Source organism: Sorex fumeus, unplaced genomic scaffold (assembly GCF_029834395.1).
Source record: "Sorex fumeus unplaced genomic scaffold, SorFum_2.1 ptg000086l, whole genome shotgun sequence".
Classification (NCBI taxonomy): Eukaryota; Metazoa; Chordata; class Mammalia; order Eulipotyphla; family Soricidae; genus Sorex; species Sorex fumeus.
The window spans coordinates 8530843-8602680 of NW_026606143.1; the positions used below are offsets into that span (position 1 = coordinate 8530843).

General features: G+C 46.5%; 1 protein-coding gene across 1 annotated transcript; it reads right to left on the bottom strand.

Annotated features, from left to right (window-relative positions):
* Window positions 1-3399: 3399 nt before the first annotated feature.
* ATP6AP2 (ATPase H+ transporting accessory protein 2) lies at window positions 3400-32581 on the bottom strand. The gene is made up of 9 exons (XM_056131315.1): window positions 32400-32581; window positions 24894-25024; window positions 18719-18850; window positions 11080-11175; window positions 10770-10907; window positions 9223-9276; window positions 7914-8063; window positions 6799-6918; window positions 3400-4479 (listed from the first exon to the last, which is right to left on the bottom strand). Exons 1-9 carry the CDS (start codon window positions 32437-32439, stop codon window positions 4288-4290), a joined length of 1053 nt encoding a protein of 350 aa, XP_055987290.1. The 5' UTR covers window positions 32440-32581; the 3' UTR covers window positions 3400-4287.
* Window positions 32582-71838: the final 39257 nt, after the last annotated feature.

Below are 71838 nucleotides of genomic sequence, written 5' to 3' on the forward strand. Positions count from 1 at the left end.
TTCCCCTGACCATGGCTGGGGGTCACTCGTGGCCACTGAGCCAGGAGTATCCCCAGAATACCATGGGTGTGGCCCAGATCCTCCTCCCACCAACAAAAGGGCCAGAGTGATAGTACATCGAGTAAGGTGTTTGCCTTGCATGTGGCCAATCAGTTTGGAACCCCAGCGTCCCATATGGTGCCACCCATCCCCAGCACCGCCAGGAGTAATTCCTGAGTGCAGTCAGGAGTAACTGCTGACCACTGCCGGGTGTGACACATAAAGCCAAAAAAAAAAAAAAACCATCAACCAAAAAACAAGCCCCCCCCCCCCGCCCCCGCCAAAAAATAATGGATGGAGATAGATTTAAGGATTTGTCCAAGATTGTTCAGCTGGTACGTGGTGAAACATGAACTGAATTCATCTGGCAATGCTCAGGGCTTACTCCTGGTGGGCTCAGGGGGCAGGCGATGGAGACTCTATGGGGTGTCCGGGATCAAAGCTGAATAGGCTGTATGCAAGAAGTCACCTACCTGGAGTACTCTTTCCAGTCCCCTCATCTGGGTGACTTTGGAGGCACTGCAATCACAATACTATCTATGGTCTTCGCTCGCAACTCTTTTGTTAATTTTTTAAAAAATTTTTTGCTTTTTGGGGTCACACCTGGCGATGCACAGGGGTTACTCCTGGCTCTGCACTCAGGAGTTACTCCTGACGGTGCTCAGGGGACCATATGGGATGCTGGGAATTGAACCTGGGTCAGCCGCATGCAAGGCAAACGCCCTACCCACTGTGCTATCACTCCAGCCCCTCACAACTCTTTTCTCAAGAAACCACTGTCACTGTCACTGTCCTCCTGTTGTTCACAGATTTGTTCGAGCGGGCCCAGTAACATCTCCATTGTGACACTTGTTACTGTGTTTGGCATATTGAATACATCATGGGTAGCTTGCCAGGCTTTGCCATGCAGGCAAGATACTCAAGAAACCACTGCATAGGAAATAATTCAGTCATGAAAAGCTAGAAAGAGATGACTTTACCTTGCTCAGTGCAAGACAATGTCACTGCATTCCCAGCAGGCCTTGACATTGACCCACTTCCCTTATCCCTTAGAAACAGTTTAATCCTCCATTAAAAAGTGGTGGTGGAGAATGGGGACTGGTGGAGGGATGGGTACTTGATCATTGTATAACTGAAACCCAAGCACAAAAATTTGTAAGTCTACAACTGTACCTCATGGCCCTCATGGTGTTTCACTAATAAAAATCTTAAAAAAAAAAGTAGGGGCTGGGCTGGATCGATAGCACAGCTGGTAGGGCATTTGCCTTGCACATGGCCAACCCGGGTTAGATTCCTAGCATCCCATATGGTCCCCTGAGCATCGCTAGGAGTAACTCCTGAGTGCATGAGCCAGGAGTAACCCATATATTGTCGGGTGTGACCCCCTCCCCCAAAAAAGTAGGGGCTGGGCCAGAGCAAGTAATGTACTGCCTTGCACATGGCCGATCCAGGTTTGATCCCCGGCACCCCATATGGTCCTCCAAACCCAGCCAGGAGTGACTCCTGAGAGCAGAGTCAGGAGTAAGCCCTGAGTACAGCTGGAAGTGGCCCAACACGCCCCCTGGCCTCCCTGCAAGTCAGGCTTGGGTGCAGAGCACATGCCTGAAATGTGTGCTGCCTTACATTGAGCCCCAGTACCCACAGTTCCCCTGTGGCATGGCATCCATGTTATTTGGCACCAATGAAAAATTTCAGAATGTCGTTCCCAAAACCTGAGATAGCTCAATGGCTGACTGCAAACTGCATGTGGGAGTCCTGGGTTTGATCCCCCACACTGCGTGCTCTTACAAATGCTTCCAAAAATGAGCCCCCAAATACCCCAAGTATTGCCTGGTGTGGCCCAAAAACAAAAAGAAGAAAAAAAGAACTCTCCTATCAAATAAGCCAAAGAAGTATAAATTGATATTCCATTATTCCTAGCAATCGTGAGCTTGTTTCATAAGATCTACCATGGGTAGAATCTGGGCTATTTAACAAACCTTGAATATTCCACCAATGACATATAAAGTGACTGAGGTCTATCCCTCAATGTCAGTAAACTAGCCTGCCACAAGGCTAGCTTTTTTGCCTCTCATGCAAATCTCGACATTGTGATTTATGTTCCTGAACAAATTAGACTTCATTTAAGAGCAAATCATCAGCAACAGGTATAATAATCTTGGCAGAACATTTATTTTAATTAATTGCTTTCTGGCTAACACAGCTAGAAGGGGGCTGATGCCATTTACCCTATAAGGATTAGTGCTGTCATGTAATTAACTTTTTCCCCCTTTCCCTAGAAGTTAAAGTCTCATCAGTTTTAAATTACAAAGGCATCAGTTTATTTTGTGTTTAATCATAACCACCTAACTGGTACGGTAATGTTTATGTAAGAAACATATAAAAGGAAAACAGATTGAACTCCTCTGTAGTATTATAGAGTTTGCTCCCAAACTCATGGTCTGCTGGGTTTCAAGGGAACCTGGTTGTTTTTGGGACAAGGAAGCTGATAAGCCCTTACCCCCATAAACTTGGCAGGAGGGAACAGTGGAGATCAGGCAAGTCATTGGAGAGTAACGTAGTTGTTCTTCCCTGCAGAGGCAGAGTGGATTATCACCTTCATGATTACTTAGACTTCACTGAGAGGCAAAAAACAAAAACAAAACCCCCAATTGACTCCATTTCTATGGAGGGTTAACTTTAACAATGTCATTGGCAAAGGTGCTCAACACTGCAAACTCCAGAGTTCCTTAGAAACAATCGAATGGTCTTTCCAGGGGTCAGGGCAATGTAATGCTCATACTATAATCTAACCATTTTGGTACATAATCATGAAACAGTGAAATTCTTGTTTTGTTTTCTTTTGTTTTGGGGCTACACCTGGCAATGCTCAGGAGTTACTCCTAGCACTGCACTCAGGAATTACTCCTGGCAGTACTTGGGGGCCATAAGGGATGCTGAAGATAAAACCTGTGATTGGTTGGCTGTGTGCAAGGAAAGTGCCCTACCCACTGTACTATCTTTCTAGCTCTCTCATAGGTATATTTCTTAAAAAATTATAACCTTTGAGCCATAATGCTAGATAGTCCCTTATAGTCTAACCAATTAGTTGCTTACCCATCTCTTACAATGTTAGGGAAATTTAAGCCTTTCTGACCTACAGAAAACAGCTCATATACACTCAGTAACAATACAGGTAGTAGAAATATGTTTCTTAGGGTGACACCAAGTCTCAGGAGGCAGTGAGAAGAAACAAATGTGTGGGTTTTTTTTAAAAGAAAAAACATGAATGCATCTGCAGTGAATAGCTAATTCTGATGAAATGAAACTGCCTGTAGGTTTTGACAATATAAAATGGAGTTCGTATGGAAAGGACACAAATTGGAATCACTATTAACTTTATTTTGTCACTCCTGATAGACATTGGTCCAATTCCACATGAAAAGTAGGGAGCATTGACTTCCACTTAATATCCTGAAGAGCAAGGTTGTACCACAAACCAGCAAAACTGACACAGAGGAAAAGCTGCTGAAAGAAAATGATTTTATAGTCATGCCCCGATATGTCCCCCATGCTTGTTTTTTCGTGTATAATTACAAGCATCTGTGTATAGTTCCACAAAGCCAGTTCCTTTTTAGATGTGGTATATTCATCTCTACACCATGCGGATCATCAAACTTCCAGAAGAAATCAAGAAAAACAAGCAGCTCTCTTCTCTGCTAATAAGAAATCCAAATAACTATCTAAGCGACAATATAAGCGACAATAAGTTTTCCTAGTTTAGGGCTACTCCAAGTTAAAAACCCGTTTTCCTTTTTCAGAGATATTTACATCAAATTGTGACAAATATAAATGGTTTTGAGAAGACAACTGCTGAAATATTTTCACCCAGCTTGTGTAAGGAAGTGAGCATTCACAAGTTTCTCTAACAAATTCAGTGCATTTCCCCAACATAAATAACACAAGCTATTCTAAATGTCTTATATTTATTTCAGTGCATTCAAATATTAAATGGAATGAAATGATATCAAATGGTTATTGTAAGATTCAAGCATATTATGGAATCTATTATCACATAAACCAGTTCACATCAATACTATAATCCACTCTAAAAAAACAGCACAGGCACACACAAAATAGAGAACAAAATTTGCTTCCTTTTTTATATATAAATTTAAAGTATGTTACTACTTTAAACTACACGAGAGATTAATCTTTAACAAAATAGGAAATTCCAAACCCCTTTTCTAAGTTTGGTATGAGGACAGTTCAATCCATCCGAATCTTCTGGTTTGTCATCCTATAAATGATGCTCTCATATCCAGGATCCATGTTCCAAATATTGTAAGAGGTGATAATCACAGCCAAGGCCAGGCCGATTGATATCCAAAGGACCATGTTGAAAATCACTGAGTACTCAAGGTTATACTTATATGCAAGGTTGTAAGGAGCTTCATCATTCTACAGTGAACAAAGAGAAAAGAGTGAAAACTTTTTAATATAGAACATTATGCCAATTCTGTAGCCCTGATTCATTTATTTAACACAAAAGTACATCTTGTATGACTTCATATGAAATTCAGACAAGCAACCACATTGTTTGAAGAGAAGTAAGTAGTCAAACTCAACAGAGGTCGGCAAATAACTAATATAACGTTCTGGGTAGCAATTACCTCTAGCAGGGAGGAGAACGCTACACTGGGGGAAATGTGAGAGAAACAAGCAATCCTTTCAGTTATGTGGTGCTGAAATGGCAATTTTCTTCTTTAAATGAATCATATAATTGCATTATTATATACACAGCTAAAAGCCGTCCAAGAGGTACTTAATCCCTCCTGGCAAAGGCAGTGTTAGGGAAATTTAGCTCATTCTGGCTAGACACTGGAAAAGAAAGTAAGAGATGAAAGTAAGAGATGAAGCTGTGTGAGGCCCTGGGTTTGATCCCCAGCACTGCAAAAACAAACAAACAAACCCACCCCAAAACCTCCTCCGAGGTGAGGTGAGAAGCAGGGAGGGAGGCTGTGCAGAATCTGAGGCATCTGAGCTATGAGAAGCCAGTGACAGAGTTTAAGGCAGGAAGTTAGGGCTAGTTTTGTTCTTCCTGGCCAACTAATTTTTTTTTTCCTTTTTGGGCCACACCCGGTGATGCCCAGGGGTTACTCCTGGCTCTGCACTCAGGAATTACTCCGGCAATGCTCGGGGGACCGTATGACATGCTGTGAATTGAACCCGGGTCGGCCGCATGCAAGGCAAACGCCCGACCTGCTGTGCTATCCCTCCAGCCCGGGCCAACTCTTTCATTCTCTGCTCATTTGAAGTGTAGGACACTACACAGTTCAGCACATTTCTCAAGTTGCACAGTCACCACCGCAACCTAATTTTAGAGCATTTCCTCGCCCTACAAAGGAAGTGTCAGCTGAAGACTTCTTTTGCTCAGCAAGCAGGCCAGCCCAGCATGAGTATTGAGAGCAGACACAGGCCAGGGGCGCCTGGGAGACGTGCCAGGAGCTAAAGGGGCACAGGCCAAAGGCTAGTCCGGAAACACCTGGTCCTGAAAGTGAGGGCTTTGTCTTTCTCAATTTTTTGTTTTGGGGCCACACATAGCGATGCTCAGGGTTACTCCTGGCTCTACATTCAGGAATCACTACTGGAGGTGCTCAGGGGACCCTATGGGGTGCTGGGGATAGAATATGGGTTGGCGACATACAAGGTCAGGGGATTGAACCTGGGTCGGCTGCTGCACTATAGCCCCAGCCCCTGACCCTCCCATCTTTCTACTAAAGGTTAACAAAACCTCTGGTGGGGTGCTTGCCTTGCATGCAGCTTACCCTGGTTCAATCCCTGAAACCCCACATGGTCTCCAAACCCTACCAGGAGTAAGCCCTGAGCAAAGCTGGGTGCACCCCCCCTTACCAAAAAAAAAAAAAAACAAAAACTCACGAAACAAAAAAGACAACTCAGTCTTAGACTTAGGTTCTGTGAGGAAATGTTCATTTGCTATGTAGGATGTGAAGGAAATAGGAAATCGGAACATCACCTGCTCCTTGCCACATATGCATGAACTTGAGAAACTATTCCCAAACAGAAACCCAGTTTCTTTGCTGAAGCTCAACTCACTAGCAAAGGCCACTGATGCCCCACTGCACACAATTCAGCTCCACCAGCATGGCCTGTCCTACTCCAGGAATCAGTGCCTCTCTCCAGAGCCACTTCACAGCAAGCTGGCAGGTGTGATGTGGGCAGGGATGGAGTGAGGGCTTTAAAGGGCTTTCTATCTGCCTTCACAAAATGTCATGTGGTGATACTCAGGGGTTACTCCTGGCTCTGCACTCAGGAATTATTTTTGGTGGGGTCAGGAGACCATATGGGATGCCGGGAATTAACCCCAGGTCGGCTGCATGCATGGCGAGTGACCCGCCTGCTGATGTATGGCTCCACTGTGTCCCTTCTCTCTTGAGAGCTACAGCCTGCCTTCAGAAGAGCATGTGCTTTGCAGCCCTCAAGGCTGGGCGGACTGGACGTGGGATCTCTAGCTTGCCACGCTGCCTTAAGGACAGGTCCCTTAACACCATGTGCTTCAAGGCAAGGGTGCTGTGTCAGCCCCTCTCAGCCCCCCACGAATAAGAGACCCAGGCTGTCTCCAGCGGTCCTGACCAGCGCCTTCCTTTGACCCTTCCGTAACAGCACAGTGTGTTGCTTTTCTTTGTAGAACTTCGCTTTGGACAAGTTCATTCACTTAATTCTTCAGCTGCAAAGCGAGGTCTGAAAGGAGGCACTTACCTCATCCCTCAGCTGAAGAATAGTCCTAGTCTTCCTCACAGAGGACGTGTCAAAGGCTCTGACAGTCACCAATTCAACCACTGCGTTGCCACCATACAGGTTGTACATGTCATCTGCAAACTGAGGAGTCATCAGCGTTACTATGAATCACAGACTCGCATATCAAAAGGAGTGTGAAAGCCGGGCACAGGGTTCAGGCGCAGGCCCTGCAAGCGCAAGAACCAGGTTCAATCTCCACCACCATTGTGGTTGCTCCAAGAATCACCGAGGGGGGCCCCAGAGGCCCTGGGCAACGCAGGGTCCAAGCAGTGTTGCATCCTCAGGTCCTAACCCTGAAAAATATTAGTGAGAAGCTTCTATGCAGCTCCAAAAGATTCTATTTATCTCTTAGCTCATTAAAATACATTATGTCTTCAAAGAGGCAAATTTTAAGGGTTGCTGATTGTTAATGCAGTCGCCAGTATTAATCTACAACATATATTCAACTGTCCTGAATGAATGTAAGAGACCGAGTGTACTGGGGGTGGTGGGGGGTGGTAGGGCGCAGGGCAGCAAAGGGAAAATGCAATCCTCCTAGGTGGTCTCTGGGTAAGCCCGAACATCTGCAAAGATTTAACCTTGGAGCCTCACTGAAGAGATGCAGGTGGGTGAGTTCAGGGAAAGGGACTTACGAACATTTACTGTAGATCTACTCGGCACCTGGTAGTGGGCCAAGTGTTCTCTTTGGGTTTGGTCAGCGGTGAATGGGCAGAGTCACAGCTGGAGACGATGAAAGGCAGTTGCGCATGTGAGCAAAGTCAGTCATGCAGAACTGTACCCTTAAAACGGGGCAATCCGGTCATTTCCGTGTCTTGTCTACTTTGCCATGATTTGAAGGGGGAAGCTGGATGTTGGTGGTATTCTGATGGAGATCACTCATTCCCTAGACGGCACCTCCAGCATTAATTAGGTCGATACCTTGGAGCAACCTCCTCCTTAGTGACCTAGTGCAGCAATTCCCGAAAGAGGGCCAAGACCCTGCCATCGCCAGCATGTGTCACATACATGTGCCTCCACGGAGAGGCTGGCAGTGAAACAGCCCTCCTCAAACTTCTCAGACCCCGCCAGTCTCTTACTTTTTGCAGAGCATCCGCAAGGATCTTTGAGGCATCTTGGAATTGTGGAGAATCTTCTCCATAATGCTTCCTAATTTCATCCAAGCCCGCCAGCTCCAGCGAATATAAATCAGGAGAATGATCTTTGGCTAGATGCTTGTGCCGAGACAACTTCAGGTAAAAAACAAAGAAAAACAGCAGGGGGAGAGAGCCACGTCAGACAGAGCCCACGGCAGCTGGACACCTAATGCCAAGCCAAACTGAGCAGAACCAGTAGCCACAGTGGACAGTCTAAAATGGTGGCCTGGCCCTTTCCTCCCTGTCCCAACGAGACCTTGAGTCACCGCCCACAAATGGCCTCTCTGGCTCCTGATCAAGCTGCTTAATGGCCACGATCTCAGAGACTAAGGAACAAATCTCAGAACCCAGCAGGTTTTGGCAAGAAATCACTCCAGATTTAATTGTTAAATTTTGGAATTTCAAAATTGCATGGCCACTACTGCAGCCACGTGACATCATATGTTATTCATAACAAGCAATAGAAAACAAATTGTCTACTGTTGCCTTTTCAGCAGATCTGAGTGTTGGGGTAAAATCCCAAATAATGGTGGGTGTGGTGTCAAAATATTGAATGTAATTGAAGTAGAGAGAGAGTAATTTGGAAATCATCTGCCCCACAGGTAGGGGGAGGGTGTGGGATGGGGGCATACTGGGGTTTTTGGTGGTGGAAAATGGGCACTGGTGAAGGTACGGGTGTTTCATTGTATGGCCGAGACTTAAACCCGAAAGCTTTGTAACTGCTCTCAGGGTGATTCAATAAATAAAATTATAAAAAATGGAAAAAACAAAGTAAAGTGGAGTTCATGCCCAATTCAATCAGCCTAATCAGTGGCTGAATAAATAGCAGTTCTCCTACATAAAAAAAAATGGTGGCCTGGTTTAAATGGGAATTCCTGATGCCACAAATCCCCAGACAAATCTCATTTTGGGGAGGCAGTTATAAGACTTTGTATGTGTTAAAAATATCTTTAAAAAGGCCTCAGTTTAAAAACCCTCAATATGGGCCAGGAGTGACCCCTGAGTGCAGAGCTTGGAGTCAGCCCTGAGAACAGCTGAGTGTGGCCATGCTCCCACCCCCCAAAAAAAGAAATTAATAGCTAGGAGTGCATCCATTGTGCCCTGGCCCCCAGGCCAATCTTCATCCATTTTTCCACTTTCACAGGACCATCAATCGAGGACAGACTTAGCCACCATTTCAATCGGTCTCACTATCACTCAAGGATCCTCTTGCAATAATCTCCCTGGAGCCAAAATAGCACAGCCTACTTACCAAGCTGGAAATATCATGCAGCACTTGCAGTTCCGAGAGAAAAAGCAGATCCACCTGGAGAGAGAGTGCAGAGACATGCACGTCACTAGTTGGGGACACATCTATCTGTGGTTTATCAGGGCACGCGCAGGGCCTTACAAACATTACGCACCCAAGTGAATGGATGCTGCAACACCCACCCTCCATCTGGTAGGTTCGCTTCCATTGCAAATGTGTGTAAAATGGTCCCTTGAACCCTGCCAGAAAATGATCCCTGCGCGCAGAGCCAGGAGTAAGCCCTGAGTGCTGCTGGGTGTGGCCCAGAAACAAAAAAAAAAAAAAAAGAAGAAGAAGAAGAAAAAAAGAAAACACACCAAAAGACCCATGTTATTTCCTAATGACGTTTCATCGAACAGGTCATCGTGATTTCTCAGCATGGTGAGGACCACTCAACAGTAATATTTCTTTTCTTTTTTGTTTTTTTTTTGGGGGGGGGCACACCTATTGGTGCTTTAGGGATCATGCAGAGGCAGGGATATACCTTGCAGCGCCCACGTGGCAAGAATGCACTTGGCCCTTTGAGCACCCTCTCCCTGGTGCAACACCTGGCCTTGGCTGCAATCCAGGGGCTGGTTGCTCATTCTTCAGGCCCGTGTTCCCCCTGGAACATGAATCTCCATTGCCTGCTGCCCATGTCCACTCTTGAACACATTTCCCTTCTTCCTTTCCTCTTACATCTAAGTAAGTTTCAATGAAAACAAACATACAACTACCTTGCTTCACTTTTTTTTTTGGGGGGGGGGGGCGGTGTCACATTTGGTAATGTTCAGGAGTTACTCCTGGTATTGCACAGGGGACCTTATGGGATGCTGGGGATTGAAGCCGGGTCAGCCACGTGCAAGGCAAACATTCTCTGGGGCTGGAGCAATAGCACAGCAGGTAGGGCATTTGTGTTGCATGCAGCTGACGGGGTTCAATCCCCAGCCTTCTATATGTTCTGGTCCACTGCAGTACCCGGTTTGCTATTTCCCTAGCTTGCTCTCCACATCAGACTCAAAACCAGTGCGCTCCCGGTCATCTAGAGTTGGTAAGAGGGGTAGTGTGTGACAGCGATGGCATGCCATGTGGTTAAGAAGGGTGCATGAGTGGGTGGTGAGGCTGACACGAGCTGACGGACGGGAGGCAAAAGGAAGGGCGCTCCCTCCACTGTACTGTCAAGAATGAAGTAGAAAAACGAGGCAACACATCTGAATTGGCAGTGAATAATGGCTCCCACATTGCCACTTCGACACAGCTCCACCACCCACCAAGTGGATACCGAGACTTCTGCCTTGTCAGGATTAATTGGTGGCAACCCTTGTTCTCGAACACACTATTTATGATAGCTGAACTCACAAAGGAGTCCGTTTATCTGTGCAAGTCGCACGAAAATTACACCAAGGAAGAACCCATGACAGCAGGAAACGTGCAAAACATTTCAGTGCTGAGTTTGCCTGTAAATGAGAAGCCCAAGAAGTGGGAAACTGGCCAGGACACTTGTTTAGTCATTCAACAACGGCACTTCTTACTTCATTGTTCCTACTCAGAGAGTTGACGGGGAGGGAATTGAGAACAGAGTTTTCTTGAAACAGGCGACTATGGAGCTGTCGCAACGTCACGGAGAGGTCTTCAAAAACTGAGTTCGCCTTCCCCACCATATACACTCTCTGCAAGAAGAATTCCAAATGTTAAGTGACATTCCTACAGACTAATCCCAACATACAGAAGTCTGACAGCTATTTTCCATGACATAAGCTTTACATTTTCATTACACAAAAGCGCACTGTTTAAGCATCTTAACAACAACAACCCCCCCACACCCCGCATGGTATCACTTACTTCCTCGCTGGGCGCCAACTGCAAGACCACTGGCGTATCTTCAGAAAATAAGGAGTGAATGGCATTTGCAACGCTGTCAAGACTGAAAGGAACTGCCTGAAATGCAAAAGCCAGACTTTAATCGCTATCAGAAGCAAAATAAGAAAAAATGTCATTCAGATGGTACTCATAAAAGGACCCCCTTTCCTCCCCCACCCCAAAATACCATTTTCAAAGGCATTTTCAAAGGACCCAAATCACACCCAAAGACAAAGAGCTCTTTTGAGGTCACAGAAGACTGAATAGCCCACCCGGTGGGCCAATGAGTTTCTATCTCCCAATGGGCCTGCATGAGAAAGAACTTGCTAACACAGGACAAGAAGGACAGGAGCTAGCAAAAACTATTATTTTTCTGGTGGCCATTCCATTCATATACTTAAGCGGCAAAACGTTTTGGTTCAATACTAATGAAGCAGGTGGCAATGAAGTATTCTACAGTCTATTAAGGTGTGTTCCCAAGGTCACAGGGATTCGAACAGAATTTAACTGAAAGAGAACAAACCTCATTTTTCATGTCAAAATGTAAAAAAAAAGTTGAGTAAGATTTAGTATTTGTCTTTAGGTCAATTGAAGACTCTTTCACAAGGCATGGGGCATGTCACAAGAATTCTGAAGTTGGGGCCTGAGAGCTAGCACAGCAGGGAGGGCACTTGTCTTGCATATGGCTGACCAGAATTTGATTCCTGGCACCCCATTGGGTCCCCTGAGCCCTGCTAGTAGTGATCCCTGAGTGCAGTCAGGAGTCAGCCCCAAGCACTGCTGGACATGGTCCAGGAACAAAAATTTCGAACTATAAAAAAAAATTCAAAGAACTTTGAAGACATTATTCCCACCCCACTTATCCCTCCACACCTACATGTCTTCCGGCCCTCTATTCTTGCCCTACATTCTTTCTTATAAAAGAAACGATGTTTTTTCCCTTCAAAAAATATTTCCATCTCAATCTGGCGTTTTGGACCACACCTGACAATGCTCAGGGGTTACACCTGGCTCTGCACTCAGGAATCACTTTTGACAGTGTTTGGAGGGGATCACAACGGGATGCCAGGGATTGAAGCCGGGTCGGCTGTGTGCCAGGCCAACACCTCACCCACTGTACTATTGCCCTGGCCCCTCCATCTCGATCTGCCTACAGCAATCAAACGCTGTGGTAAATCACACATGGCAGCAGTAATGGCTTTGCTTCAGTGGCAATTTAAGGATTTGTCTCTTGCAAGTAATCCCCTTTTCTAGCTCATCTTAAAAGGTTCCTGTTTGGAGCAAACGACTTGTGAACATGGCACAGGCAGAAATGATATGTAAAGCCGATGAAATTCAAGCATCAAAATTCAGTTGCTCAGTTTCATGATCTGGGAAATGAAATCCGTTTTATTTAATTTTTCTCTCTTACTTCATAGGTGTGAACCCTTTCATCCCCAAATTCTCTTCAAATGAGGTCCTGAGTAAGTGAAGCCAGGGAAAATGTGTTCGAACAGTCAAAAGCGCCTCTGTTACCGGCAACCTGAATCAGCCCAGTGCCAAGTGGCCCCCACCTTCTGTAGTGGGACAGTTGGATTCCTCAGGCTTTGGACGGAATGAATATAAGAGCAAGTCCCAGGAATGCTCCCATCTCGCCTCCCTCAGCGATGGTCCCATGGCTAGAGAGATGGAGATGAGAAGGAGCACTCCTCAACAATCAGACCGCAAAAGCGACTGGGTTTGAGGAAAGCACCAGATTGAAGGGCTGGAGAGCTGAGCGCAGCTGCTTAAGACCCAGTCATCAGGGGCTGGAGCGATAGCACAGTGGGTAGGGCGTTTGCCTTGCACGCAGCCAACATGGCCGACACAGGTTCGATTCCCAGCATCCCATATGGTCCCCCGAGCACCGCCAGGAGTGATTCCTGAGTGCATGAGCCAGGAGTAACCCCTGAGCATCGCCGGGTGTGACCCAAAAAGAAAAACAAAAAGAAAAAGAAAAGACCCAGTGATCAGAGCAGAGCGACAGCACAGTGGGTAGTACAGCCTTGCACATGGCTGAGCGGGGTTCGAGCCCCAGCCTCCCATATGGTCCTCTGAGCACCACCAGGAGTGATTCCTGAGTGCAGAGCCAGCATTAACCCCTAAGCACCACCAGATATGGCCCCCAAAACAAAATAAAAACCTAAGCAAGGGGCTGGAGCAATAGCACAGTGGGTAGGGCATTTGCCTTGCACGCGGCCAACCCAGGTTCGATTCCCAGCATCCCATATGGTCCCCCGAGCACTGCCAGGAGTGATTCCTGAGTGTAGAGCCAGGAGTAACCCCAGAGCACCGCCAGATGTGGCTCCCAAAACAAAATAAAAACCCAAACAAATAACAGCAACCCAAGATCCAAGGACCGTTTCATTCTGCTGAATTATAAGGCTAAGCACGTTGGTCCTCGAGAAAAATGGCATCGCTGCACTGCAGGACCTGCAATTACTCTTTTGAGTGAGGACTTGGGGAAGGGGGCCTGGGGCCACCCCTGGCGGTGTTCTTGCTGGGTTTTGCCATCTGGGTTCCCCACCTACTACTGGCAAACATTGGGAGCTGCTGCTCCGGGTCCAGCACTAGCACCCGCTCCTCTCACAGCTATTGGTCAGGTAAAAGGAAGCCAAGAGGTTTGGAGATGTTGGCAATTATGCGCTGAAGAAAATCAATGACCTCTTGAAATTTGGAGGGCGGCTTGGGAGAGCTGCTCAGGAACTGTTCCCAGTGTGCTGCTTTGGAGTGCAGGGATGGAATTCAGGCATCCACATGCCAAACTAAAGAAAATCGATGACCTCTTGAAATTTGGAGGGCACCCTGTTCCCGGCTCTAGCCCTTTGAATGGCCTCTCCTGCTGCTCAACATTTTGCTTTGCACTGCTGTTGTTTGGGGGCCATATGTGGCAGTGCTCAGCGGTTTTCTCCTGGGGTTGTGGGTCACTTCTGGTGGTCCCCAGGGGACCATGTGGTGGCAGTGATTGAACCCGGACCTCCTGCATGCAAAGGACATGCACCAGCCTTTTGACTCATGTTCTCCAGCCCAACATTTTATTATTTTTCCATATTTTGAAGAAATCTCCCACAAGTTTCTGAAAATTATGTAATAAAGTCTTTGTAAAGACTAAACTTATTTATTTATTAATTTATTTTTTGCTTTTTGGGTCACACCCAGCAATGCACAGGGGTTACTCATGGCTCTGCACTCAGGAATCATTCCTGGCAGTGCTTGGGGGACCATATGGGATGCTGGGAACCGAACCCGGGTCGGCCGCGTGCAAGGCAAATGCCCTACCCGCTGTGCTATCTCTCCAGCCCCAAGACAAAACTTTTTTTAATCTGCCTGTCGATTTTTATTGTTCCCTTCCTTCCATTCACTTTGGAAATTAATGTGCTAAAGAAAGCAGAACTTAAATCTATAAATTGCATGAACATGTGCGTTTAAAGGTAATAAATTATATCCACATTGAAGAGTAATAAATTTTCCTCTTCTGACCACTTCAGCTACACCTCAATCTTTCTATAGTGGCACATTCATTGATACTCAGTTTCAGGTAATTTCACAACGTCCACTATGATTTTTCTCCTCACTTTGTGTATTTTTTTGAGTACCAAAGATCAAACCCAAGCTTCGTACATGCAAGGCATGTGCCCTGCTACTGCGCCACACCCCCAGCCTTTGCCTTTGAAAAGAAGTTAAGAGGGTCAGGGGGCTGGTGTGATAGTAGACTGGGTAAGGTGGTTGCTTCGCATGTGGCCAACCCAGGTTTGATCCCCAGCACCCCAGACGGTCCCCGGAGCCCACCAGGAGTGATCCCTAAGTGCAGAGCTGGAGAGACAGTAGCGCTGCAGTAGGGCCCCCCTTGGGCCCCCAACACCCCTCCTGCCAGGAACAATACCTGAGCACAGCCAGGTGTGGCCCAGATTTCAAAAAAAAAATAAGAGTCCTATATACACTCGGTTCCCATAAAAAGAATTCTAAAAGACATAACGAAAAATCAGCTTGCCCCTTCTCTGAATTTCCTGTTTTTGTCTGACCCTTTCCAATCTATAGCTTCCTTTATACCACCACCTGGAAGTGACATGCCCCTGCTACCCCATCCTGGCTTTTCTTTTCCCTTTTGGGGGGTTGTGCGTCACACCCAGCAGTGTTCAGGGCTGACTCCTGCCTTGGTGCTCAGGGACCACACAGGAATCAAACCAGGGCAAGCCTTGTTGCAAGGTAGGTAGGTGCTTGAACCCCTTAGCTCGTCTACTTGAAGCATCGTCTATTTAGTTAGAGGAGATGAGAATTTAGTGTTCCCCCATCATCCACCACCCGCAGCCCTTGCCAACCCCCTGCCCCCACCCCCACGACTTCTCTCCACCCTAATAGCTCAACCGCCATTTTCACCGGATCAATATCATTTCTCGATTACGGCCATGTAAACAATCTTCCCCCGCCTGAGCCATCTAGTATGCAATTACTGCCAGTCTGTCCTTGATCTTATGGCAAAGAGGAGAGGGCGCTCCCATCCCCCCGCCACCCCCCCTCGGCTCATTCTCGTGCCGCAGTGGTGTGTTTTTGCTCTCTGAGAGCTTTTGAGATTTTTTCCTGTGTCCACAAAGGCTTTCAATTTTCCTCTGTCTAAGTGTTCATTTGGCCTTGGCCTACTGACTGAGTGCTCAGTGTGCTTTAGACCGGATGACTCATGCATTATCCTTGACTGTTTTTCACATTTCCAAATACATTTTTAAGGGCTCATTTTGTTATTTTCTAACTTAACAGCATTGTGGTCAGAGAGCATGGTTTATATGATACCCATTATTTGTTGAGATTTGCCCCCCCCATGGCCTCGTTTGTAAGCACAGAAGTAGTGCTTCCAAAAGCATATTATGAGGTGCTTGAAAATAATCTTTACTAGAAAGGCTGAAAGTACTGCCCCCTCAAGTCACCACACAGACCAGGAGTCTTACGGTGCCAGGATAGTAGCAACTAGCTTTCTTTTTCTAGCTATTCTTCTGTTGTTGCATTTTTTGCTCTTTTGAGGGGAGAGTTGGGGGGCAGTGTTGGCGCTTCACCCATGCAAGGCCTGTTCTGTCTCTGTACATTCCTTGGCCCTGCTGTTTTTTGGAAAATTTCTTTGAAAAGAACTGCCACATTACACATCATTTACTCATGGGTTACAGAAATCAGTAACAAGAGTTGGGGAGATGATCAAAGAACTGTGCATGTTTTGCATGCTGGAGCGCCAGGCTTGATCTCCAGGCTTGATCTCCAGCACTGCATGGTCCCCCGAAAACCTCAGAAGTGCACACTGAGTCAGAAGTAGTACTGAGTTAGTAGTATTGTCAGGTGTGGCCCAACCTCCGCCCCCATGAATGTCAACAATGGAATGTTTAAAAAGCACATAGCCAAGAAAGCACCAGATACCCAAACTACCTCATCATTTCTATTCTTTTCCTTACTTCCATATTTGGTTGGTTGTTGGTTTGGGGGTCACACCCAGCAGTACTCAGGGGACCATACTCAGCGTCTGGGATGGAATAGGGCTGGGCCGCGTGTTAAGGCAAGTGCTTTGGGGCCAGAGACAGAATACAGAGGATAAGGTGCTCGTTTTGCACACAGCCAGTCTGGGTTTGATGTCAGTAACCACTTGTGGTTCCCTCAGCCCCTCCAGGAGAGTTTCCTGGGCATAGAGCCAGGAATATGAGCACCTGGCTGTATGAGCACCTCTGAGTGTAGCTGAAAAAACAACAACAAAAAAAAGTAAAAAAAAAAACCAGCAAACACCTTAACCTCTATAGTACTTTTCTGACCCTTACTTACATATTTTAAATGCAGATTATTTGCTTTTTTTAAATGGTTTTTGAGTCATACCCAGCAGTGCTCAGAGGTGATGGGCTTTGTGCTCAGGAATCACTCCTGGTAGGTCTCAGAGGACAACATAGGATGCTGAGGAACAAACCCTTACTTGCGCCTTACTTGTGCTATTATAGCTCTGGCCCCAAGTGTGGGTTATTTTCAAATTTCTTTCTGGGACTGGTCTTTTATCTGTAGTGTTTTTATTTGGGGATGGGCTGGTGTTTGGCCACACCTGGTGATGCTCACAGCCTACTCCTGGCATGTGGTCAGGAGGAACCTTACTTGGGGGCGGGGGAACCATGTGGTCCCAAGAATCAAATAGAAGTGAGCCTTAATCCCAGTAACATCTCTCTGGCCCCTATATTCTGCAGTTTTATGAGGCTGAATCCATGCTAGTTACACCTGCTGACTTAACCCATTCGCACTTATTGATTACAGAACCGAAGGAGGCCCAGGTTCCAGGAAGTGGCTCGGTGAGTCAGGAGCACAGCACACCACCTGCAGTGGATTTCTCTTTGAGGCCTCTTTGGGGCCCACATTCAGTGGTGGGGTAGGACAGGCCAGCTGTCATGTGGCACCCCCTGAGCAGCTGGGGGGGGTTCACCAGTCCTTTTTCCAAGAAGAAGACAACAGTGAAAGTACAGCAAGTAGGATCTCGCATACAGTCAACCTAGGTTCAATCCCTGGCACCCCATCGGATCCGCCAGAGCCCTGCCAGGAGTGATCCCTGAGAGCAGAGCCAGGAGTGGCTCCAAAACAAGCAAACAAGACAAGATTTCTGAACCCCTTATGCTCCCCACTGGGACTCTGGGGGTTTCCAGTCCTCGCTGTGTACTCCCAGGTGAGGCAGGTTGAGTGATAACATGTAAGAACGTTTTGGTGACTCCCGTCTCTCTGCGTGGAAAGAAGGGGTGCGCCTGACAGTTCCGTGAGCAACTGCCCGACAGGTCAATGAATGAAGAAGCGAGCAAAATGCAACTCTCGCCAGCCCCAAAAATGAGGTCAACTCTAGAAGATAAAGGCGATTCGAGGATGTCCAAGAAAATGTCATCAGAATGGGTCAGAGAGAAAGTGCACCGGGCGGGGCACTTGCCTTGCACACAGCCAACCCAGGTTGAATGGCCAGCACCCCATAGGGGCCCTGCAGCCCCCTGAGCGCAGAGCCAGGAGTAAGCCCTGTGCACCTCCAGGTATGCCGCCCCCGCCCCCCCCCCCAAATAAATGTCATCAGGAGATACCCTCAATTTGGGACTTTTTTTGAACCCGACCACCATGTCCTTTGTGTCTGTGTCATACCAGTGGTGCTCAGGGCTTACTCCTGGCTCTGCACTGAGGGATCACTCCTGGAGGTGCTCAGGGGACCTTATGGGGTGCTGGGGATGGAAAGCAGGTTGGCAGCGTACAAGGTCTGCGCCTTACCTGATGTACTAGCTCTTGTCACCCCAACATGTCATTTTTGTTGTTGTTGGTTGGTTGTTTGGGGGCCACACCCAGTGGAAGTGCTCAAGGCTTACTCTTGGCAGGGTTTGGGGGGACCATATGCAGTGTCGGGGATTAAACCTGGGTTAGCTGCATGCCAAGCAAATGCCCCACCAGCTGTACTATCACTCCATTACTCCTCATTTTTTCTTTTTCACAAAATAGAAATGGTCTCACTCAACAATAAGTGAATTTTTTTAAAAGGATAAGTGTGCTTAGAACACAATTCATAGCAGTGGCCAACAAGGCAAAACTGTTGACTACTTGTCTTTCACTTGTTAAAAGAGATACTCACATTCTCCAAAGGGTAGGAAATGACACTGCTGGGGAGTAGAGCGAGTCTGTCTACTCCCTTCACCATCACCATCACAGTGGCCCGGGGACGATGGAAGAGGTTCCCCACTGCCAGTCCCGGCCAAGACAGGTCCTAATGGGAAAAGCACAAAATGGAGCAGTCATGCACCTGGGAAACAGAACAATGCCCCCATCCCACACCATCTGTACCATCTAGCTCGGGGAGCCCATAGGCTCCGGGCTGCCACAGGCACATGGACATCATGGGGAGGGTGGACATCTTAGCTAAGTCAGCAGCAGTCATCTGACCCAGTAGGCTGTTTCCTTTATCTTTTTCTTTGTCTGTTTTGGCCACTCATGGTGATACCCAGAGGTTACTCCTGACTCTGCACTCAGGAATCACTCCTGGTGATGCTCGAAGGACGCTATGGGATGTGAGGGACAAAACCCGGGTCGGCTGCATGCAAGGCAAATGTCCTCCCCACTGTGCTATCGCTCTAGCCCCCTTCCTCATTTTCTTTAAACTCCCACAGACTGGAAACAGTCAAATTTAAGAGCAAGTTCCACTCAAATATACTTTGTTTGAAAAGCAAGAGACCCAGCCTCAAAGAGACCCTGAGTCACTGCCCACAAACAGCCTCTCTGGTTCCTGATCAAGCTGCTTAACTGCCATAATCCCAGAGACTCAGAAACAAATCTCAAAACCCAGAAGCTTTTGGCAGAAATGCATCTGGTCCCCGCAGTAGGTTCTGGGCCACTCCAGGTGGGAATAGGTTTTGTGCCTTGGCCTGTTCCCCCTGGTGGCTCGGTGGCCGCCATCCTCTGGAGGCCATTGGACAGTCAGTCAGATTTGGGCCCACAGTGATAAGATATGTGGGGCCTCACGGGATGGGGGTTGAACTGGTCCTTTCCTCCCTGCTCCATCGACATTCCAGGTCGCCGCCCACAAACAGCCTCTCTGGCTCCTGATCAAGCTGCTTAACGGCCATAATCCCAGAGACTCAAGAACAAATCTTGGAACCCAGCAGGTTTTGGCAGAAATCCCTCCAGATTTAATTGTTAAAATTTCAGAATTCCAAAATCGTGTGGCCACTACTGCGGCCATGTGACATCATATGTTATTCATAATCAGCAATAGAAAAAAATTGTCTACATTTTGCCTTTTCAGCAGATCTGAGTGTTGGGGTAAAATCCCAAATAATAATGGTGGGTCTGGTATTGAAATACTGAATATAATCAAAGTAGAGAGAGAGTAATGTGGAAATCATCTGCCCCACAGGTAGGGGGAGGGTGTGAGACGGGGGGTACACTGGGGTTTTTGGTGGTGGAAAATGGGCACTGGTGAAGGGACGGGTGTTTCATAATTGTATGACCGAGACTCAGACCCGAAAGCTTTGTAACTGCTCTCATGGTGATTCAGTAAATAAATTTATAAAAAGGGGGAAAAAAAAGAGAGAACTGGTTTTTTTAGGAAGCTTGCCACTGGGGGAGGGTGAGGGAGATGAGTTAGGGAAGGAAACACTGAGATAATTGGGGAGGGGGAGGGGAAGTGCCACAGTAGCAGGCTGGGGGGTGGGGGCGAGAGGGAGGGAAACGGGGGGGGGGGGGGGTTTGGTGGAGAGAAATGGACATTGGTGAATGGATGGGTGTTGGAACAACATATGCCTGAAACTTAATAATGAATAACTAACTTCATAAGATGATTTTTAAAAAGTTAAATTAAAAAAACCGAAAAAAGCTATGTGTGGGAAAGTCTGCCAGTAATCCAAACAGGACCTGTTCCTATCACAGACTACAAACTAGTTTCTTCCAAGAAGAAATTCGACATTTCCTTCTGTTGGATCCTCTTCTGTCCCGAACAACACAGCATTGCTTCTCTGTCACAGTGACCCACCAAGATGCTATGAATAAAACAAAATCCCTGCTGGAAGCAACTCCTATTACTTCACTGATCACGGCTATTAAAGGTTATTTCAACAGCCATTTGCTGTCAAATTTAAGACCACAAGGCACAAATGTCCTCCTTAATGACAGGCACCCCTGCTGGCCTGAAGAGGCAGCTCCCGGTGAGGTTTCTTTCAGGTTTGGGGGACAACTTAAGGGGAAAGTGTCTTTAAGTGACAGATGGTACTGAGAGACCCTGCCAAAGGTGGCAAGGTGCTGGAGAGAGAGCACACCAGGTAGGGTGCTGGTCTTGCACACAGCTGACATGGGTCCGATCCCCGCCATTGCACATGGTTCCCTGAGCCCACCAGGAGTAATTCCCGAGCACAGAGCCAGAAGAAACCCCTGAGCATCACCAGTTGTGGCCCAAAACCAAAATTACAATAATTTTAAAAAAGTGCCTGGCTTACAGAGTTGGGAGGGATGATGATAAGTGAACAGAGCAAATCTCACCTGTCCTCAGAGACTGGGACTGGTGCCTAGTCTCATGCCGCAACCAGGTTAAGCAATCAATTACAGTGCTCAGTGTCCCTCTAGGAAACCAAAGTCAGACTCTCAAAGCTCTGGACCATGACCATTCCCAAAACTCAGGCCACAAGCTGATTGTTTATCACCGAAACAGCCAAACCACAGAGTCAACAACAATGAGATCATAAGATCCAAACTTAAAAGTCAGACTGAAAAATGTGCCCCTTAAGGTGGCAGGCTGCGGTGGTGGCAGGGAACCTGACGACACTGGTGGAAGGAAGTTGACACTGTGGTGGGATAGATGCTGGACCACTGTATGCCTAAAACTCAAATTTCAATAGCTTCCTAAGTCATGGTTTTAATTTAAAGTAGTAGTAGTAATAATAATAATAATAATAATAATAATAATAATAAAGAAACTGTGATAGATGCAGTATTTGTGTCATCCTAACTCCAAACCAAATTCCTGATGCTACAAACCTCAATATGCTGGGATGATGAGGTGATTAGGCTACATGAGTAGAGCCCTCATGACCGGGGTTTGGCTCCTTGTGAAAATAAGGGGCCACAAGAACAGGTGACTGGTAAAGAAACTATGGTATATCTACACAATGGAATACTACACAGCTGTTAGGAAAAAATGAAGTCATGAAATTTGCTTAAAAATGGATAAACATGGAGAGCATCATGTTGAGTAAAATAAGTCAGAGGGAGAGGGACAGACATAGAATGATTGCACTCATTTGTGGGATGTAAAAAACAGAGTATGAGACAATTAGGAACAGAAGAAACAAGGGCCAGGAGGACTTGTCCACTGGAAGTTTGCTACAGGTGGTGGTAGGAGAAGAGCAGTTAGGATAGAGAAGGGACCACTTAAGACAATGATAGTTGGAAATTATCACTCTGGAAAAGAACTGAGTGCTGAAAGGAGGTAAAAGGACAAACATGATAACCTTTCAGTATCTGTATCTCAGTATCTCAAACCAGAATGCCCAAAATGGGGGGGGGGAGGGAAGGGAGGGGGAAAGTGTGTGTGTGTGTGTGTGTGTGTGTGTGTGTGTGTGTGTGTGTGTGTGAGAGAGAGAGAGAGAGAGAGAGAGAGAGAGAGAGAAAGCCTGCCATAGAGGCGGACTGTGGGTGGTGGTGGAAGGGGAAACTGGGAACACTGGTGGTGGGAAATATACACTGGCAAAGGGATGGGTGTTGGAACATGGAACACTGTATGACTGAAACCCAACCATGAACACCTTTGTAACTGTATCTCACAGTGATTTAATTTTAAAAGAGAAAAGAAAAGAAGGGGCCAGAGTACTTTATTACAAGCACTTATCTTGTAATCTGGTGAGATTACAAGAAGTCAGCAGTCTGTAGCCTAGGAGAGGGTCCTCAGTGGAACCCAATCATGAAGACACTGTGACTCCAGACTTCCAATGCCCCAGAATCATGAAAAAGGTTTTTTTTTCTCTTTTTGGATCACACCCAGCGATGCTCAGGGGTTACTCCTGGCTCTGCACTCAGGAGTTACTCCTGGCGGTGCTTGGGGGACCATATGGGATGCTGGAAATCGAACCCGGGTTGGCCGCATGTAAGACAAATGCCCTGCCTGCTGTGCTATTGCTCCAGCCTGAAAAATAAATTTTTCTTGCTTATTTATAAGCCACAATGAAGAGTACTAATTTGAGGCTGATTAGAGGCTGCCCCAAAAGCCTCCATCCGTTTTGGAGAGCCCAGCAAGCTACCGCGAGTATCCTGCCCGCACAGCAGATCCTGGCAAGCTACCTGTGGCATATTCAATATGCCAAAAACAATGATGGTCCTCATTCCCCTATCCCTGAAAGAGCCAATATGCCACCAGGCTACATTAGCATGTGACAGGAGCAAATGGAGACGTTACTGATGCCCACTCAAGCAAATTGATGAACAATGGGATGACAGTGATAGTGATTTATAAGCCACTCAGATTATGGTACTTGGAATAGCAGCCTGAACTCTGACACACATCTTTATCACAAATCCTGGGAAAGCAAAACCCACCAAAATTATACATCCTATCAGGATGTCAGAAACATTCTCTTCTCTATGAAGACTTCACTACATGAGTAAATAATTACACGACTAATACTTTGCAACATTTCATTTCATAAGCCAAGCTTAAATAACAATTTCATTCCGTAAGCCAAGGTTAAATATTAAAGCACTTAGCGAAAATGTCCCCAACTAGTTTGACTTCTATAATGTGTGCCAAATAGACCTACATTTGCTTTCTTGAGCTGTTAGCAAAAACTGATTAAAAAGAGCTTTCAGACATCTCCCTGTACTTTGGAAGTTCGGCAATCATGCCCACGAATCACCTCTGGTACCAACCACGTAAGCTCTTTTACTAGCCATGATCCAGAGACTCAGAAATAAATCTCTAAAGAGATCTACAAGTGGCAGAATTTTTCCCGGATCCTACACAAGGCTGAGTCGTCCCAAGGCTACCAAGAGGGGGGTAGGTGAGCCCCTGCACCTGCCCCAACAGAGCCCTGGCAGCCGAAAACCTCCACACTCCATAATTGCCACCATGCTCCCAGCCAGACCCCACTGCTTGGACGAGCCTCATTGAGAAATCTGTTGAAACACTCCGGTTTAAGGGTTTTGTGACTGAATCTCCAGCTTTCATGGGGTTGAGGGATGGGATGCCTCCCCCTCCCCCATGGCTATTTCCCTGTACTTCCAGAAGCCTGGCAGTCATGCACATGTCCCAAAGCCACCAGTCAGTTAAGTTGTGGTTTTTTTTTTTAAATCCAACTCCAGCTGTATCAACTTGTTAGAAATTTTGGATACCCTGGAGCATGCATCTGTGATTTTGGCCATGTGACATCTGAAACTCTGTAATACTGATAAATCAGGAGTAGCACAGCAGATTGGATGGGATGTAACACAGAAGGCAACCAATCTTGATCAACAAAATGTAAATACAGAAGGCTTAACCTATAACAACATGTTAGTAATCTCTTATACAAGGGCTTAAGGGCTCCATGATGAGATACGACAATCTTCACTACTTTCTTCTAAGGAAACATTTATTGATCATCCTTTTAGCAAATTATAAGAAATAACATAAAAGAAATTTCTGAAGGCCTGCTATGGGGACAGGCTCAAGGGGAAAATTGTAAATAATGATGGTGGGAAGGTACAATGGTGGTACAATTGGTATTGGAATATTGAATGTCTGTAACTAAACTAATGACTTAATGAAGTTATTTTAAAAAGAATGGTTTCCATGGTTGTTAGATTTTTCTTACACAAATAAGGTAAATATGTAATTGCCAGAATTTTATAATTTGATACACATTAAAAATATTATTTTAAGGGGATGGAGCGACAGTACAGTGGGTAGGGCATTTGTCTTGCACGTGGCCAACCCGGGTTCGATTCCCAGCATCCCATATGGTCCCCCGAGCACCATCAGGAGTAATTCCTGAGTGCAGAGCCAGGAATAACCCCTGAGCATTGCCGGGTGTGACCCAAAAAGAAAAAAAATTCTTATTTTAATAAAGCAGACTTTGGCAAGAATTAAAATACAAAGAGCATTCAGGGCCAGAGTCATAGTACAGTGGGTAGGGCATTTGCCTTGCACACGACCAACCTGGGTTCGATCGATCACTGGCATCCCAGTGCAGAGTCAGGAGTAACCCCTGAGCATTGCTGGGTATGATGCAAAAAGGCAAAAAGCCAAAAAGAAAAAAAAAAGCAGATCCATTTTTTTTAAACATACATACTTCTTTCACAGAGAAGCCCATGGATAATGCAGCCACATCTGGAATCCGGTCTCCTGGGATAGGCCAATTTCCATCTCGGAAAACAACAGATCCTGGTGATCGTAATATACTAAATTCGTTCCCCCAAACACCTGTAAAGAGAACAGATTAAAAACCCCATGGTCAATGTCCTAAGTCTCTGGCACCTCCATAGAAGATGAAACACATTTTTCTCCACTCTTCACTGAATTAGCATACTAACTCACAGGACAAAATGCTAAATCCTAAACAATAACAAATCCTTTTTCTGAATGATCTAGATCTATTTTAAATCATTTTCAAAAATTGGGTTTCTTGTAGACCAATCCTCAGAGCAGCATGGGAAAGCTTATATAGGGCCTTCCTAAAATGGCCCTTAGCTAGAGAGAGAGTACAGAGTTAGGGCTCTTACCTTATATCCACCATCAACAGTTCGATCCCCAGCACCACACACGGTCCCCTAAGCATGGCCAGAAGCAACCTTGGAGCACCAGTCTTGGGAGCGTCCTGCAAACACTGTCAAGTGTGGCCCCAAACCCCTCCCCTCTCCGCCACTGGGAAAAAAGGTCCTTTAAACAGTGGCTCTGTGTGGCCAGAGAGATAGTACAGTGGCTAGGATGCTTGTCTTGCACAGGTGTGACCCAAAAGCCAAAAAAACAAAACAAAAACAAAATAATGCGGGTTCAATCCCTGACACCCCATATGGTCCCCTGAGCCTATAAGGAATGATCCCTGAGTACACAGCCTGGAGTAAGACAAAGAAAGCAAAACAAAAAAGATATCTGATCTTTCAAATGACTAAAGAAATCTATTTCTCATATATATTAAGCACATTTCCCAAAAAGCTTAAAATTTGCGGAGCAATTAGAACATCTTTTTGGGGGGTGTTGGAAATGCTTGGGGGCTACTCCCAGCTTGGTGCTCTGGGAACAATTAGGTACAGGGATGGAAGCAAGTTGGCTGTTAGGCAAGTACCGGATGTCCGGTACTGACTCTCTGGCCCCAGGCAAGCATCTTCTGTTACAGTATTTGTCTCCTGTCCTCTGTTTCAGGGCAATCAGGGTGAAATGGGCCTGGTGGTACCCATAATAAAGCAGACTCTGGCAAAAATTAAAAAACAAATAGCTTTCAGGGCCGGAGGGATAGTACAGTAGGTGGGGCATCTGCCTTCTCAGCCAGCCTTTCCCTCCCTCCCCATCCCTGCCACTGCAGCGAATTTTGGGGCTGCACCTAAATTTGGGGGCTGGCTGCTGGGGAATCAAACCCAAATCAAAGGTTGGAAGGTTTGAGCTAGAGTGATAGTATAGTGGATAGGATGCTTGCCTTGCATGCAGCCAACCTGGGTTCGATCCCCAGCACCACCAGGAGTAACTCTTGAGCTTGCTGGGGATGGCCCAAAACCCGGGGGAAAAGGTGGAGGGGGAGGCTGTAGGAAGCTTGGAAGTCTTAAGTGCTCCCCCTGATTTTTGGGGGGTATGGAGGAAGGCTGTAGCTTGAATCAAAGCCAGCTGCCAGAGAATCATCATACCTAAGTAATGAAACCTTCATAAAGCCCCACTCAAAAAAGGGTTTGGAGAGCTTCAGGATTGGTGACCATGCCAGTGCAGGGAACATGGTGGGCCTGGAGAGAGTAAAGAACCACCAAGCCCTGGCGCTGGAGCAACAGTACAGCGGGCAAGGGGCTTGCCTTGCACAGGGCTGACCCAGGTTCAATCCCCAGCATCCCAGATGGTCCTCTGAGCACCGCCAGGAGTGATTGTTGAGTGCAGTCAGGAGTAACCCCTGAGCATCAGTGTGGGTGTGACACAAAAGCAAAAACAAAACCACAAACTAAAGAACCATCAAGCCCTTTCCCTGTGTGTCTCCGCCATCTGGTGGCTCTTCCTGAGTCACAGACTCTTATAATAATCCAGTTATCTCAGTGTGCTCAGTATTTCCTGAGTTCCGTGGCTCTAGGAAATTCATTGACCACAAGGAAGGAGGGGGTCCTGGGACCCCCCCGTTTCTAGCTTGTTAGAAGCATTGGTGATAATTTGTGACTGGTATGGGGGCAGGGTAGGGAGGAGGATCTGGAAGGACTGAATCCTTGACCTGTGGAATTGGCTGCTCTCTCTGGGTTCCTCGTGTCGAAAATCGAGGTGAATTCTCAGACATGCTGCTGGCCGGTGTCCCCAGAGTTGCTCCACATACTGGAAATGGCATGTCAGAACACTTTAAAGAGTAAATGAATGAGTCGGAGAGATAGGCAGCGGGTGAGGTGCTTGCCTAGAATGTGGCCGACCCCATTTCATCCATGGGACTAATCCCCCTCACCCTCCCCAGCACAGAGTGATCCTCGAGCACAGAGCTGGCAGCAGCCCGAGTCCCTTGGGATGTGGGTCCCCTACCTCCCAAACAAAAGCAGGGCTTGCTCTTCAAGCCCATTTTCTCCCTTGAACACGTATCTCACTTGCTTGTCTCTATGTGTCTGTGTTCCTTTGCTTGATTTCCCCTCTGAAGAAGCTTGTGTTTTCTCGAACACGTTCTTCCTCTTTGTCTCCTTTCACATCTTTCTCTTGTTTAGATTTTTAAAATTAAAGTGCTGGGGCTGGAGCAATAGCACAGCAGGCAGGGCGTTTGCCTTGCACACAGCTGACCCAGGTTCGATTCCCAGCATCCCATATGGTCCCCTGAGCACCGCCAGGAGTAATTCCTGAGTGCATGAGCCAGGAGTAACCCCTGTGCATCACCAGGTGTGACCCCAAAAAATAAAGAGTTTCACTTTCTTAAAAAAAAAAGTACTGTGATTTACAAAGTGCCGAGATTCACAAAGTTATTCCTTGCATGCTGATATATTGTTCGTTTTGTATAATTGTATATCAAGTTCCAGATATATGATTTTCCAACACCAATCCCATCACCAGTATCAAGGACCACTCTGGCTGGACTCCAGGACCGTATGGGGTACCAGGGAATGAACTCTGGTCGGCTGAGTACAAGGCAACCACTGCAATATGGCTCTGGCTCCATCCTTTCACATCTTTCTAAGCAAGTTTCATTGGTTAAAAACAACCTTGCTTTACTTTAAAAAAAAATAAAGGAAAGAATGAATGAATGAATCACCCTCTTGATACATGCATTGGAAAAACCATTTCCTGGACTGTTTCTCCAGTCTCAAGTTTAGAGCATTTGGTCTTCTGATTGGTAACCTGTGCCCCATTCCTGCCCACCATTTGCCAGATGTAAGGAAAGTTAAGCTGTAGCCTAAGGTACACTAACCTGCTCAAGTTGTAGGAGGAAATTCTCAGAATATCGAGTCTGCATTTTGAAAATGGGGGTTAATGATAGAAGTGAGAGATTTCAGATTTCTGTGCCAGAGTTTTGACTTTTTTTTTCTTTTGGGGTCACACCCAGTGGTACACAGGGGTTACTCCTGGCGGTGCTCAGGGGACCATATGGGATGATGGGAATCGAACCCGGGTTGGCCGTGTACAAGGCAAACGCCCTACCCCCTGTGCTATCGCTCCAGCCCCTTGACTTTTTTTTTAATTCTTAAAATAAACCACTGATTTCTAATGATCAGATATGCCACAAAGCCCCTGTTTTTGTGCCACACCCGTTGGTACTCAGGAATCATTTCTGGCAGTGCTCAGGGGACCATAAGGGATGTTGGGGTCTAACCTGGGTTAGCTGTATGCAAGGCAAGTGTCCCACCTTTGCTCTGGCCCCAAAAGATCACGTCTTCTAAGTCACAGTAATAATAAAGACAATCTAGTCTAGGGGTATTGAGGGTTGGAATTAAGAAATGGAAAAAAAATTGTACTATTTTTTGTGCCCCCTACCCCAGTCAAAGGATGAATTATTTGGCCTCTTATTCCAGTATGTGTTAACCCAATGAAGTCTAGTTTACACGAAGGAAGACAAGGAGTCACTGAAAATTTGGGGCCTCCTATGAAAATATTAACACCCAATCCAAACCAAAGCTGGCCATGAAATAAGCCTTTAATAAAGCCTCACTGTTATTATATGCTTGACCTAGGGAACAGGGTACGGGAATAAAGTTGGAAGCAACAGCAAATGTTCTGGTGCTACAGTATTGACAGTAAATAAAAGGCCCCAGGATGGTGATGAGACAACCCGGAGAGTTATGAATTTCAATTCGGTGCAGCTGCCAGAGCAGGAATTTCCAAACTATTCTCGCCCAAGGAGGACCAAGAAACTTCACAGAAGAGTCATCCGGAACTGATAGATACCTTGGCTCACGAAAGCAGAAGTTACTGTAATCTCTGAGAAAATGGATCGGCAATAGACCTATATGTTCCAAGCACCCTTACACATTTAAAGAGCCACGTGTCGACTGAGAGAGGAGCCAGATTTGAGACGTGGCCTGACTCACAACTCACAACCCCTGCAAAGTCAGACTTGGCCTCAAACCTGCAGATGAGACTCTGCTGCCCTGCTGGTACCCACTGTCCTCCCCTGAACCTGGAGCTTTGGAAAACCTGGATCAAGGACTCCTATTCTGAGATAGGGCACCAGCCCAGACCCCTGGGGGTACCGGACCCAATCCTCATCCTCTAACTGAATATGACAGTAAAAACGAAGGTCGCCACTCCAACATCAAGGCAGGTTCATTTGCCAGCAACCATTCCCACGGTCCCAACAGTCTAGCCCTTTGCAAAGTTTTTCTTTGTGCTGAACTGAAATGAACTTCCCAAGGGCTTTCATCTTCTTACTTTATCACTCCGTCTCACTAGATCATCTCATGTCCATTTTTTTTTTGTTTTTTGGGTCACACTCAGCAATGCTCAGGGGTTACTCCTGGCTCTGCACTCAGGAATTACCCCTGATGGCGCTTGGGGGACCATACGGGATGCCGAGGATCAAACCTGGTTTGGCCACATGCAAGGCAAATGCCCTACCCACTGTGCTATCGCTCCAACCCCTCAAATCCAATTCTGAGAGAAAGCAAAGGACTTCCTCCACCTACCTGTGGCCTTTCCACCACAAATGTATCTGCCCTTATCATCGTTTATCCCTCTACATGGGGAGCCGGTGCAAGAAAGAAAGACCTTCTTTCACTCACCTGTGACAGTCACTTTTACTAACTAATTCTGGAGTGTACGTGTGGCCATAGGCACCAAAGTGGTTCCTGATAGACTACACATTTACAAGTGCAGGGATTTCAGTTGGTCTTATCCATATGCTACCCCCAGCCTGAGAACAGTACCTGATGTATAGTACTCACTGAATGAATGCAGTACAATATGGAATGCCCTACCCATTTCTCCCTCTCCACAGGCTTTCACTTCAGCATCAAAATCACTGGGGTGCTCTCATTCTTTTTCTTTTCTTTCCTTTTTGGTTTCTGGGCCATGCCAGTAGGGTTCAGGGGCTAACCCTGGCGATGCTTAGAGGCCCACATGTGGTGCCAAGTGTAGATTACAGGGACTGGGGGCTGTTAGAGCACATGCAAGACACAAAACCATGGTTTCTCCGGCCAGGGTAGGGGTGCTCTATCAGGAAGCATGGTCCCCTGAAGCATCAGTGGGGACAATTCCTATATATGCATTGCCAGGTGTGGACCCCAAGACTCCACACAGGTAAGGAGTCTACCACTGGCCTGAAGTCAGAGTTCTCAAAGATGTTTTCCATGAAGTCACATCTAATCATTGCAGAAGACAGTAACTTAACTTCACCTGGCAAGATCAAGCAATGTGGAAACTAACAGAATCAGATTCTCGCAAAACACATTCAAACCCTGTACAGAAGCAATTATTCTGCCTCAGACCAAAAACAACCCTCCTGGGGCCACCCTACAGTGGGAAGGGTGCTTTTGCCTTGCACATGGCTGAGCCGGGTTCAATCCCCAGCATCCCATATGGTCCCCTGAGCACCGCCAGGAGTAATTCCTCAGTGCAGAGCCAGGAAGGAGTAGCTCCTGAGCATGGAAGGGTGTGCCCTCCCCCCAAAACACAAATCCCCAAACCCTAAACTACATGGAGTCCAAGTATTAATCCTACCAATAAAAACTTTTAAGAGCTGTTACTTCCCTCACAGTTAAATCACAGTATCAAAGGACAGATTTTCCAATGTAAAAAATGGAAATAAATAAAAAGGAAAAGCTCCCCCCAAAGTCACTTTCTAAATCAGATTAATCAGAATAATCTTTTCAAAGCTAGAAACAAGCAGGAAAGGAGGGCTGAGGAGATGCTCAGTGGTTTGGGCTCAGGCTTTGCTTACAGGAGGCCTGGGTGCCACCGCTGGCATCACATGACCCTCCGAACACCACGAGGAGTGGTCTGTGAGCACTGAGCCAGCCAGGATCAGCCGCTAGGTGTACCCCCAAGTCGGCCCCCATCACTTCAGCAATAGCATTCCCACTAACTGAGCATATAGATTCCCCTACCAGTATATGCAGACCCAGAGAGGCCCTGGTTTTGCAGCCAGGTGATCTGGATCCAGTTCCAGCTTTATTACCTATGTGGTACTGTGTGATTTACCTAAGCTTGATCATTCTGAATTCTGGGAGGTGGGGGCAGACCCAAAGGTGCTTCCAGATTGCCCCAAACGGTGTTTCAGGACCAGCAGTACCAGAGATTGAACACCAGCCTCTGGCATACCCAGCACACATTCCAGCCCACTGAGAATTCCCCTGAGGCATTTTTTGTTTTTGTTTTTTGGGTGAAATTTTGTGCTGGGTGATGAAACCCAGGGCTCCACACCAGGCAAGGGTTCTACCGCTGAGCCACATTCAGGCCCTGGGCTCGATCACTCGAAAAGAAGGACTGGTACAAAATTTACACGAATTACATGATTCCGCAGGAACAGGTGAAACACTGGCTGACCTGTACTCCTGAACGCGAGGGAACCTCGGTTCCCTTCGGAAAGCTCCCATTTCTGGGCCATGTGACCCAAAGAACATGACTCACATCTTAGTTTCCAAATCCTTTAAAATTGAGAACTGGGACCAAAAAAGTATCCGGAGGTACTTGGAATTTGCCTTGAAAATTAACCATACAACTTTTGTCTCGTGTAACATGTTCGAGGGCGGGACGGCGATCTTAGGAATTACGAACGACAACCGCTGAGAAGGAAGACACCAGAAACTGCAAAGAGACGCAGCGGCTTTGGTCAGCCCAGAAGGGCTCATCATCAGCTATCAATCAATTGAGAAACGCACCCCCATCCTTCAAGCGCCTCCCGAGCCGGAAGAGGCCGGGAGGACCCGGGGCCGGTGGCACGACGGGCGGACGCACCTTCCACGAACAGGCGGAAGGTGGAGGCCGGCTCAGGTGCCCCCCACGCAGCCCGGCCCGGGCCACCCGTGAGGCCGCGCCGCCGCGGTCGGGTCCAGAGAAAAGGTCGAGAGGGAGGGGGCTGGGGCGAGGACGCCGCCGGCTGCCCGCACTGCGGCACCGGCCCCGCTGTCCCCCACCCGTCGCCGCCCCCGACCCCCGAGCCTCAGACCCTCCCGGAGCACGCCCCGCCCGCCCCCCGGGTCCTCACCCGCCACCAACAAGGACAGGAGCACAACGAGCCCAGCCATGGTTCCACGGCGGCGGCGGCGGCGGCGCGGGGCAACCCGGAACAGGCCGGCGGGACGCGAGCGACCACCGCAGCGCGAGGGGGTGACGCTCTCCGGCTCTTCCAGACTCCCGGAGCCCGCCCCGTCGTTGCCTCCTCCGGGAAGCTGCCGCCTTCTCCACCAATCGTCGGCGACGCCGTGTTCTACGAGACGGACGTCATTCGGTCTCGTCCGCCGATAGGCGAAGCCTAACTTGATGGATGGGTGACGCTACCAATCGTAAGCAGGAATCGAGGCTCCGGGCAGTTCCGCCCCCCGGCCCGTGACGACCGGTCACGAGATGGAGGGTAGGGCGAGCGGTGAGAAGCCGGGGAATGACAGGGCTGATCGCCGGGTCCCGGGAGCCCGCGGGGTGGGGTTGCATCCAGTGTGAGGACCCCTTGGACGTTTCGAGCAATGGTCTGCCACCGGGGTGTCTATTTTTTCCCGTCGTGGGGCTGAGCCCCGCTCAGGGTGCAGCTCTGGGAACTGCCGGGCTGGTGTGGGGTTCGCTCTAACAATTGCATAGATGTTGAGCACCTGCTAGGAAGAAGCCCGGCGCCCCGAGAATCTTTGCCCTCCTAAGTTAAGCGTCAGACAAAACCCAAGGTGTGAAATTTGAATTTCAGAGCAGTTGCCACTACTACTAATTTTTAGCGATAAGCATGCCGTGAATTTTTCCCGGGACGGATTTCTACAAACTGGAAAACCTATTCGTTGTTTAGCTGAAATTCAAAATAATGGGTGCTCAGTATTTTTGGTTTACGAAATCTGGCCACCCTGCCGCTCCTAGACGAGAATATTGCTCAATGACTTCCTTTATCCATTCTCTTAGGATCACGTGAGGGCTAGACATGACAAGAGTCCTCCTTCCCGCAGCTAAGAGTTTCCGCGAGGGTTTGAGACTAGAAGTGACTCCGTGTAGCGTCTGTGGTCAGACAAGGATCTCCCAACTCCTGACCGCGGGTTTCAATCTGCAAGGATAAGAGGTGCAGAGAGTAGGGAATACAAATTGTAGGGTGTGGCAGGGAGAAAGCCTCGTCAAAGCCGAACATTAACCGCTTTGCCAAAGAAGAGAAAGAGGGAAGAAGTGCACGGGAGACCCGTGAAACTAAAATTTTCCAGTCAGGGACGTGTTTGTTGAGCATATGGAATGTTACATAAAACAGATACACTACAGATTCAGTTCATCCAGCCTCAGAGGAAGATGCATAGCAAGCCTTATTAAGTAGTCCTTATACTTGGTTAGTTTTTCTGTGTACAGGATTTATGTACATGAATATATGATCTATGACCCTTCTAACAACTTGCTTCCCCTAGAAACTGAGTCCCTTTCCTTTGTCTTCTCATTTTCTCTAATTTTTTTCCTTTTGGGGTCACACCCAGCAATGCTCAGAAGTTACTCCTGGCTCTGCACTCAGGAATCACTCCTGGCGGTGCTTGGGGGACCATCTGGGATGCTGGGAATCGAACCTGGGTCGGCCATGTGCAAGGCAAATGCCCTACCTGCTGTGCTATCGCTCCAGCCCCTCATTTTTCTAATTTTAATAGTTCTTTGGTTAAAATGATATGTAAGCCCAAGTAACTCACCACTTTGAGTTACTCTTTTGTTTGTTTTTCTGTCACACCTGGTAATGCTTAGGGGTTACTCCTGGTTCTGTATGCAGGAATCACTCCTGGTGGTTCTCAGAGGAACCGTATGGGGTGTTTTGGATTGAACCCTGGTCAGCCATGTGTAAGGCAAGTGCCTTAATGGCTATACTACCTCTTTGGCCCAAGTTACTCATTTTTGGGTGGTTTCACATGTGTGTGTGATGCACTTGTTAATAGCCCGGCTTTTCACCATTTTTCTTGATTGTATGTGTTTGGTATCTGGGTTCAGACCCAGGTATCAAGTATATAAGGCAGGCACTTTATCACTGAACCACATTCTTGGCCCTCTCTTACAAATGTGTATTTGTGTGGTTTGGGGGCTATACCTGGCATTCATTAGGGCCAAATCCCAGCTCTAAGCACAGGGCTCACTCCCAGTGGTCCTCCGGGGAGGATGTGTAGAAAGGAGAAACCAGGGTCAGCTGCATGCAAGGCACAACTGCCTTAACCCCTGTCCTATCGCTCTGACCGCTCATGTGAATGTTTTTGTTTGTTTTGGTTTGGGAGCCACACCCAGTGCTGCTTGGGGTTACTACTGACCCTGCATGCAGGGATCACTCCTGGCAGGCTCAGGGGACCAAATGTGGTGCTGTGGATCAACCCCGGGTCCACTGCATGCACGGCAAGTGTCCTACCCACTATACTATCATTGTAGCCCCTTCATGTGAATGGTTTTTCTTTTTGTTTGTTTGTTTGTTTGTTTGTTTTGCTTTTTGAGTCACACCCGTCGATGCTCAGGAGTTACTCCTGGCTTTGCACTCAGGAATCACTCCTGGCAGTGCTCGGGGGACCATATGGGATGCTGGGAATCGAACCTGGGTCGGCTGCGTGCAAGGCAAATGCCCTACCCGCTGTGCTATTGCCCCATCCCCTCATGTGAATGTTTTATCAGTCTAATTTACAAGGACCAAACATCAACTGTGGGGCGTTGCTTTTTGTGAGTGGTGACAAACCTGGGACCTCAAGGCGAGTGCTCTGTTGTTCAGCGACATGCCCAGCTAACACAACTCTTTTACTTAAAGAAACACCAGCTTATTTCTCTACCAAGGTGGGTAGAGAAAGTTTTTTTTCCTTTCTCTATAAAAGCATTAACTGACACATCACCTCGGGAAGAAGAGCCCTGGATGCAGTGTCATATTGCACTGCATTGATACACTGCATACTATGGCAAACATAATGGGATCCAGCCTATAAGAGATGTGGTACAATTCAGCATTTCTCAGGATATTCTAAAGGGGCTGTAGGTGAAAATTGCATAAACAGGGAGCCACAGCCTGAGGTTAAAGGGGCCATCCACTAGGACAAGACTCAGAAACACAGGTGTCATTGATAGATACCTATTACTTTTTTTTTAAAGGTTTATGGGTCACACCCAGTGATGCTCGGGTTACTCCTGGCTCTGTGCTCAGGAATCACTCCTGGCGGGCTTGGGAGCCCATACAGGATGCCGGAGATCGAACCCGGATTGGCTATGTGCAAGGCAAATGCCCCCTGGACGGACTATCACTCTGGTGCCAGTGTTACAGGACTTTAGTGTATTAAACAAATAACCTCTGTGGTCCTTGATTCCAAGATGACCAAAAAAGGAAGCAATAATAGCTCTGCGAAAAAGGGGTACAGCCACAGACACCTTTTTATTTACTGCACCAATGGTGTCCCACTGTGTATTCAAGGACAAGGTTATTAAGTTCCTCACTGGAAAAAAAGAGTTGGGGTGAAAGTCTTCAGGGCTGTTTCTGGTTTGCGAGATTTATTGCACTTCTGAAATTTATAGCTTCTGGTATCATTCACAGTGAGGGAGTAGAACAGTGCTCGTGAAACCCCGAAGAACCCAACCAGAACCCTTTCAGACTCGGGGCAGCTGCTTCATGGGCTGGAGAGATAGCACAGTGGGCACAGTGCTTGCCTTGTATACAACTGACCCAGGTTCCATCCCCGGAACCATATACGGTACACCCCTTCCCACAGGACTGCCAGGAGTGATCTCTAAGCACAGAACCAGGAGTGTCAGGAGTAAGCAAATACTGCACTCCCCCAACCCCAAAGAGCAAAATCCTTAAAGACTGAAGACTACCTTGTCCTCAGGAAAAAAATAAAATGTAAATAGAATATATATATATATATATATATATATATATATATATATATATAGCAAACCTGCATTTCATCTGGTAGGAAATGGGGAAAAACTGGGAGTATTCGGGCATTGTTCTGAGACAAATGTCAAACTTGTTGCAAGGAAACACCTTGTTTTCTCAGTTTCCAGTCTCCATTTTCTTCTTTTTGTTTTTTGGGGGAGGCCACATCCAGCGAAGCTCAGGACTTATTCCTGGCTCTGTGCAGGGGAAAGGGGATCACTTCTGGTGGGGCTCAGGGGACCAGATAAGGTGCCAAAGATCAAACCTAGGTCAGCCGTGTGCAAGGCAAATGCCTTACCTGTTGTACTGTTTCGCTCTGGTCTCTATTTTCTTCTTAGGATCAACTGAGAATAAGGCTGGAGAAGGCACAGGTGAAAGGAGTGACCTCAGGGAGTAGGGAGCTGGCCCAGAGTCCAAGGTCACAAAGTTCCGCATTATCTGGTTTCCGTGGGACTTCATTCTTGCATGAGGCTCACCCTGTGCATCCGGAAAGCGGCCTGGAGCGTGGCAGTGGTTGGGCAGTGGAGGTTGGCTGCTGGGGCTGGGTCCCTTGGATTGAGGACTCCACAGCCTGGTGTGGTGTCCGGTGGCATGGTTCTGGGAGCCTTCTTTTATACTCCCCTCTGGGAAGAGCATCCGAGAGTTCTGGAGGGTGGCCGATGAGAAGTGAAATTAGGCCAACTAAAAACCAAGGTCAGAACACTCCCAAATACTCACATTGGGACATCCTAGAACCTTCTCGTTTTACCATATCCACTCTCAGATTAGATAATGAAATCTTGGTTTTCTCACTTGTAGGAAATTATTGACACTCAGCTTTGCACTCTTCCAGAGGAGAATTTGCACAAATGTGGCTTTAAGGAGGAGATATATTATTTTTCATCAGTAATGTAAAATTAGAGATTACCAGAAAAAAAAAAGTCTAAAGCACCTTTAAGATGACTGGCCTGAAGAAAATAGATGACAAGAATTATAATAATTTAAAATTTTCATTTTAATTTGATTTATATATTTTTTATTTGGAGGCTACACCCAGCAGTGTTCAGAGGAGACTGCAGGCTCGGTACTCTGAGTGGTGCTTGGGGGACTATGTGGTACTGGGGATCAAATCCAGGCCTCTGCCATGCAAAGCATGTGATGAGCCCATTGGACTATGTCTCTAGCCTTAAATATTTTTTTGTTGTTGTTTTTTGAGTCAAACCTGAAAATGTACTATCTTCGGCCCCCCTCCCAAATTCATTTTTAAACACAATGGAGACATTTCTTCCATTATTTATATTTTTCAGGGGGTGAGTGCGTATTGGGACACACTGAGCTGTGCTCAGGGTTTACTCCTGTATCTGTGCTCAGGGATTGCTACTGTTGGTGCTCAGGTACTATATTCAGTACCAGGGAATGAACTGGGCTCAGCTACATGCAAGGCCTTAACTCCTGTATCACCTCTCCAGCTCAAATTAATTTCTTTTCATATCAACCAAAATGTCATTAATTGCCCATCTTGTTGTCAGTCCAAGAATAGGTTCCAGACCACCAGCCCTAAAATTGCTTATCAAAATAAACTTTAGTGGGGCTGGAGTGATAGTACAGCAAGGAGGGCATTTGCCTTGCACACGGCCGACCTGGGTTCAATACCAGAATCCCGTAAGGTCCCCTGTACACCACCAGGAGTAATTTCTTTCTTTCTTTTTTTTTTTTTTTTTTTTTTGCTTTTTGGGTCACACCTGACGATGCACAGGGGTTACTCCTGGCGGTGCTCAGGGGACCATATGGGATGCTGGGAATCGAACCCGGGTTGGCCGCGTGCAAGGCAAACGCCCTACCCGCTGTGCATCTCTCCAGCCCCGCCAGGAGTAATTTCTGAGTGCAGAGTCAGGAGTAACCCCTGAGCATTGACCCCAAAAGCAACAAAACAAAAACAAACAAAAATACAAAGTAAACTTTATTTCTGTATATAGTCAGCTAAAGTGGAACAGAGCTCCTGCAATTTCATCCACCATAAAGAAAGGGAATTGGACTGAACGTTTCTCTTCTTGAAAAAGTTCTAGGACATTCTTATTTCTTTTCATCTAAATGCATTCAAAATAGATTGGAATGTAAAATAATTTCCTCCCTTCCTCTTCTTCTCCCCAAGTAAATCTCAAAATCTCACAATCTTTTCATATTCTGTTCTGAAAAATAGCATCCCTTTTGGAGGGCAGGGTAAATAGTTTATCTCTTATATCTTTTAAATCAAAAGGCCCTTTTCATCTGGGGGTCTCAAAGGGCCTTGGCTGTTGTGTCTTGCCTTGGAATTCAGCAGAATAAATGCTGGAGGAAACCTGGGAAGGGCAGATAGATTCAAGGTCACATTCTTGAGCATCAGCACTTCTGCTTTAGGAAAGTCATCCTTCTGATTCACTGTAAACAAGCAGGGCTGAGTGGGGGAACTTTTCCACTGAAGCATGGAGGGGGCAAGTGTGTGGCAGGATAATAGTTGAGTAAATTATTCATCTGTTAGCCTAAGAGAAGCGTCTCCTCCCCCCCTCCCCCCCCCCACTACCATGTCTCTCTTCTCAGGCCAAAGAGTTGAAAGTCCTGCCGTGCCTCACCAGAAGGAGAAAGAACCCACAATGTCAGATGCATGGCTCCTGCTTTTCAGAAGCAGAGATTTAGAGAGATTTGAAAGGAGACACAATTCAGCTGCTACTCGGGACCAGGCATACAGGCTAGTGACAGAGCACTGGCTCTGCGTGTGTGAGGCCCTGGGGAATCAATCCAGGCCACTGCGTATTTCCATTCCTTCCTTAATTCTTCCCCCCTCCCATTATTCCAGGAGTCAATGTTAAAGGATTTCAGATGGCCTGGTCCCCACACATCAAGGTGGCAGAGGGGGTTGGAGGTGGGGTGGGGTGTTGTGGGGGATCTTTGGGGACTCTGGTGGAGGGAAATTGACAGTGGTAGTGGGATTGGTGCTAGAACATTATATGTCTAAAACTCAACTATCAAGAGCTTTGTAAATCATGGCTCTTTAGTAGAATAAAAACTTTTTTTTTTGGATTTTTGGGTCACACCCGGCAATGCACAGGGGTTACTCCTGGCTCTGCACTCAGGAATTATTCCCAACAATGCTCGGGGAACCATATGGGATACTGGGAATCGAACCCGGGTTGGCTGCGTGCAAGGCAAACACCCTACCCGCTATGCTATCACTCCAGCCCCAGAATAAAAACTTTTTTAAAGAAGAAAAACCATAACAGAAGAAAAAAAGATGGGATGGAGAGATTACAGAGGGTAAGGATCTTACCTTGCATGTGGCTGACCCAGGTTTGATCCCTGGCATCTCAGATGGTCCCCTGAGCACTGCCAGGAGTATTTTACAAGTGCAGAACCAGGAATAAGCCCTGAGCACTGCTGGGTGTGCCCTCCCCCCTCCAAAAAATAAACTGTTATATGTCACTTGGGCGTTTGCCTTGTAAGCCGCCAGCCCGGCTGAGCCGGGTTCGATTCCTCTGCCCCTCTTGAAGAGCCCGGCAAGCTACCGAGAGTATTTCGCCCACACGGCAAAGCCTGGCAAGCTACCCATGACGTATTTGATATTCCAAACACAGTAACAACAAGTCTCACAATGGAGACGTTACTGGGCCTGCTCGGTGAACAACAGGAGGACAGTGACAGTGACAGAATCTTTCTAGTTATGTTGTATGGACACAGTAAGAGATATATTAAGCTTAAAGGGTGGCTCTCCTGGGAACATCTGGCTATAGATCCCAGACTACAGTCCTTAGGCCAGATTAACCCTTCCTAACCCTAGCAGGGTCCTTGTCCAATCACTTCTCTTTGGGTCATGACAGAATTCATCCACAACCATGCTCTTAGCTTATTATAAGTTTTATGGCACTTAGTCTGTCCTGTTTCTACGCCAGGGTAGCTTACTGTTTGTCCTGAGTTCATCCAGTCCCTTCATGGTGTTAGGTCCCTAGGGACCCTGAGGGAGATTCCAGAGTTAAAACTCTATAAATTAGTAACTCTCCCTTTCCTGCCCTCCTTATCTGTTACCTCCCTTAAGAACTCTTCCCTTATCCACCTCCGGAATGCAGGGCTGAGAATCAGAGGAAGCAAGGTGATAACCAAATGTCCAAGTTACCTGATGCCCACTAGTCACAATGCCTATGTACGTAAATGCTGATCTTTGAATCTATAGGCTAAGGAGTGATGTACTTCTACACGGATTGGTTAAGAAAGCATATGTTGTTACAAATCTATTGGCTATGAAATGCGCGGGCTTTGCTGTAACGGCCAGTGAAGGCCTATATAAGATCCCCTTTGAAGAGGTTCGGGGTCTTGCCTCACCTAACTGACCTGCGTGTCTGTGTAGGCGGCTTGACCCTGGCTAGCCAGTCTTACAATAAACCTTGCTTGCTGTTTGCAGTCTCTGGAGTCTCTTTGTCGTTAAAGGGAGATCACGATCTGCGCCCTAACATTTGGAGGCCCCAGTGAGATCTCCCGACGGCAAACGGGCCCAGAGAGCGGGTTTTGAAAAGGCCTTAAAAAAAAAAAAAAAAAAAATTTCTGGGGAATATTCCGTCTGTTCTGTGGGGGGACAGTGTCCCCTTCTGGACCGCGGCAGGGAAGTAGCTAACCCTGTGAGGACTTGGGGGGACATAGGGTTTCCTCGGGTCCTCGTCTGTCTGTTCTGGAGGCCTCGTCTGTTCTGGACCGCGGCAGGGAAGTGGCCAACCCTGACTGGGAGGACTTGGGGGGACATAGGGTTTCCTCGGGTCCTCGTCTGTCTGTTCTGGAGGCCTCATCTGTTCTGGAAAATCCGGCGCCGGGAGAAGACCTGGAAGAGCTGAACCCTCCGGAGGTGAAAATCACGTGCACGCCCTTTGGGCATATTCGGGAGTCCCAGGGTGACTGGTGAGTGTGGTGCGCACCCGTGTGAGAGAGTGGACCGGTCCGAGCGAGTGCAGGAGTGTGATCTGTGCGTGTGTCCTTAGTGTGTGTATTTGTCTTATTATCCTTCTCTTAGTTCTGTTTATTGAGATTGTTTAATATGGGTCAGAATCAATCGACCCCCAAAGCTTTAATTCTTGATCACTTCTCTGAGATCCACAGGAAAGCTCAGAATCTGGGCTTGATGATCAAGAAAGGTAAGTTTGCCAATTATTGTTCATCAGAATGGCCTTCCTTTGGTGTGGATTGGCCCCCAGGAGGTTCCTTCTCTCCAAACCTTGTGGCTCGGATAAAGGAGGCAATCTGTGGAAGATCTGCTGTGAAGGTATGCTCCCTTGGAAATCTCTAGGGGGACTGGGGGAGGAATGTGATAACCTCTGTGTGAATGTGTGTGTGTCTGAGCACCCTGATAGGTCCTCCTATCGGGCGTGATTTTGTAGCTCCACGACCTGGCACTCTTAAAGTCCCTCTAAAGTCACGGAGCTCGAGTGGGCTGCCTGCGACTCCACGGAGAACATACGGTCAATGGTGGCACTGGTATAGCTACCGGTCGCAAGTCACAACGCTGAACCACTAAGGCTAAGTTCTCCTCCGGCCAGGCAAGCATCTGAATGGTCTCTGCAAAGAGGCACCCCTCCTTTGTCTGTCTCGCATCACCGTCCACTATGGGATGAGAGCCCACTAGTGAGAAGATCCTGGTAAACTAAGGCAGATCAATTTCTAGTTAGAAATCCCTTTCTTAAGCATTCTAACCAGCAGAATCAGCTAGAGGTCAATTCAAATGCTAATGGAGGCAGTCAGCAGGTTTAGCCCTAGGCAAAGTGAAGCAGAGAAAAAAAAAGGTAAAAAGACAGACAAGAAGTTTGTGGAAGAAAGTGTCAGCAGGGAACATTGGAATATGTGGCAAGCTAAGAAAGGCAGAACTTTTCTCTTCTCCCCTTAATAGGCTTATTGGAAACCCATGGCACTCTAGGTATGGCTCCACACGTGTAAGCCATGGTTGTGTGGACGCTCGGGAGGCAGGACCCAGGGATTCCTAGGGTGACTCAGAAATCTCTAAAGGAGACATCCTTTAAAGAGAGATTTTTCTGATGGGCTGGCATGCAGTTGTGGTCGTGTCCGTGCTCTCTCTAGAACCACAACACTAGAAACTATTAGGAGGAGAGCATGCTAAGGACTTATCCTACCCTAGATTTTTCTTTTCCCTCCCTTTCATAGGTTATTGCTGACACTTAGGAGATATGGGAAATTCTACATCAGTACCTAAATATTCTCCTTTGGGTTGCTCTTAAAACACCGGAAGAGCTTCCAAGTAGATAGTTTAGATAAGGAATATCTTGTTGACCTCTGTAACACCACGTGGCCTGAGTATAAGTTAGAATATTGGGAAGGATATACAGTGAATGGCAGTTTGCATTACCAGATCATTCTGCAGTCAGATCTTCATAGGTAACAAAAGAAATAGGATTATCAAAGCAGAGGAGGCAGGAAAATGCAAGATCATGATACTAGCTCCCTGCCTCAGATTTAGCCTTGGCCAAAATATGGTAACATCTTTGTCATAGTTTATTTTGCCGGCTTATATCAACAAAAGCGCTTTCTTGACCCATTTTTAACAAGCGGGAGACTGGGAAATGGGGAGCAGAGTTCCCAATCAGCGATAAGGTTTCTTCGCCCTGGGGACAGTCCCTTCCTTTCTCAGTCCATCAGTTTCTCCCTGCCATTTTTTTGAAGGGTCAGATTGATCGATCAACTACAGATATGTGCACATGTATGTGTGGTGTTTTAGTCAGTTCATTGTCTTGTTTGTCTGTCTGTCTGTCTGTGTCTGTCTATCTGTCTCTCTATGTGAAACGCTAGAGTGTTGGGACCAGGCTGAAATCAGAAGTAGAAATTCTAGAGAAGTCAGTGATATGCAACTCAGTGATTTAAGGAATGCAGTTGTTTTTGGAACTTGCTAGACAAGTTGGTTTAAACGAAGATTTCTTATCAGAAGTTTGAGCCTACAGAGAAAGCAGAATTCTCAATCTTGATTTCTTATTAGAAGAACGTTAATGATTATGTGATTAACAGTTGAAATCCTTTTGAACTTAAGAATCTTGTACTATCTAGAAGAGCTATGGAACTAGAGCCTGAAACTTAAGTGAAATAAGAGTTCAGAGAAAGCAAGACCTTATCTTATAAGCCTCAGCTAACTTTAATGAAAAATTAGGCCGCTTTTACAAACTACAGAGGTACAGAAGCCATTAAAATTAAGTTTCCTTGTTTTCCTAAACTGTGGCAATTTATAGGATAACAATTGGACTTGTCCATTCCTCCTTGACAGAAGGAGCTAAGGTTTATCATGTTACACCCATCACAGTGCTCCTGAGTCACTTCCATTCCTTTGTTTTTCTGTAACCACTTCTCTATGCTCTCCTCCCCAACCAGATAATCAGCTTTCACCCTAGTCAGAATCTGTTATTTTGTAAGATCAGATCCTTCCAGGACACTGAACTTGTATTGTAAATTGTGAGTCGATCTGTTAAGTAAGAATCTGTCCTAGAAGAATGTCCTGACTAGTTTGGATGAGGTTAAACATTTTTCCCTTTCAAACTGCCTTCAGTAAATAATTTCAGTATACTGCAAGAGGCAGCTTCCCTTATCTCACAGAGCAGATCTCAGGTGCTAGCCAGGCCTGATCTTTGGGATGTAGATTCCCAGCTCTAGCCAGGCTAGTCTTTGGTACTGGCCTGCAGATGTAAAGAAGCAATGTATGTTTTGCTGCCTCAATGTTCTTTCTCCTTTTTGCCCCTTTAGAAGTACCATGAGATTTTGGGGCTCTCTACTAGGTCTGAGAGAACAGGGGAAAACATGCTTGAGAGAACCTGAGTTCCTTTTATGGGATATAATGAGACTGTAAGAATGGGTGGCTAGGAGAGGCAGGAGAGATACGGGAGTGAATGGAGAGAGGATTGGAATAAACTGCAACTAAAATCAAGCAACCTGGCCATAAGATTTCCTTCCTTTTCTTGCCCATCTCCATCTACCTCCCTGGAGTGGGGGAAACTACCGAACGCGGGTGGTGGGAAAGATAGATTGTTGCCATCCTTTTTGTGCTCACACAGCAATTCAAATATTTTCTTATACTGATATCAAAGTTTGGTTAAAAAAAAAAAAATCCAAAGGGCTTTTTCTGTGTCTGAAAGCATGTTTGTATTTTTGTGGAATTTTTAAAAAATGTCTGGTATAGAAAGCTCATGATTTTAAATAATTAAGGTACAAGAACTATTGAAATTAAGCCAAAGGAAGTTTTATCATGTTTTATAAAAATTGATTGTTTATAGGTCTTATGCTGTTATGTTAATGTACATATTTGTATCTGCATTGGATTAGAATATTTGACCTAGAAGGAGTTAAAATAGCTATGACACATGAAAACAGGTTCAAAAAGTAATGGTTTAGTTTAAACTTGAGTTTCTAGAGTTATAAAATTGATTGCAAAGTTTGTCCTACCAGTGCTCTATATGATCTCTGAGACTCTTGGTTAACTAAAATTTCTAGAACTACTAAGAGTTATAAAATGGGTTCACCTCAGATGTCAGCCTTCTGTAATAGTTTCTGAGAATGGAGAATTGCATGGAAAATGTGGGAAATTTTACTAACTATGTTGTTAATCAGCCTGTCTATTGCTTAAAAGTGCATGCTATTATTTTGATAATTTTATTTCATGCCAAGCTTTGTCTCCAGATATCAACCTAGTCCTGACCTGAGAACTTTGTACCTAAATGTGAAATGCTTTCTGTTTCATGATAATCTATGAGTGTTTTAATCTTTTTGTATTTGTGTTTTCCTGTAAATCAGAATTTTAAGATGTCTCCTGGTTAATTTCTAATGTAAAGTGATCTTTTGCCCAGTGAATATACCTTGTAAGAGCTTTAATTGTGAGCATTTTAAAGGCTTTTTGAATATCTATAGAACTGATCTAATGCTTCTGAAATAGCAATGCAGAGTACAGCTTTGTCATGTTAAGTGAGATGGTTGGTAACTTGTGTCTAAATTTGGGAGATCACATTGTACATTGTACTACTATAGATGTATGTCATAAATCAGAAAGATAATGGATGGAGATATCATCAGTGGAGAAAAAAGGAAAGGAATTCTGTTAAAGTGAAGTTGATTTTTAAATGAATGAAAGTTACAGAATGTATGTAAAGGAATGTGTAGAAGGTTTGAGGTTGTTTTAAAGAAAAGGAACTGATCAAATTGTTTTGTTGTAAGAAACTCTTTAAATCACATGCAGAATTGTTCTAGTACCTTTTTGTAAGATCTACGGGAAAGACACTGGACGGATTATCTGGACTCCTGTTATAGTGCTCTTAAGATAATTGAATTTTTCAAAAGTTGCAGGACATCAAGGGTTTTTGACATGGGGTTAAATGAATTAGACATGTTAAACTGTACACTGGACTCCTGGTACAGTGCTCTTATTAATGGGAAGTTAAAGTTTTTCCATGTGAGATTGAAAAACATGTTAAACGGTATGCTTTATGTCTACAGATTTTAGCTTCTCTGACTAGGACCCACAGCAAATGGGTGTATTACATCTCTGTGAGTAAAGTGAAATGCTTGCTTTTCTCTTCTTTTGTACCTTCAGTATGTTTTTTGATGTTTCATGGCACTGTGTTGGTTTGCATAAATCCAGATAAGTCTTTCCTCTCTGTAATAGGGTCTACCCCTCATGCAGACAGGAAAAACCAACTATGGGACCCCAAAGCCCTCTTTCAGGGAACAGTCAGGGGATCTGTCTAAATGACAGGAGCAGGGATTTAACGGGTACTGTTTCAAGTACCCTACAAACCTCAGGGCGACCCTACAGGCAGGCCAGCTCAAGGAAAGACCGGAAATCATCACTGCTATGGAGAATGAGGAATCCAGGACTCTGCAATGACTATCTCAGTCTGGGCCTACTCTCAGCGTCAAGGAAAAACCTGGAAATCAGGATTTCTCCCAGCCCTGAAGAAGGGATGGGATGGACTCCTTTCTGCCAGGACATCTCTGTGGAAAATGAGGCCCGAAGGCTCGAGGCCATCCAGTTCGTCGTGGGACATCTTCTGGCCAGGCCTGGGTAGCTCTGACGTGCCAAATCAGATTAATGCCACTATTGGTGTGTCTCCTGTCTTTAGCCGATCCCCAGGACTTCTCAGTAAATAATGGGGTATCCCAAATGGAGAGTTCTCTAATCTTACTGTGTTTATGCAAAAGAACAAGCTAGATTTGTTAAGCTATCTTGCAAAGTTTTAAAATGAAGGTGGAGAGAAATGAATGCTGTCACTAGTTCGATCAGAGCTTTACTAGGGTGAAGCTCATCCCAAAGTGCAGAATTGATTTCCCCCAGTCTGTGAATTGGCCAAAGTGTCAAGAAAGGGCATCTAAACTGGTTAAGTTAGAATGGATTAATAGCTCGTTCTAAAATACTGTGAATTTTCTTTCTATACTTTTTGTATTGCATCTCATTTTCTGTGAACAGTCGTTTGGAGAGAACAAGGATGTTAACAGCTCTTAATTTTTGTTGCATCATGGGATTAACACCAGAGAGTATTTCCTCTAAGCCAGAATGTTCTGCAGAAGAAGAACAGTGGACATAGTGGACATTGGGGGTTTCCAAAAGAAAGCTGGTTGATGATTTACCAACAAGGAAAGTTGCTAACTCCTGGACCAATGCAGTGGAATATTATTAAAGGGACTCAATAGCAAGTAAGGTAGAAGTAACTCAGAACTGTGCTTTCTGTGCCATTAATGAACCTAGTGGAAATCTTGATCCTTCTCTCCTAACACCTGTTCAGCATCAAGGAACTTAGAGGAGGATCGCAGCTTGGCTTTATGCAAATGATCAAATGCTCATATGTTCAAGGTATAAATATCTGTTGGTTCTTATTGATAGCTTCAGTGTATGGGCAGAAGCTTTTCCAATCTGCACTGAGAAAGCCAGAGAATGGCTTGGTGTTTCTGTGTCCAGTAGAAAAATCTGGACACAGGAAGTCATTTTTCTATCAGCCAAACCTGTGGGTAGAGAACTCTGTCCTTACTGGGTCAGAAAGGAACTTCTACTCCTCCAGGGTCTAACCCTTTCAAAGTGATATCCCTCAGTCTAATCGAACTGATCTTTTCTTTCAGATAACTTCAGGAACCCAACCAATTCATTGCTGAGGGCCACTAAAAAGCTGAGGTAGCATGAGATTTCACCCCTTGTGTAGGCAGGGCCAGCGCCCCATTGTCAGCATGAAGCAGCTCCAGAAGATGGACCTTCTGCCATTCTCCCTTAAAGATTCAAGGTGGTGGAATCTCTGGGGGGGTGGGCAATAGGATGTAGGCAGGTAGATAGGGAAGGCCCCCTCCCAAGGCAATGAAGAATGGGGATTTATGTGTGATGTTGGGAGAAAAATGCTGCTACTCTATACTGATCACACAGGGATGGTCTGAGACTTCACGGCCAAGCTCGGGGAGGGCCTTGAACAACGTCGGAGAGAAAGGGAGGCCTGGGAGAATTGGTTTGAGTCTTGAAAATCCTCCTAATTCTGGGTAACAATACTGGACCCTGCCCACTGAGGAAATTACTCCTCTGTATGAAGAGCCCACTGAGGAAGATTCCTCAATATGAAGTAGAGAAAGGGAGGAATGTTAGGTCCCTAGGGACCCTGAGGGAGATTCCAGAGTTAAAACTCTATAAATTAGTAACTCTCCCTTTCCTGCCCTCCTTATCTGTTACCTCCCTTAAGAACTCTTCCCTTATCCACCTCCGGAATGCGGGGCTGAGAATCAGAGGAAGCAAGGTGATAACCAAATGTCCAAGTTACCTGATGCCCACTAGTCACAATGCCTATGTACGTAAATGCTGATCTTTGAATCTATAGGCTAAGGAGTGATGTACTTCTACACGGATTGGTTAAGAAAGCATATGTTGTTACAAATCTATTGGCTATGAAATGCGCGGGCTTTGCTGTAACGGCCAGTGAAGGCCTATATAAGATCCCCTTTGAAGAGGTTCGGGGTCTTGCCTCACCTAACTGACCTGCGTGTCTGTGTAGGCGGCTTGACCCTGGCTAGCCAGTCTTACAATAAACCTTGCTTGCTGTTTGCAGTCTCTGGAGTCTCTTTGTCGTTAAAGGGAGATCACGATCTGCGCCCTAACAATGGGACTCTGCTTCTGGGGTGCTAGGAATTAAGGGCAACTGAGGCTTAAGTTGAGTAAATATGACATGCCCAGGAGCAAATGTTATTCGAAATCAATTCCCAAGTTATAAAAGCATAGCATTAATTGTCTTCCTGTGTCTATACAGAAAGGACACTGCTCTAAAGTAAATTATGCAAAGGACATAAGGCAAAGAGAGAAGCAATATTTCACGTACAAATACAAAATCCAGAGATCGCTGAAGAATTTGGCTTTACAAGTCACAGGTTCTGATTAGGGGAAATGAGTGATGAACAGATAGGGGAAGCAGAGCACAAAGGAGAAGTTAAACATGAATACCGAGGTAATGGGAGTGCTTTGGGGGCATTGTGATGGTTATTACTCAGTAAACCTAAGCTCCCTGAAGTGGAGGAGAAAGGTTGGAGGAGAAATGACAAACCAAGGTTAAACCTGAAATGTTTAGAACTATAATCCAACAGCCTCAGGTAAACTCAAATCTGTAGACAAAAATATACTTTTTTTTCTGATGCTTTGGGCCATTTGTAGTTCCCTTACTGGGTTTCTGTAAGTTTGCATTTTTGAATTTTAAAAGGCATATCTTCCTTTGACTTGGTTGAAATTATTTGCCTGTGATTTCAGTTTATGTTGGGAGAATTTGATGTTTACCAAACATGTCTCCAGTGGGTATGAATGTTTCCAAAGTAAGACCAGAGTTGTGGTTGGCATGTTCACTGCCTTCTCCCGACCGATTGGAGCGACACTCTGCACTGTGGTAATTCACTCCAGGACAGAACCCAGTCCTTACTCCTCTAGCCCAGAAGCCCAGTGAATTGGACTCTGTGACACTGATCCCAAAGAATCAGTGCCAAAGAGTTTCACTAATAAAAATTAAAAAAAATAAAAAATACTAAAAAAAAAAAGAGTTTCATGTTGCAAATAGAATCTTGTTCATTTATTTATTTATTTTGGCTTTTTGGATCATGCCTGGTAGTGCTCAGGGGTTATTCCTGGCTCTGTATCTAGGAATTACTCCTGGCAGTTCTCAAAGGACCCAATAGGATGCTGGGGATTGAACTTGGGTTGACCGCGTGCAAGGCAAGCACCTTACCCTCTGTACTATCTCTCTGGCCTCCAGAATCTGTTTTAGTTATGATGAGCTAGATAAATACATGATAGTCTTATCTGCATATTTATGTCTACCTGATCAGTTTATTCTCTCCAGATATGTAAGTGACAAGGAACAATTAGTGACTCAAAATCAACTTGGTAAGTGTATCACTTAAGTCACTTAACTTCCCGTTAGTCGTCGATTTGCTCGAGCGGGCACCAGTAACGTCTCCATTTGTCCCTGTCGCGTGCTAGTGTAGCCCAATGGCATCTCTTCGCTCCGGGAACATGGAGGGCCTCAAACCGATCGTTCATGACCTTCACAAAGAAGTCTGACCATCTGGTAGGTGGGCGGCCACGCGGTCTCTTGACATCCCGTGGAATCCAATCAGTAACAGCTCTAGTCCAACGGTCGTCTTTAAATCTCATTACGTGACCAGCCCATCTGATTTTCGACACCTTGGCAAATGAGACAGCGTCCCTGATCCTTGATCGTCGACGGATGTCAGAACTCCGGATTCGTTCTCTCATTTGAGTGAAACGTGATATTCCAAGCATAGCTCTTTCTATTCTTCTTTGGGAGACCTGAATGGCGTTCTCATCTTGTTTGCGTAGGGCCCAGGTCTCTGAGGCATATGTTAATGCAGGAAGAACAGTGGAATCAAAGAGATGTGCCCGGAGCCGGAGGTTCTTCGTCCTCTTAGCTATTTCTTCGACGTTCTTGAAGGCGTTCCAAGCCGCTCTCTTCCTCCTGCGCAGCTCGGGTGCCAGGTCATTTGTCATGTTGACCTCTCGACCTAGGTACACATAGCTGTTGCATTCGGAGATGGACGTTCCATTGAGAGCGAATGGGGCGTCAGGAACAAGGCTGTTTCTCATAAACATTGTCTTCGTAAGATTCAGCTGTAGTCCTACCTTTCCACACTCACGGTCAAAGTCGGCCAGCATTTGTGCCGCTTGGCTGATGTTTGGTGTTATTAAAACAATGTCATCAGCAAAGCGGAGGTGGTGTAGTTTCCGACCATCTATCTTCACTCCCATTCCTTCCCATTCCAGGCGTCGCATGATGTTCTCGAGGGTGGCACTGAAGAGTTTTGGTGAAATGGTATCACCCTGCCGCACCCCTCTCTTGACATCAACGATCACTTCTTTGTAGAATGGTGAGATCCTGGTAGTGAATCCGCAATACAGCTCACGGAGGATGAGAAGGATGAGAATGGTAAGTGTATAATCACAGCAAATACATAATGTGTTGAGTTGTGTTGCAGCCCATCTCCATAGCTTTGAGGAATGGGCATTTGTGTCAGACTGACAGAACACTTTAAGATGCTGTCTTTGGGAAGTGATTGTCTAGACCATAGCTCTGCATTCGTGAGCATGTTCCTCCACAGAACAGGTTCTGACTGCCACTTCTTTCTTTCTTTCTTTCTTTCTTTCTTTCTTTCTTTCTTTCTCTTTTTGGGTCACACCTGGCGATGCCTAGGAATTACTCCTGGCTTTGCACTCCGGAATTCCTCTTGGCAGTGCTAGGGGGACCATATGGGATGCTGGGAATCGAACCTGGGTCGGCTGCATGCAAGGCAAATGCCCTACCCGCTGTACTATCGCTCCAGTCCACTCACTGCCACTTCTGTTTGCACTCTCTGAGCTCCAACTGAAACATAATTACACAGCCTAGTCTTGACCCATCTGTTCCTCTGTCCTAGAATTCTGTGGCTAGGGCCAAAAGATGATAAATAAGGATTCTCTTCTAATAGTTGATCTTTAAGTTACCGAATTTTTGGGGGGGCCATGTAATCAGAAGGTCACAGACACTGGGAAACAGAGTGGTCCCCCAAGCCCTACCAGAAATGATCCAGGAGTAAGTCCTGAGAACAGCCAAATGTGGCCTAAAAAAAACAAACAATAATGCCAAAGTGGACGATAGAAAGGCAAATAAACATCCAGAGCCAAGGAGACAGAAAAGAGCAGATTTGTCCACAATGCCTCACAGCTTGGAAATTCTGGGATCTTAGCTCCCACTGTAGCACTGTCCTCCCATTGTTCATCGATTTGCTCAAGTGAGCACCAGTAACGTCTCCATTGTGAGACTTGTTGTTACTGTTTTTGGCATATTGAATACGCCACGGGGAGCTTGCCAGACTTTGCCATGTGGGTGGGATACTCTCGGTAGCTTGCTGGGCTCTCCCAGAGGGATGGAGGAATCGAACCCAGGTCGGCCGTGTGCAAGGCAAATGCCCTGCCCACTGTGCTATCACTCCAGTCCCTTAGCTCCCAGAAATTCAAATACATTCCCGAACTTAGGACTGTGTGATACCCACAAAGTCTTATAAGCCAACTTCCTCTTTAAAAAATTTATTTTTGAGGGGCTAGATAGTACAGCAGGTAAGGCATTTGTCTTGTACACTCCGGATCCAGATTCTATCTCTGGCATCCCATTTGGTCCCCGAGCCTGCTAGGAGTGATTCCTTAGTGTAGAGCCAGGAGTAACCCCTGAGCACTGCTGGATGTGACCCTAAAATAAAAAAATAAATATTTTAGGGTTTGGAGAGATAGTACAGCAGGTAGGGCACTTGCCTTGAAATGGATGACCCAGGTTCAATCCCCGATACTGCATATGGTCCTCTAAGCCCCATCAGGAGTGATCCCTGAGCAAAGAGCCAGGAGGTGGCCCAAAACAGCACTGAGTGTGGCCCAAAAATCAGGAAAGAATTTTACCATTTTATGTGTACGGTTCCATGGTATTAAGTGCAATCACAGTGTTGAATAGCCGTCACCACCATCTGCCTCTGAGCTGAAATACAACTGCTTTCAACTATAAGGTAGCATTTCTCCTGCCCCTGTCCCAGCAGCCACCATTATACTTTCTGACTCCATGAATCTGACTCCTTTAGATACACCTTGCTGGGCAAGAAACACTGTCTTTTGGTGACTGGCTTATTTCAGTCAGCAGAATTCCCATAAGAATCATCCTTCTGGGGCTGGAGTGATAAGGTAAGGTAAGGTAAAGGCCCTCCCGTTGATCGTCGATTTGCTCGAGCGGGCCCAGTAACGTCTCCATTGGAGACTTTGTTGTTACTGTGTCTGGCATATCGAATACTCTCGGTAGCTTGCCGGGCTCTCCGAGAGGGGCGGAGGAATCGAACTCGGGTCGGCCATGTTGGCCGCTTGTAAGGCGAACGTCCTACCCGCTGTGCTATCGCTCCAGCGATAATACAGGAAATAGGGCACTTGCCTTGTATGTGGCTGATCTGGGTTTGATCCCCCAAAACCCAGAGGTTCCTGGGCCCTGCCAGGAGTGACAACAGAGTTCCAAGCCAGGAGTAAGCTCTGAGCACTGCCAGGTGTAGCGCACTTCAAAAGATAGAAAAGAGAGTTATCCTTATATCAAGAAGTTGTGCTCTTGATGAACCACAACTTCTGGAATACCATGCACCTATAAGAATGGATGGAATTCTTAGGCAGCTGGAATGGAATGTTATGCAGCTGGAAGAACAGTATGCAATGGAATATTATGCAGCAGGAGGAATAGTATGGAATGGAATACTATGCAGCTGGAAGAATAAATGATATCATGCACACCACTGCAACTTGGATGGAACTGGAGGGTATTATGTCAAGCAAAATAAGTCAGCGGGAGAACAAACACTGGCTGATGTCACTTATCTGTGGCATATAGAGAAACAAAACAAGGGAATAGTCAGTATCCAACAATGACAAACCTTGCCTTGAATCACAAAAATGAGATTAGCAGGCAGTGGGGGAAGGTGTTTGGGGGGATGAAGGGACTGATTAGAAATGACATAAAGACAGTGGTGGAGGAGGGTCTCAGGAGCCCTTTGATTGGAATACAAATTTGTTATTTCATAATATGAAATGAAAACCTAGAATTGGGGAGATAGCTGGAGTGCGTTTTGCATGTGGGAAACCTGGGTTTGATCCCCAGCACTGCACGGTCCCCCAAACAACAGCAAAAGTGACTCCCAACTGGCAATGGGTTTGGCCCCCAAGCCAAATAATAGTTAATAATGAAATAATCTAGTTTGTGAAATAATTTTCTTGTTTTTGTTCATCTGTTGGTAGACATTGGGCTCTTGTGACTATTGGTTTGAGTAATGTTGCTATGAACGTGCCTGTGTATCTCTTCAGATCTGCCTTCAGATCTGTTCTTTGGGCTGTACACCCTGGGGTAGAACTGCTAGATCACATGGTGTTCCTAGTTTTAGTTTTCTGAAGAACTACCACAGTTTCTTTTCTTTAGAGGGGTCACTCCTAGCAGTGCTCAGTGCTTACTCCTGACTCTACTTAGGTATCACTCCTGAGAGTGCTCAGGGGACCACATGTTGTGTCAGGGATGGAACCAGGGTTGACCACATGCAAGGCAAGCACCTTCTCCCTGTCCTATACTGATTTTCATAGCAAACAAGAGGGAAGTGTGTGTAGGTTGTTGTATTTCATTCTGGACTCATTTAAGCCTGTATATAAGAGAACACAAGCAGGTATGTAAAACCAAACAAATGTGTGCTACTTTAGGTATATCAGTGGGCTAGAGTATAAGAGGTCGCACAGCCATGAATGCGTCCACGCGCTCCAGGAAATACTGCATCACTCTTTTCTGGGAGCTTTATTTTATTGTCTCTGGATCTTGACCATTGTCTTCTTTTTTTTAATGATAAATACATTTTAGTATCAAGATAACTGACTTTATATTTTGTTTTTTATTTTTGGACAACACCCAGCGATGCTCAGGGGTTGCTCCTGGCTCAGGGGTTGCTCCTGGAATCACTCCTGATGGTGCTCGGGGAACCATATGGGACATCAAGGATCAAATATGAGTTGGCCACATGCAAGACAAATGCCCTACCCACTGTACTGTCTCTTTGGCCTCTAAATTTCCTATCTCTTCATCAACACTTGCTGTTTTCAGGGAGTTTGATGATACCCATCTTCTGTTTATGCTGTGTTTTGGGGTTTTTTTGGGGGGACACACCAAATGGTGTTTAGGGTTACTCCCAGATTAATGTGTGGGGGTCACTCCTGACAGTGCATGCGGGATCATGCTAATCTGGGATTAATTTTTTTGCTTCTACATGATAAATCCGTGTTCGGGCTCTGAATCTATCTCCCTGGCTTGATAGACACTCTCTTACTGGACGAGAGGTCAACCTCCTCTTTTGCATTGGTTTGTTAATCACATATTGGGGCTTGTGGCCAAAAGAACACAAATTAGGGCCAGAGACACAGCTCAAGGGTTAAGCCACTTGCTTTGCTGGCTGCTGACCCCAGTTCAATTCTTAGTACTGCTCTGATCCCCTGAGCAGTGCCAGGACTATTCTCTGGGCACTGCCAGGTGTGGCCAAAAACCCAAACAGAAAACAACAACGACAAAGACCTGGACTATGGTGAGCATGTTCTCCACTGGATACTGCTTGCGGACCCCTACTTATCTCTCTCAGGCTCCATTTTGGGAGGGTTGGGCAACATGTGGTGGTGCTTAGGGGATCCTCCTGCCTCTGTTCTTGAGGATCACTGTTAGTGGTGCCCAGGGACCATGCTTCCTGCCAGTACATGGAGGACCATGCATTGCTGGGGATCAAACCTGGGATGGCTGCAATTCAAAGCAAACGCCATGACCTCTTGCAATCTATTTAGCCCCTCTGGCAGGCTCTTGTGCGCCCATTTGCCTTATGACAAATATCTCTGTTTCTTGAGAATAGAATACTTTTAATCTGCGGCTGGAGAGGTAGTATAGTGGGTAGGGCTCTTGCTTTGCATGCAGCCGATCTGGGGTTCAATTACCAGCATCACATTTTGTCCCCCAGGCACTGCCAGGAGTGATTCCTGAGTGCAGAGCCAAGAGTAATGGCTGAGCATTGCCAGGTATGACCCCCAAACCAAAATAATAATAATAATAATAAATAGTAATAATATTTTGATCTAAGAGAAGTCAAATCTGATGAGTCAGAAGCCATTCAATATGTTGGAGGTGATTAGTCTCTTAGCTAAGGCGTGTCATGCACACTTTGAAGATGTGCCAGAAACTTACCATTCATTTCCACCTCCTGTGGCTCTTTCTGTATCTCAGGGCTTCATAGCTCAGACTCCTTGCAACTAGGGTTATCTGGATACAATTAGAATTTCACCATCAGACACACATGAGTGATAGTTTGGAAAGTAGAAGAAAGAAAGAAGTTGATTTCCTGCTCCTGGAGTCCTGACCAAAATGATCAACACTTATGCATGTTTGAGGTGGCCAGACTTCTCATAGCATCCAGTGCCCAGCTTGCTGGTGAGGCAGTTGGAGCATGGAGCAGTTTCCCAGTCTCTGGGCTGCAGCTATGATGGCATGATTTAAAATTCTCTTCCTTCCTTCCTTCCTTCCTTCCTTCCTTCCTTCCTTCCTTCCTTCCTCCCTCCCTCCCTCCCTCCCTCCCTCCCTCCCTCCCTCCTTCCTTCCTTCCTTCCTTCCTTCCTTCCTTCCTTCCTTCCTCTGTCCCTCCCTCCCTCCCAACCTCCCTCTCTCTCTCTGTCTCTCTCTCTTTCTTTCTTATTTCTTTCATTTGTTTAAGTAACATGAATTCATAGAGTTAACATTTATGGTTTTTTTTTTAATGTACAAAAGTTTTTTGGGAGAACCCATTTATCAATACTCAGGACTTACTCCTGGTTTTGTGCACAGGTGCTGGGTGTGTCAGAGGATTTTATACACAGTACCAGGGATTAAACGCGGGTCAGCTGCATGCAAGGGCAAGTGCACTACCCACTGTAATATCTCTCCAGCTCTCATGTACTGCACCATTGTTACAGTGGATTAACTTTGGGGTTCTTGTGAATTGCTTGTAAGATTAGTATGCTGCCCACCAGATGTCTTCAGTGTTACACTTCTTTTTTTGCAGAGGTACAGCTCTGATGACTGACTCTGATGTAATCTTTAGCAGCAGTAGTACTAGCAAGCTCTGCATCTGAGACAGCAACCCAGACCAGCTCGCTTTTCTTCTTCTTCCTTTTTGTCTTCTATACACTAAATAATTTTAGATTCCTGCCCATCAGTTCTTTTTGCTGTGTGATTGGTTATGCACCAATATCAATCAGATTGTGTATGCATGTGGGAGACCAACTGGAAACCAACCATGGTAACAGACATACCTGATATTCCCGCCCCTTAAATTGTTTCTGCTTGTTAGTTGGTTGGGCTGGAGCGATAGCACAGCGGTAGGGCGTTTGCCTTCCGTGCAGCCGGCCCGGCCGCTGAGCCAGGTTTGATTCCTCCGCCCCTCTGGGAGAGCCCGTCAAGCTACCAAGAGTATCTCGCCCCCATGGCAAAACCTGGCAAGCTACCCGTGACATAGTCAATATGCCAAACACAGTAACAACAAGTCTCACGATGGAGAAGTTACTGGGCCCGCTTGAGCAAATTGATGAACGACGGGAGGACCTTGACCGTGACCGTTAATTGGTTACACACCAATCAGGTTTGGAAGGCCTTTCCAGAGGAAGGTTTGCAGGATCAACCAATAGGATCGCATATGTAAATGAGCTCCTCTCTCACTTTTGCTTTCTTTGGCCCCTCTCCTTATTTCATCTGTAACACCTTCATTACCACCAAAGTGCCCAAGCCCCTCCACCAATGTTCCAATTAAAAAAAAAAAGAGGGGCTGGAGAGATAGCACAGCAGATAGGGCATTTGCCTTGCACAAGGCCGACCCGGGTTCGATTCCCAGCATCCCATGTGGTCCCCTGAGCATCACCAGGAGTAACTCCTGAGTGCAGAGCCAGGAGTAACCCCTGTGCATCGCCGGGTCTGACCCAATATGCAAAAAATAAATAAATAATAAAATAAAAATTTAAAGTTTTTTTTTTAAAAAAGAATATGTGTGTGTGTGTAGTGTTGCTATACTGTGCCACCAGAATACCAGGATCCCTTCACCATTGTCCCAAGGTTCCTTCCCTCCCACCCCCTTCCCTAGCACCTTCAGATTTCAGATCTATTGAGTTTATCAATAGATTTTCCTGATCAAGACATAGGGCAAGCTTGTCTCCAAGTTTTAGTGGTTCCTTTCCTTCTTTAAGTGACCAGATAGCAGATCCAGTGACTTTAGAATGGTTCTCTCTAGCAACACCCTGAGAAACCTAATCAAAAGCATTGCGTCCTCTTAATCTATGATGATAGGAGTCAGGATTTTTATTGTGTCTGAGGCTGGGAAAGTAGACTTGGGGAAAGCAGAGAGGAACTTTCCAGGGTGCTGGAAAGGTTCTGAATCTTGATCTTGATGGGGTGCTCTGTGGAGGAAATACACAGATGAAAACACAATATGTGCTTCACTTAATGTTTTCGCATTTTACTGTCCGTCATTTACTCCTAAACATCTTTAATAATGAATGAGCTTATTTCAACATGATTAAAAGACATTTTTCGGCTTCAGTTTTCACTCACACATGTATCCAAGGTTGCATGTTTACAATGTGCTCTGGGAACACTGGGCCCGTAGCAGGGGCTGAACCTTGGGGAAATAAGCTGAGGATTTATGTCTTATTTGAAGGGGGATTGGGAGAAAAGCTTCTTTTCATATGGTTCAGCTCCAGGGTAGCAGGGACCTGTATATGTTCACAGAGCACAGTGTAAACATTCAACGATGGATACGGAAATGAACAAATGAGGAAATTCATAAATGATGGCTTCTATTGCTGCAGAAATAATGAAATGGAGGGAATCTTCTGCCAGTGAGATGATCACAGCGAACTCAGCTTCCAGATGATCACAAAAATGAGACTATGCCTTGGCAACAACTGCTTTCAAGACCAAATCAGTGTTGTCAACAGAAGCTGTTCAGATGCCCGGTCACCTGAACAGCCCTTAGCCTGCTGTTTCCCCTCTCAATGCCCTTCCTATCCTTTCCTCCTTCCCTCATCTCTCCCCCCTTCCTTCCTCCCTTCTTCTCCCCATTTCCCTTCCTTCCCTTTCTTCCTTTATGTCAGGTGGAGTTGCTTCTGGCTTTTTGCTCAGGGGGTCACTCCTGGTGCTACTCAGGGAACCATGCAGTGCCAGGGATGGAACCCAGGTCTCTAGCAGGCAAAGCTTGTACTCAGGCCGTTGAATCTTCTCCCCTGCCTCAATCACTCTTTCTCTTAACCAGGTCCAGATTCCCTTTCATCTCAGGATTTCCCTGGAAAAGACCAAAGTCTGATCCTGAAACCCTGGGGGCTTTCTGCCCATTCAAGTCTCTACAGTGAGTTACTCATTGCTTCATGGCAACACCACTAGCCCTGGGGGTTGGCTCCCAGATGGACCCAAGAACCTACCTGATCATCTTCTGTCCCTCTGTCCCTCTACAGTCATAACTTCCTTCCTTCCTTCCTTCCTTCCTTCCTTCCTTCCTTCCTTCCTTCCTTCCTTCCTTCCTTCCTTCCACCACACCCTGCCCCACAGCTATTTAAAGCTTCCAGCAGTGCCTTCAAGCACCCCGCCTGCCCCCACCTCCAGCCTTGTGAGACCACAGGCCCAGCATCCGTCCTGGTGACTTCCTGCTGACCGTCAGGGGAAAGAGTGCAGAGCCACGAGGTGAATTGTTCATTAAGGATCCATTACTAGCTTCAGGAAAGCAACTGGCGCTTTGCTCATCTCCACTGGTAGCTACTTCCCCTTCTTTATGAATGTGATGACTTATGAATGAAAAGCTCCAGTCTTGAGCTACCCCAGCCTACACCCTTGGGAGAATCACAGCGGGATCCGTGCACAGCACAGCCTGTGGGTGGGGGTGTTTTCCACTGACTATTCTTGGCTGTCAGTAAGATTTCTTAGCCCTTGCCTTGCCACAAGCCGAGCCTGCTTGGAATGTCAGTCACTGCACAGGGTTCCCAGAGCCCTACCAGAGTGATCGTTATGCAGAGAGCCAGGGTAAACCCTGAGTATGATGGGGTGTGTCCCCCTCCCCAATCCAAAAAGATTGCTGAGGTCTCAGAGGGTCTGGCTTGGTGCTGCCACTGACTTCACACAGCACTTCTGCCACATCTTAGATATTCCGTGCTCAGGGACCCCTGGAGGACTCAGGGGTCCTATGGGGTGCTAGGTATCCAATCTGGGTCATCCATGTGCAAGGGAAGTGCCCTACCCACTGTACTATCTCTCTGGCCCCTTAGAGTTTCTGAATTGGCCTGAGCTTGGTTAGGCCTGAGTGACCCATCTCCATCTCCTCCTTTCCTCCTCCCCTCTTCTCTCTTCTCCTCCCGTCCTCCACTTCTTCTCTCCCCCTCCTTCCCTCTTGTCCTTCTTTGTCCATTCTTCCCTTCTTCCTCTCCTGGCCAGGGACTTGCTTTTATTCGCTGTTATTCCCCACACCCAGTATTCCTTTATCTATTGTTCATTGGATACTTTTTGGGGTGGGTGACGTGAAAATGACTGATTAGATGAACCCTTCAATTAACTAGATTTTCTGGTGCTCCACTCCCACGCTATCACTTCTGTACTCCCTGGCTCATCACATCACTTGCATGCTTGGTCAAGGAAAAGTCTGCCCCAGGTCCAAGGAGCAGTCAGTGAGTGTGAAGGGAGCCCGAGAGCAGGAGAAGTGACCCAAAAGAGAGAGCTTCCTCTCCTAGACCTGGGCGACAAAGACACTGCGGGAGCAGCCGACAGCAAGGGTGGGGAAGTTTGTCCACCTTCCCAAGCTGCCACAGCCACCTCGCGGCTCCCAGCTGATGGACGCAGTGTGAGAGCAAATCCTTTTCCCCGGAACCTTCCAGGTGCCGGGGTTCTCGTGATGAGGTGGAGTTATGCACTTCATAGTGGCATCCTGGAAAAAGCCCAGGAACCAGAAGAGAGGGATGTCACTGGCATGAAAACCACTTCAGCTGGGAAGGACGCCCAGCAGCCGGGGCTGGAGAACAGTTTCAAAGACAGGAGCGATAGTACAACGAGTAGGGTGCTTGCCTTGTATGAGGCCCACCTGGGTTCGATCCCTGGCATCCCAGACGGTCTCCTGGGCACCGCCAGGAATAATTTCCGAGTGCAGAGACAGGAGTAACCTCAGAGCATTGCCGGGTGTGGCCTCCTGCAAAAACAACAATAAAAATACAAAGACAGGGGCTGAGGGTGTCTGATTTGATTCCCACAGAGCTAGAGTGACATAAGAGCTGATACATATTCTAGTAGTTTTCCAGGAAATTCATGCATATTCATGAGGAAAACAGGGAGCAGATGCAAGCCAGAAACATACAAGGCACATACATGGCATGCCCAGAAAATGGCAGAGGCACAGCTTGGGGGTGTGTTTAGTAGGGTCATGAAGCACAACGGGGGCAAGACTCTACTGCGCAGTCTCCAGAGGCCGGGCCAGTCCGGCCAGGGGCCTCCTGGCCTCATTAGTGCAAAAGCTCCCGGATTTCCACTTTGGCTCCATCAGAGTGAAGACTGAACCTGGACAGCTTGTCCCAGGGAGAGGTGGTCGCACCCTTAAACCATAAGCCTCAGGCCAGTCTGTTCCAGCTTATCTTAGCCCCAGAGAGTCTTTCTATATTTTCAGGGGGGAAAGAGAAGGGGTGATGTTGCAAAACGCTTTGACAACAGAGAAAGGGAAAATCAGTCCCAAGCGCCTCCCAGATTTTCTAGGTTCATTTTTCTGTCTCAAAGAAATGAGTTTCAGGAGAAGACAAATAGCGAAGTCGAGACGTTTTATTAAAGAGGAATGAGACTTCTGTACCACAAAGGAAATGATGACCAGAATAAAAAGACACCCCGCAGACTAGGAGAGAATTATTTGTCCACCACTCATCAGATAAAGGGTTGATATCTGAGATATATAAAAGATTCTATAAAACTCTACATGAACTATTTTTTTTAAAAAAACAATCCCCATCCAAAAAATGGGGGGCAGAGGGGCTGGAGCAATAGTACAGGGGGTCGAGTGCTTGACTTACATGCTGCCAACCTGGGTTCCATCCCTGCCATCCTATATTGGTCCCCCAAGTTCTGTCAGGAGTGATTCCTGATTGTAGAACGAGGAGTAACTCCTGAGCATCACTAGGTGTGGCTTGCCTCACAAAATATGGGGGAGAAAGATGAACAGAAACCTGCTCAAAGAAGGCATGCAGGGGCTGGAGTGATAGTCCAGTGGGTAAGGCTCTTGCCTTGCATGCAGCCAACCTGGGTTTGATCTCTGTCATCCCATATAGCTCCTGAGCACCTCCAGGAGTGATCCCTGAGTGCAGAGCCAGGAGTAAGTCCTGAGCACCGCTGGGTGTGACTCAAAAACCTAAAAAACACCAGAAGACATACAGATAGCCAAAGACATATGAAAAAATGCTCTGCATCACTCATCTTCAGGGAAATGCAAATCCAAACAACAGTGAGAGGGCTGGAGCAATAATACAGAGGGGAGGGCGCTTGCCTTGCACATGGCCAACCCAGGCTCGATCCCCAGCATCCCATACGGTCCTCAGAGCCCGCCAGGAGTGATTCCTGAGTGCAGAACCAGGAGTAACCCTTAAACATGGCCAGATGTGATCCAAAACAATGACAACAACAAAAAACAACCAAAAAATATATAGTGAGATACCATCTCACACCAGTGAGACTGTCACACATCACAAAAACCCAAGGCAACCACTGCTGATGTGGATGTGGGGAAGGAAGGACCCTCACCCACTGCTGGCGGGAATGTCAACTGGTCCAGCCTTTGGGGAAAACAATATGGACAAATAGTAGAGTTTGATTCCTGGCACCACATATGGCCCCTGGAACACCATCAGGAGTGAGCCCTGAGCACAGTCAGGAGTAAGCCCTGAGTGCTGCCAAGTGTGGCCCAACCACCCCCTCCACCAAACAATTCCTTGTAAGATTTGTGGGCCTGACAGATGCTGGAGTAAAAGCCTAGCCCTGGCATCACATGGACCCTTGAGCACTAGTAGCAAGCACCAAGCACTGCCAGGTGAGCCCTCCAAATGAAATAAATGAATAAGATAAAGTATGAGTGGCAGGGCCGGAGCCATAGTACAGCAGATAGAGTATTTGTCTTACACACATCTGATCCCTGGCACCCCATACGGCCCCCCAAGCCCCGTCAGGGGTGATTTCTGAGCCCAGAGTCCTGAGCACCGCTGGGTAAGGTCACAAAACCAAAACTAAAATAAAGACAGAATATGGGTTAACTTATTAAAAAAGAAGCTGAGTTGGGTCTGAGACCTAGGAACAATTGGAGAAGGAGGAGAGATAAATGGTACCGTACAGAAAGTCTCATGAAATACCTGACTCTGGGGCCAAGAGATGGTGCAGTAGCTAGGGTGCTTGCCTTGAACGCGACTGACCTGAGTTTGATCCCCAGCACCTCATATGGTCCCTTAAGCCTGACAGAAGTGATCTCTGAGCTTAGAGCCAGGAGTAAGTCCTGGACACAGCCAGGTGTGGCCCCAAAACAAAAGAAAGAATGGGATGCAGGGGATCAAACTCTGAGTCAGCTGCATGCAAAGCAAGCATCTTACCCATTGTATTATCTCTCTAGCCCCATTTCTTTTTTTTTTCTTTTTTGGGTCACACCCGACGATGCACAGGGGTTACTCCTGGCTCTGCACTCAGGAGTTACTCCTGGCAGTGCTCAGTGGACCATATGGGATGCTGGGAATCGAACCCGGGTCGGCTGCGTGCAAGGCAAACGCCCTACCCGTTGTGCTGTTGCTCCAGCCCCCACCAGCCCCAGTTTCAACTAACTTTGAACAGCACTAGTGTACAAGGCTGGTGTGTGCAAGGCCCTGGGTTTAATTCTAGGCACTGCAGGCCTTGCCCTGCACCTGCTGCAAGCACCTCTGGGTGTGACTCCCACACAATAAATTTTTTAAAATTTTGTTTTATTTTTATAAAGTTGTTCACAGTATTTGATTACATTTAATAATGTTCATTCATTACTTCTCATTCCCAGGTTCTTATTTGGGGATACTACCCAGACCTCTGTTGACTTTTCACCTTCCTGGGCTTCCTTGAAAATAACTCTGACTCCGGGCTGGAGTGATAGTACAGCTGGTAGGGCACTTGCCTTGCACATGGCTGACCCAAGTTCAATCCCTGGCACCACATAGGGTCCCCTGAGCCCTGTCAGGAGTGATCTCTGAGCACTGAGTCAGGAGTAAGCCCCGAGCATAGCCAGGTGTGACCCTCAAAACAAAAAAGAAAAGAAAAGAACTCTGCTTCTTTATATGGGCATGACTTCCAGAGAAAACATAAGAAATCCGGTGGATACAAACTGAATCTTCAAACCTAGGAAGGTGCAAATCACAGATCATCAGTGGATGGTGTTAAATATAACCTCACACATGGAACAATATATTTAATGTCCTAATTAATAATTCAGAGCATCGAGTGCAGGGTGGAAAGCTCTGATGTCTGCAGGCTGTTTGTGGGTGAAATTTGCTTCCTTAACTGCATTACACTCACCTTTCACTCACCAACCCGAAAGCAAAACTGAGACCTTTGCCCAGAAGCAGCAGCATCTATTCAAAACCATGGCAGGAAGAGTGGTATTCTAATTTACCCGCTGGCCGCAGAATAGGAAAGGACTCTTTTAAATCCCATCTTCTGAGACAATAGAGATTTTGAAGTGAGTTCTTGCTTTCATTGCAATGTTTTATAGTCTGTGTTCCTAAGAACTGGGTCAGATTTTGTATTATGTCTGTAATTTCTTTTGGAGGGCCCAAATTCACAGTCAAGCAGACTCTTAAGACGCCATGTTCATGGCGTGGCGTTAAGTAAGCAGAGGGCTTTGGTTTTGGCTTTTGTTGGCATAACAGCCCATCCGCTTCTCTAATGTATATTCTAGACATCATTCAACATAATTTGGTTTTTCTCTAAATGAATGAATCGGTGATTTTCCTTCCTGCAGATTTATTCAGGGTTTTAAATGCCACACAACTCTTCTCCCAGGTCCCTATCCAGTACAAAATAAGTTCTGTCTGTGCAATGCTGAGCCCCGAGAGTATTTATCTTTATCTTATACAGCATGGTGCCCGCCTTAGTTGGAATTTTAATTTGTTTACAAGGCAAGAGAAGTTGCTTGCTAAAAGCTGGCTGGCTCCTGTTTATAAGCTTATTCTGGGGGCCAGGGGAAAGAGCACCGGGGTTAAGGCTGACCCTGCATGAAGCTGACCCTGAATCAGGTCTGTCTTGGCACTTGCATATTCCCCAGTATTGCCGGGGTTGCCTACTGATCAGACTTTGGTCTGAAATGTAATCAAAACTAAAACTGCTCAAGGTAAAGTGGAAAATTGTGTTGTTGTTTAAAATATAACACGGGGAGGGGGGGCGGCTGGAGCACAGCGGGTAGGGCGTTGGCTTTGCACACAGCCAACCCGGATTCAATTCCCAGCATCCCATATGGTCCCCTGAGCACCGCCAGGAGTGATTCCTGAGTGCAGAGTCAGGAGTAACCCTTGAGCATCGCTGGGTGTGACCCAAGAAGAAAAAAAGTATATATATATATATATATATATATATATATCATGGACTGGAGAGGTAGTACAGTGGGTAGGGCACTTGCCTTGCATGGAGATGACCCAGGTTTAATCCCCGGCATTCCATATGAAAACTCGTGAGGACCGTCAGGAGTAATTCCTGAGTGTAGAGCCAGGAGTAACCTCTGAATATGACTGGGGGTGTCCCCAAAATAAGACAAAAAAAACTCAAGACAGGGAGATGACTCAAAGGGCTGGAACACAGATTTTGAGCAGTGGGTAGAGAGTCTGGACAGTTTCTCTTCAGTGAAAGAATTGGCCAAAGTCTAGAACAGTTTCTCAACCTTTTTCTAACTGTGGCCCCTTCCAACTTTGTTTATTTCCTGTGATCCCCATTAGTTGCCACCTTAGTCTTGACAGGATTTTCATCTGCTGCCCTCCTAGAATATTCTGGGGGACAACAGGGAGCCCTATAGTTGAGGAAACTTGAGCCGAAGACCAGGAATATGCGTTCATTGGGTCACTGGGAGAAGGCAGTGGGTGAGAGTGAAGAGCATAAGCAGGCCGAGGCTGGGAGCTGATGGCATCGTCCAACCTTGGAGAGGAGGGCAGCTGTATCTGGCTTGCAGGTGGTTTTCTAATCATTTTGTAGCACGGTTGTGAGATTCTGCACCTTGTTTTTCACATTCAGTTTCTCCACGGTAGGTGGGGCTCCCCCTTGCCAAAGAAACAAGAAGTTCTGAGAGTACATTGTGCCTGTCTACAGCTGTGCTCCAAGTAGTATTTTGGAGCCCGTTTTACATTCCACAGCACTTGGCATATGGGAGGCCCTTGGTTCAATCCCTACCACCGCATGATCCACTGAGCACCACCACGAGGGACCCCCCAGAACATAGAGCTGGGAGTAGCTATGAGGCAGAAAGGAGCTAAAAAGGGTTACACAAAACGAAAGGTTAATTATTTCAGGAAAAGACACTCTCCCTCAGGGGAGACAGGGGTGTTTATAGTGGAAAGTCTACCATGCAGGTCACCTTACAAATGTAGACAAAGAAACTTCCCTATTGGTTGAGAATTCCACTTTAGGGAAAGGCTGAAACAGTTAGTTGAGGTAGGAAGTCTTGGTGGGGCCTGGCATAAATGAGTCGGTTTTGGGTCTGTTTTAAGGAGTAAAACAGTTGGAATTATACTGCACCATTCATGTGCAAGAAGGGGAATAGGGCCTGGAGCAATAGCGTAACAGGTAGGATGTTTGCCTTGCACGCGGCTGACTGGGTTCGATTCCCAGCATCCCATATGGTTCCCCAAGCACTGCCAGGAATAATTTCTGAGTGTATGAGCCCAGATTAACCCCTGTACATTGCTGGATGTGACCCAAAAAGAAAATAAAAAGAAGGGGAATATACATAGATAGATACATATTGATTTGTATAGACATTTAAACAAATCTCTGAAGGGAAAAAAGGAAACAGCTTCAGTTGGTGTTGTTTTGGGAGAGAGGAGTTCCCTAATTGGTTGACAACATGGAAGACTATAGATCCTTTGCTATCTTTGAATGTTGAGCCTTGCAAAGGTAAGACCTGTTCAAATTATAAATGAAAGGGCCCCAGAGATAGTACAGGGGTCAAGGTACTTCCTTGCATGTGACCCTATCCTAGTTGGGTCCTTGCAACCACATGGCCCTCCTAAGCATCTCTGTGTGTGGTTCTGGAGACCCCCATGACCCCAGGACCACAGTTGTCTGGGCCCTAGCCCCCTAGGGCCCAAACAACACCAGATACTCTGGCCCTCATATTTGACCACAGGCCCAGTTGCCTGAGGTCCAGGAGGGACCAGGCCTCTTGAGTACTGATAGGGAAATTGAGAAATGTCTGTGGGAGTGGGAGGAGGGAGACATAATCCAAACAGTTTGATTGGCTGTTTGAAACCTCACTTAGAGTGGTGTAGTCAATCAGATAGCAGAGACAGCTATCGTGGGGTTAGGTAATACGTAAACATAGGACCCTATATAGGAGATCTGTAGATTGGCAGATGGTGTGAACCAAAGACAATGCAAACATTCATATCAGTGGACTCCAAAAATGAGAGGAAGACAGATGACCCAGATAGTGAGTAAGTGGTGAGACAAGGAGCTGCAAAGTGGCACCCAGTAGGCTGAGAAGTGGCAGACTGCAACACAGAAAGCAGCAAGTGTGTTGGATTGCTGTCTCAGGCACTGAATTTCATGTTTCTGGGACTTCATCCCGTTGAGAGCTACCTACAGGAGCTATGAAACTAAGAACCGTTAAATAAAAGAGTTGTAACATGGAAGATATAGTGATCGGTGTGCTATTCTTACACACAAATCCCAGAGATTCCAGTTAGCTGGTATCCACTGTAACAGCATCTCCTAGGAGCGCCCTGCCTCCCCCCCCAAATAAATGAACAAAATGAAATCAAAACAACACAGGGAACCTATGAGGAGGTGTTAAACTGGGCCAAGATCTCCCCAGAGGAATCATACAAAGACAAGTTGCGATGCAATAAGCAAAGGGTCTTTATTGGCTAGCTAGGGCCCTTGTCCAGCTCACCGACAGTGGCAGTCTTCTCAGAACGAGTGGCCCCAACTCTCAAAAGTGAGGGAATTTTATATCATAACATTATATAACAGGGACTTTCCATGAACCACCCTTTTGGTCACAATCTGAGAGGCTTTTCACTACTTGTACTTAGCTGATTGGTTGTAAGTTGGAGTTGCATAAGGGTTGCATAAGAGTTACATAAGGGTTATACAGAGGGGGTTTCCCTACCTGCATCTGATTGGTAACCCTTAGTTGACTTCACCATAGCTATCTCACTTCGAGGAAATCATGACTTAATTCCAGGTACCTGTGCTCAATTCCAGGAATTCTGGAACCGAAATCTAGGCCTAGCTTCTTCTGGCTTCTTTATGAGCCTGTAATGGCTCTGCCTTCCTTCTCTATGTCTCAGAGGTAGTTGGTTAGCTTGGAACAGATCTGGGTTCTTACACACTACTGTGCAGGGATGGCTTGTAGTGGTTCAGAAGAGGGGTCTAAGACCTTTCTTTTGGGGAAGGGCGGGATTTGGGCCCCACACAAGGCTGTTCAGGTCTTACTCCTCCTCTGTGCTCAGGGCCCACTCCTTGCAGGCCTCTGGGGGTCAAATCCAGTGTCATGGATAGAACTGGGTTCAGCCACGTGAAAGACAATGGCCCTGTCTGTTGTACTATCCTTCTAGTCTCAGTCGGAGCATCTTTCATTACAATATTTGACCGTTTCTAAAAAGCCTCAGAGCCATAAAGGTGAAACAGGTATCTCCTCAAGTAAGGACCTTCCTTTGCGACTGATTGTGATCTGCCTTTCCTGGGAGGCAGTGAGAGACAGATACACAGCCAAGGCAAATTCACGTGGTGCTCAAAGAAGTTCCTGAAATGAGGAGGAATCAGATCTCAGTTTTATTATTATTAGTACTAGTAGTTTTGGTTTCGGGGCCACACCAGGCAGTGCTCAGGACTTCCTCCTGGTTCTGAGCTCAGGGATCACTCCTGGCAGGACTCCGGGAGATGCTGTATTGGAGACTGAACCTGGGTTGGCCAGGTGAAAGGCAAGTATTTTATTCTCTGTACTAGCTCTCTGTCCCTGAGTCTTTTACTTTGGAGGAATCACCTTTTTCTCATGGTGAAGAGGGTACTGATGGGGTCCTGCTGGTCAGAAAAGAAAATGGATAGGAAGCATGTCTGGGTTCCATATCATGGCAGAGGCTGTCCATGGTGGAAGGCATGGACTCTGGCCAGGAATGGAGCTGAGCCTGCCAACCCTCAGCGGTGTTGCACAAACAAAGCTGAGTGTTTCAAGGGAAAATAGAAAGCCACCTTTCCTGGAATCTGAGATTTAGGTGCCTGAGCCCAGGGCTCCCCAGAGCTCTCCAAAAGGAGACATTGGACTTCCTTAGAGAGAGACTGAACTCTACCCTAGAGCTGGTCTAGCAATGAATCTCAGAACTTTTTGCAACTTTGCCCTTTCTCCTTCTACCCCCTGAAAATGTGGAAGGATTCTCTTCTGAGGTTAGGAAAAGCTGAAACAGATAGGCCTGAGGCTTATGGTGTGGAGGGTGTGACCACCTCTGTCTGAGAGAAATAGCCCCGTTTCATTCTCTTGGCTCTGTTGGGGTCAAAGCAGAATCTTAAAGAATGCTTTAGCACTGGTGAGGCCCCCAGGCCTCTGGCCGGACAGGTCTGACAGGTGGAAGGCTGCACTACAGAACTCATTTCAACCTCTAGTCTCCTTGTTCTTCGTTACCGTACTAAAACACTGCTACATTTCTCTGCCACTTCCTGTATATACAATGGATGGTCTTTGTATATTTCTCAACTGCACATGGTCATGGTCACCATTCTCCTTCATGAATAGGCAATAAGTTTCCTGAAAAACCACTAGAATATGTATAAACTGTTACTCTAGCTCTGCTGGACCTAAAAACCAGCCTTCCCCCCCCCCCCCCCCCCCCCCCCCGCCGACCTCCAGCCTCTGTCTGAAGTTGTTCTCCAGTCTGAAGTGGTTTTGTTGTCAACAAATTAATTTACTTTCTGGGGTCTGTTTTGGGGGTCATATCTAGTGGTTTTCAGGGCTTACTCCTGGCTCTACTCAGGGACCATTCTTACTGGGGTTCTGGGGGCCACTTGGGGTGCTGGGGATTGAAACCCAAGGGCTTCAATTGTCAATGAATCCTCTCCCTTCTAGTCAGTTCCTGTGTTTTTTTTCCTAGAATGTCAGAGTGAAGGTGATTGAATTAAACAGGAAGGCTGAATTCAATTTGTAAAACTTGGGGCTGCCCAAGGCAGCAAAGAATTAAGTAAAAAAAATTTAAAAAAAAAGAACTTTTCCATGGTTCTCAGCTCTTCCGGGTCTTCTCCACATGTTTGGAAGCAGGACTGGGATGGAAGTGGACCAGTGTCTTGCATAATTCACCAGGGGAAGGAGCCCACGTATTTTATTTATTGGGTTTGTGGATTTTCAAGCAGTATATAGAAAATGATGCATATAGAAAAACAATGCAGGGATTGGAGTGATAATACAGCGGGTAGGACATTTTCCTTGCACGTGTCCGGCCTGGTTTCAATCCCCAGCATCCCATATGGTCCCCTGAGCACCGCTGGGAGTAACTCCTGAGTGCAGAGCCAGTAGGAACCCCTGAGCATCGCTGGGTGTGACCCCCCCCAAAAAGCAAAATGAATAAAAAATAAAAATAAAGCAAATTCATTTTTTGTTTGATTTTTGATTTTTTTTTGGGTCACACCCGGTGATGCTCAGGGGTTACTCCTAGCTTTGCACTCAGGAATTACTCCTGGCGGTGCTCAAGGGACCATATGGCATGCTGGGAATCGAACCCAGGTTGGCTTCATGCAAGGCAAACACCCTACCCACTGTACTAACATCCCAGCCCAAGCAAATGCATTAAAAAAAATAAAACAAAGAAAAACAATGCAATGCAACTGGGGAGGTGGTTCAGTGACAGAGCACTTGCCTTGCTTGTGTCATGTCCTTGGTTCAATCCCCAGTATTGTTGAAGAGAAAGTGACTGCACGATAAAAAAGCATCTTTAACTATTAAGGCAAACTATGTAGGTAAAGATTAATTAATGGGGAAAGGGAGTGCAACATTAATATTGCTTTTTCTTTCTCTATTTTTTGGGGGCCTACTCCTGGTTCTGATCAGGGATCAGGGTCTACTCCTGGTTCTGCACTGAGAGATCACTCCTGGCGGGGCTAGGGGTACCATATATGGTGCTGTAGATCAAACCCTTGTTGGCTGTGTGCAAGGCAACTGCCCTGTGTACTGTAAAGGATCCAGCAGTGTTCAGGGCTTGCTTCTGGCTCTGTGCTCATGAATTACTCCTGACTCAGAGAACTGTATGGGGTGCTAGGGATCAAACCTGGGTCGCCCTAAAGCAAAGAGCTGGTCTTTATCTTCTCTCACCTAGAGTTTCCGGCACAGGGAGACAGCACAGGACAAACTGGTAAAGGTAAAGGTAAAGGCCCTCCCGTTGATCATCGATTTGCTCGAGCGGGCCCAGTAACGTCTCCATTGGAGACTTTGTTGTTACTGTGTTTGGCATATCGAATACGTCACGGGGAACTTGCCAGGCCTTGCCGTGAGGGCGAGATACTCTCGGTAGCTTGCCAGGCTCTCCGAGAGGGGCGGAAGAATTGAACTCGGGTCGGCCATGTTGGCTGCATGTAAGGCAAACGCCCTGCCGCTGTGCTATCGCTCCAGCCCCGAGTAAAAGAAAGAATTCTGGGAGTTTAGGAAAGGATTCAAAAGGCCCGAACTCATGCTCTGCATGCAGGAGACCGGAGTTCAATCCCTGGCACTGCAGTGATTTCCTAAGCACTGAACTTGGAGTAGTCCCTAAACACTGCTGGGTGTGGATCCAAAATAAGGAAACGGGGGGGGGGGGGGGGGGCTGGAGCGGTAGCACAAAGAGTAGGACGTTTGCCTTGCATGCAGCCGACCCAGGTTCGATTCCCAACATCCCATATGGTCCCCTGAGCACTGCCAGGAGTAATTCCTGAGTGCATGATTCAGGAGTAACCCCTGTGAAAAGCCGGGTGTGACCCAAAAAGAAAAAAAAGAAAAATATAACCGAAGACTTTGGGGGGCTGGAGAGACAGTACAGCAGATAGGGCATTTGGCTGGCATGTGGCTGACCTGGGTTCAATTCCTAGCATTCCATAGTATCCCCTGAGCACAGAGCCAAGAATAATTCCTAAACACAGCTGGGTGTGGCCCCCAAACCAAAACCAAATAAAGATAAAAAAAAAAATAAAGACTTTTTGGAGGATGCAGCTCAGCACTAGAGCATCTGCCTTGCATGGGTGGCATACTGGGTTTGACCCCTCACCCCCCCCCCCCAAAAAAAGAGAAGGAAGAACATGGGGACAAGAGGTCACAT

Bases quoted from the DNA above. Each gene is read 5' to 3' on its own strand.
- ATP6AP2 (XM_056131315.1), bottom strand. From the start codon at position 32,439: ATGGCTGGGCTCGTTGTGCTCCTGTCCTTGTTGGTGGCGG. The intron at 10,908-11,079 runs GTAAGTGATACC...TTCTTCTTGCAG, and splicing joins AGTTGGCGCCCAGCGAGGAA to AGAGTGTATATGGTGGGGAA. The intron at 8,064-9,222 runs GTAAGTAGGCTG...TTTTACCTGAAG, and splicing joins TGCATGATATTTCCAGCTTG to TTGTCTCGGCACAAGCATCT.